The following is a 72,089-nucleotide window of genomic DNA, read 5'->3' as shown; positions in this document are numbered from 1 at the left end:
CTAAAAGCTTTCTTCCAGTGAGTTCTGAACTGTGCGAGTTTAATAACTTTACAAAAGAGCTCTGGAACCAATCGCATAAAATATCTCCAGTAGCCCAAGCTCGATTATTAGCACGCCAAAATGCAGTTGATTACGCTTAATCTGCAATCTTTAGGAGTTCGAATTTTGAAAGAGGGAAAATTTTATCTGTTTGCATTGCCGCATCCGTGTAAAACCAAAACTCATCCGCATAAAATAAAATAAAGGTGTCAAATCTTAAACCGCGTAAAATGACGGTCTACTGTATATAATATTTCTGGCTAATACTTCTAGTATAAAAAGGAAAATTTAGAATAATGTGAAATATTATGTAAGGTATTAATACATCAGAGTTGCCCATCTCCGGAAGAGCGATGTCCTCCTTCCTCAAATGCTATGAAGAACCCTTACCCCATAAATGGTATTCTAATCAGAAAAGATTTAAAAAATACCCCGAAATCATCCATCTGAAAATTTCAAGTTATGTTGCACCAAGAAGTGAAAGAGTGTACGGGAAGATGAGGAAATCACAGAACCAAATTTGCCCCTCTTCAATATAGTACGTCAGAAAAGCACTTAATGTCGTACAATGCACTTAAGAACAAAACGGAGGTATTGTTGAATTTCTATCTTCGAATTTTGTTAATCAAACAGCAATACACCAATACTTTAAGACATTTGTGCAAATAAAAATGTAAATCATATTCAGTTTAAATGTTGACTATTTTGAAACAATTAAAAGTAGTTACACTTTTAATTGTGGACATATGCCAGTTTATAAAACCAGCCGCTTTGCAAAACCAAATGTCCTTATAAAAATGCAATTTTATTAGATGACTGGTACTGCTTACGATCTGAAATTTGGAGTTCCGAAATCTGGTGGGGTCGGAAATTCGAAATAGATTGCTATTATTACGTTTTAAAATGAAAAAAATTAAAACATTTAGGTTAAAAAAACATTATAATCGAGTTATTAGTTTGTTTTCTGTAAAAAGGAAAAGTTGCTCAAATACACGCATTGCAACAACAACTCAGCAGACAGATGAAAACTTGTTGTTAGAATGACTCGTAATTGCGACAGTCAGTGTGTTATCATTGTGAAGTGTGTATTACAGCTGCAGCCGCCTGAGGCATTCCAAAAACCCTTCTAAAAAAACTAAAATTTAGTGCAAAATCTTTTTTTTTTTAATTTGTGTAAAATATATCATTATTTTTTACCTGTTCGGTACCTTTCAATGACAGGTTTTGTGTGCATGTAGCTTAATCAGTATTTTGTTTTTGACCATATATTCCTAGATGGTTCTTACTAGCTACAATGTTATCTACCTAGCATCTAAGTTTGTACATTGTATTCAGAGATACCCTGTATGAAGCTGACACATTAATCCTGTTTTTACTTCCTTTTACAAAAAGGGAAGTATTGTATTCCCAAAAAAAATTTCACTCAAAAGTCGGCCTTAATTTCCATTTTGCTCACCCCTAAATGAATGTTGAGTTTTTTTTCGACCCAACCACACATATATATGTACCTAAGAACGTATAGACGCTTGAAATATCCATTTTGAGGTTTCTCAAGTTAATTACGAGTTTTCTTGTGACATCTGTTAATACGTATGTATGTGCGTATGTTGCATAACTCAAGAACAGTATGTCCTAGAAAGTTGAAATTTGGTACGTAGACTCCTAGTGGGGTCTAGTTGTGCACCTCCCCTTTTGGTTGCATTTGGGTGTTTCTAAAGAAGTCTTTTGGCCCTTTATGGGCAGAAATCATTGTTAATTTTGATGTAAACTCAAGTGGTGTTATAATTTGTCGGACACTTGGCGATATATCAGCAGTCTTTTGGTCGCCAACTTAACAAATTTGGCGATTTTTTTTTTTAATTTGGTTTCAAATTGGCCACTGTTGGTGATACTTATAGAGTAAACTATTGAATCACATTAAAATGCCAATAGTGGGGAAATGACATTGAATTGGAGTAAAAGAAAGTCATGTGATGCACACATCAGCTCGTTTTATGATTAATCCACGTGCACAAATGAGACATTTTTATGCACATATTTGCACTTTATTTCCAGAGTTTTCAACTTGGTTATAGATTTCAGAGGCAAATCCAGGATTTTTTTCCCACTACCTATTTTTGTGAAAGTATTGCATCAAAATTCTAATTTTGTGAAAGTTTTTTTTTTATCAGCATTGATTTTGTGATCTTTATAGGCACATTCTAATTTTTGTCTCAGAAAATTAGAGCAATTTAAATGTTAGTTTGAAAAGTGCAAATGTCATCAACTAATATTTCGAACTTCTTTTTTTTTTGGGGGGGGGGGGGACCTAAGAGATAGGGAAAATATCATTGTATCTCAGTTCAAAAAGCTTTGTACTGCGTACAATTCAGGAAAACACCATCCCCTAAAACTGATGCTAAAAGATTGCTTAAAAGCAATTTGGCGAAAAACAGTGAAATTTGAGTTTAATACTATGAAAAAGCTGTTACCTAAGCGATTGTTCATATAAATTATCTTAGCATTTTATTTTATGAGTAAAATATGTTTTAAACAGAAAAACATGTTTTCTATTTTAAAACACAGGTTTTTGTGAAACTTTCGTTTTTTTTAATATTGTTTCTAGAATGTGTCGATTTTTAAAGTTAGTTTTGTGAAGCTGCTGATTTTATAACTTGATTTTTGTGAAAGTACCACTTTTAAAATAAGATTTTTGTGAAAGTACCGAAAAGCGGTAGTAAAATCAATCTGTATTGGGCCCTGGATTTGAATATACAGAATCATAGGGTATCAACATTATAAAAAAAAAATTGAACTTGAAAAATGCTTATTAGTACGTGTAACAAGTAAAAACCATTAGTTTTTAACAACAAAAAGAAAACTTTTTAAAAAGTTGATACTTTATATTTTGATAATGACAATAAAAAGCCAAAATTTAAAATTCTGGGAATAAAATCCAAAAATATTGGTAAAAACTTCTTATTTCTGTAAATGGATTTAACGTTCAGCAACCATGCTGATCTTATAAAAGTATTCTGCTCACATATCTGAAACCTAAGACGGTTCTTTTGCCTTTATATCAGAGTTTGGTAGGACCTCATTATATTATATACTGGATATTTATATATTGGAAAAGCATTCAAAGAAAGACAACTAGACTAGTAAGGAGACTTTTAGATCTAGATTATGATACCAAACTTAAAAAAGCTTAATATGTATAGCCTGGAGCATAGGAGAGTCAGAAAGGACATGCATTCAGTTGTTTAAATTAATCAACATGGAAGATGTTAATTGGTTGAATTTTTTTCACTGAAAGCAGGATGAAGCAGGTCTTTGTTTTAAGTTATTCAAATCTCAGGCTAACCTGGACATTAGGAAAAATTACTACTTTTGTAGAGTTGAGGGCATTTGGAACAGCTTACTGGAAGAGACGGCGATGAGCAAAAGCGTGGATAGCTGTAAAAGGGCCATTGATCTTCATTAGGGACTAGTAAACTGATTAGAACCAGCCCAGCTGGGCCTAGAGCCTATTGCTGGTTGTCACATTTATATTTGTATTTATAACCTCCTCAGATTTGCTGTTAAAGGTGATAGGACTTGATAATAGCAGTTTTTTTTTTTTTTTTTTTTTGGAGAGAGTTGAGGAGGGGGCACAAATTTCGGGTTTGCAGGCAGGTTTATGTTTTATCTAAATCTAGATTTAAAAAATCATTTTTAAGCATACAAATATATATCGATATACCAATAAATTTACACTGGTTTTGTTTTGTCGGGTGTACAACGGAGTTAAGTGATGCATTGCTCAGTCCTATTAAGTATTACTTCATTCTAGCACAAAATCATATTTGAAGCACTGTCCTCATAGTAGGATAAAATATTAAGTATCTGTGCTCACAATACAAAGCTATCTGCAAGTAGGAAAATCAATATAAAGTGAGTAGGCAAACTATTTAGCGAGAATGCCTTCTGCTTTCAATCATGTATCCATAAAGACAAAAAGGGCCAAAGACAAAAATTAATCCACCTTTTCATTGTTGAATATTGGTATTAATTCCCAATTATCAAGAGATGCAAATATCTACAGCAAATGTACCTGCACAGCAGCAAATCTATCTGCACACAGCATGCACATCTATATTATCTAGCTATGACTGTCCAATGAAGTAATTTTCATGCAAACTTCACATTTGTGTGTCCACATACGAGTTTCACATAAAGTTTCAGATACTTATGACACTTTTAAAGGTAGCATAATGATCAGTTAAGGATTAAAACTAGCATGACTTTTAAACATTTTTTTCATGAACATTGCATTTGAATGCAGAATACTTTTTTGTTGTCTACAAAAATTATTCAAAAATAAGAATATTAAGAAGAAATATCTCAAAATTTAAAAACATCAATTTTTTTCTTATTTTTTCTATGTTTGGCAATAAATGAAATGATTGTAATTCAAAATCACTGAAAAAAGAACTGACTTAGTTACAAGTTTTGGTGACTCAATCCATTCTTTTAAAAACAAAGGAAAAATTTCTGCAACAAGCTCAGGTTTAATTTTAAAGTTTTTTTTTTTTTTTTTTTCATAAGTGAGATCATGAAAGTTATGTTTAGAGAAAAGATTTCTTAAATGATAGTTCAGACAATGTTTGGAATGTTTGCAGCAAACAAATATATCCTAATCTTAAGCAACATTTTGCCATTCTTAGAAAATCAAGGTGACAAGACAACCATTTCACATTTTAAGGTATAAGCATGCAGACAATTTATAAGGTTTACGTGAATTGTAAATTGAATGAAATAAATTACATTACCGAATTTTCAAGCTGTCAGCATTCATTTTTCTTTTTAAAGTATCGGATAAAATTGGTGTATTTCCTGCCCACGTATGAACGTGAATTTCATTTTCAATATGTTTAAGAGATTTGAAAACTTTTTTTAAATCATAAAAGCAATTAACAAAATTAGTTACAAGTGTGGCTCAACAATTAGCGCACAAAGAATTAACTCCAAAATAAACGAGTGTCACTGTCAATGAACAAAATGACAGCAAATTTATGATCATTAAAACCCACACTACATGCTTTTAAAAGGATTATACTATCATCATTGTGATCAGAAAGGGAAACTAAATTCCAGAAAAGGGTTTATTGAGACTGTCTTAGCTCACGATTTTATTTCATGAATGAATTTGATTTTTGGGCATGCATGGGCGAAATGCCCGCCCCAGCCAAAGCAGTAACAGAAAGATCAATAACTTTTCCCCAATTTTAATAAAACGAGACACGCCTTAAAATTATGTACAAAAATAACCGTAAGAGAAAGAACTTTTTTAATATAAGACACTGAAGAGGGCACACAATATAATAATAACACTCAAACATTCACGTGAAAAACGCTTTGCATCTCGATATTTTTTTCACGAATCATTTAACAGTCAGCAATTATAATGAACATCAAGACGTAAAATGTTACCTACCTTATAAAATAAGCATCAGATGGGTTAATTCATATTGCTGTCTAACAAAACTGTCCACTCTACACATCGTCGACTAGTATATAGCGTACATTTAAAACGACTCACTAATCAAATGTATACTAGACAATGCGTTAGATGAAAGAATATCATTTTTAAATTACGAGGAATCTTCATTTTACATTGAAACAGCTTCAAATTTCTTTCTTAACATTATTAATAACGTAAATATCAGTCATGCACCAATAAATGTTCTTCAATTACCAACTCCTAACACTCAGTGATCCACCATTTTGAGTACTCTCAGTACACCTACACATTTCGGCAAGTGTGCTTGGGAATATCGAAAGATTGTACAGAAAATCTTTCCGAAGATTTTTGTCGCAAGAGTACAATTCACTTTTTATTATCTCTGAGAAGTATATTTAAAAAACTAAATATGTTTTCATTGCCTAGAGTTTTATTTTAAAACGAACCAAACAGAGAAAAATTATTATTTTTTTTTCAGTGTATCAGAATCGAAACAAGTCGTGTTGGGGCTTGGCCCGATATTAACTATCACTTTTATCTTAGAGAATAATGTGTAGGAAAAAAGAAATATTTTTGAGAAAATTGATTTTGAGAACAAATTAAGTAGAAATACGAGGATATTTGAGTTTTATTTTTGTTATCTCAACATTGCGCATGGAGCGAATGAATCGTGGTCACATGGTTTCCAAATGTGAGAAAGAAAAAGAGTTCGCGTTTTATAGATTCTTCATAAATTTTAGCATTCAATAGAAAATGCATTAGTATATAACTTTTTACTTTAAATTAAATTTATTTTTGCGTATTCCTTTCATCATGTGGTGCTGAAAACTATTTTCCCTTTCTTCTAATAAATCAATTTAACTTTACTGTATTGTGCTACCTGCTAGACTTCGCGCGCCTTGCCTTCCTTTTAATAACCAAAGCAAGAAAGATTTTTTATTTCATAAGGGGAAGGAATACATCCGGAGAGAGAGAGAGAGAGCGCCGATAGTGCCTCCGTATTGCACGAAAACAGCTGTCGGAGCAGATGCTGCTGACCTCTGTATATTTATTAGCTTATTGAAAGCACAATATGATGGTCTCCGTGGATCTGACGTTTTCACATGGGACTCTAGTCTAGGGGGCGGACTGGGTCCCCCAACACGGCGTCAAACTCCCCAAAGGGCAAAAAAAAAAAAGATGTTCAGGTTTGAAGGTGCAAAAAAAAAAAAAAAAAAAAAAATTGAGGGCAAAAAAAAAAAAAAAAATTCGAGGGCAAAAAAAAAAAAAAAAAAGTTTTGAGGGTGAAAAAAAAAGAAAGAAAAACGAAAGCGCACACGTTCAAGGGTGCAAATAAGGTAAAATAAAATAAAACAATAATAAACGAAAGCGCATAGGCTCGAGGGCACAAAAAGAAAAGAAGAAGAAGAAGCTCCGGTTCAAGGGCGCAAAAAAAGTACACAGGTTCGATGGCAAACCAAAAAAAAAAGAAACAAAGTGCAAAGGTGTGAGGGCGCAAAAAACGAAGGCGCACAGGTTCGAAGACGGAAATAAAATAAAAAGAAAAAAAAAAGTTCGAGAGGGGAGGGAGTAAAAAAAAAGGGGGGAGAGAAAAACAGAAGGCGTACAGGTTCGATGGCAAAAAAAAAAAAGTGCACAGGTTTGAGGGCGCAATGAAACGAAGGCGCATAGGTTCGAAGCCGAAAAAAAAAAGAAGAGAAAAGAAAGCACGCTCGTTCGAGGGTGCAAATAAAATGAAAAAAAAAAAAACAAACTTCGAGAGGGGGAGGTAGCAAAAAAAAGGGGAGGGGGGCGGGAGAAGAAAAACTGAAGGTGTAAGTTTCGATGGCCAAAAAAAAAGTGCACAGGTTTGAGAGCGCAAAGAAACGAAGTCGCACATGTTCGAAGCCGCAAAAAAAAAAAAAAAAAAAAAAAAAAATGATAATGAAAAGAAAGCACGTATTTTCGAAGGCGCAAATAAAATGAAAAAAAAAATTTCGAGATGGGAGAGAGCAAAAAAAAAAAAAAAGGAGGGAGAAGAAAAACAGAACGCGCAAAGGTTCGAGGGGACAGAAAAAAAAGACAAAAGTGCCAACGTTTGAGGGCTCAAGGGGAAACAAAGACGCACAGGTTTCAAGGCGCAAAAAGTATACAAAGAAAAAGAAAAAAAACCTGACAGTGCACAGGTTCAAGGGACCGAAAAAAAAAACCGAGGGCACACAGTTTTGGGTGTGAAAAAAAAAAGACACACGGGTTCGAGGGCGTAAAAAAGGGCATGCAGGTTTAAGGTCGCAAAAAATAAAAATAAATTTAAAAAAAGGAAAAAAAAAACGAAAACGCACAGGTTTGAGGATGCAAAAAAGAAAAAAACAAAGGTGCACAGGTTTGAGGGTGCAAAAAAAAGCAAAGGAAGCACGCACGTTCGAGGGTACAAATAAAATATAAGAAAAAGTTCGATAGGGGAGAAGGGAGAAAAAAAAGGGGGGGTGAGGAGAAAAACAGAAGGCGCAGAGGTTCGAGGGCTCAGAGAAAAAGACAAAAGTGCCAATGTTTGAGGGCGCAAGGAAAAAAAATCACACAGGCTTGAAGGCGAAAAAAGAAAAAAAGAAGTTGCACAGGTTCAAGGGCACAAAAAAAACGAAGGTGCACAGAGGGCGTTCGAGGGCGCATCGCCCCCTGCTCTATTTTGTGTTAGAAGCTTTGCTTCACATGCCGCAGGTCGTGGGTTCAATTCCCGCAGGTGTCCTGAGTATTATTTCCTTCCCTTTGTGTTGTAATTCTTTACTGGACGCTAGACCAGAGGAAAAGACGCTTTGTCCGCGATCCGTATACAAAGCTAGTTTTCTCCTGGAAAAAATAGTAATGAATAACAGCACATCGTGTATCCGTGCACTCCTATTTAAATATATCTTGCCACCCCCCGCGCCAAGCCTGATCGGCGCCATCGTGTAAATGTCTTTTGAGCGCCTTTATCCAGTGGCGTTCAGGGGAAATACAGTAACATACATACACGGAGTGAGGTTCTATAGACAAATATGTATATATATGTATATATATGTGTGTGTGTGTGTGTGTGTATATATATGTATATATATTTCCCTGATTGAAATAAATTGAATTGAATTGAATTGAATTGAAATATAATGTGGGAAAAATTGCGTTCGGCATCAAATTTATTAAAAAAACAATGTGTAAATATTTAAATTTGGAATATAATGTACTTTTTTTCTTCATGTCTCGAAGTTATTTCGAGTTCAATTCGTCTTTTGATTTGCTAAAGTGTTTTGGAAACGAAAACTGAGGAGTTTACTTACTAAACGGATTATATTCACTTATGGAAAAATTTCGTTCTTCTCGAAGAAATTCATATCTACTGTTAAAAAATGCGAAAATATTGGTTTTTCCTCCTAAACGGTGTATATCCATCCCCTTATTTCTCGCCAGATCTTTTACAGCAAAGTGAAACCTATCCCTTATTTGCCGTATCCACTCATTCACCTTCATGTCAAAAAGGCACATATCCAAATTTGAATTTGCCACTTCTATAATTCAAAATTAGTTCACAAATAAAATAGAGGAGCGAGGCACTGACTGAGCATTTCCAATCAAGCATGATACCCGTCCGTATTAAGAGATCGCAGCACCTTGCGCCTTGTAAAAGTCTGTTATCAGTTAGACTAGCACGACTCAAATTGTGATTACTAAATTAATATTAAATAATTGATATTGCTATAAAATTATGATTAAATTGTGATTAATTGAAAAATCGTGATTGTTGAATATTTTGTCTCAATTTTAATGTTCATTTCTTAAGAAAATGCGTTTTTTTTTTTTTTTTCAAAAGTGATAATATCCACTCTTTTACATCAAAAAGTAATATAACCAAAATAAAATGGGCAATTTAGGTCTGATAAAATTTCTAGACTTATGGCAATAGTCACTTGTTATTCTACCAAAACATGGTAAAAAATTGAAATTCTAACAGTTAGTGTTTGTGCGTAAAACGTTTTTTTTTTGTTTTGCCAAAAAAATATAAAACTGGATATAATCCGTTTTAAAAGAAAACTAGAAAATGCAGGGGCGTAGCTAAGGGGGGGGGGGTTTGGGGGACAACCCCCCCCCCGAAAAGTTAGTCTCAAAAAAAAAGAGAAAAAGAAGAGAGAAGAGAAAGAAAAAAAAGAAGAAAAGGAAAAAATTCCAAGCGATTATACATATACATATATATATATATATATATATATATATATATATATATATATATATATATATATATATAAAAGTAACCCCCCCCCCCTGAAAGTCGGGTCTAGCTACGCCACTGAGAAAATGCGTGCTTTTTTTTTTTTTTTCCCTTGAAAAATGGATGATATCTACTGTTTTACACCAAAAAGGAATATATCCAAAATAAAATTGGCAATTTAGGTCTGATAAAATTTCTAGACTTATGGCAATAGTCACTTGTTATTCTACCAAAACGTGATGAAAATTTTGAAATTCTAATAGTTAGTGTTTGTGCGTAAAACGTTTTTTTTTTTCTTTTTTTTTCGTTTTCCCAAAAAAATGTAAAACTGAATATAATCCGTTTCGAAAGTAAACTCCTCAAATACTTTTAATATCAAAGTTAAATGCCTCACAAAAATATTTCTCTTATGTGTAGCTGAAGGATAATAATAAATGAAACTTTTATGTCCATTAAATCTGTACATCAGAGCGAGACTGACGTAAGTTTAAAAATTGTGATTTTCATTTAATAAGTGCATTGTATGCAGAAGCCAATTCCGCGACAAGCCACGGAAACGTAATTCCTTTAAAATAATCCTCTTTATTTTATTTATTTATTTATTTATTTTTTTTTACTACGGTAAAAAGAGCGCGCGTCCCATCCTTTGCTTGCGCCGCGGAGAAAAGTTTTTCCTCTCATATAATCATCACAAAGTGATTTACGTCCTTCTGACTCTGAGGGGTCTGAGGTACAGAAAGTATGACAAAAGAGTACAGATTTTATTTCTACACTGAAGTACAATTATGTAGAGGATATTCCACCATAAAATCTGAAACTAATAACTACAAAATACAGAATCGTTAAAATAGGTTTTTTTTTTTTTAAATTTCATACACAAATAGAAGCAATTATTGTCATGTCAAATGCCGGATCAGCGTTGATTTACACCAAACTTCGAAATTATGACAAGATGAGGGATGAAAAGATGGGATTATTTTTTTTATTTTCTCCGATTATGTTCGAAAGAGTTTGGGGGTGCTCCCCCGGAATTTTTTTTCGAATTTGAAGTTTTAGAAATGCTATTTTAGGCCATCTAAGGCGATTTTACGGGAAGTAATGGGATTTGGAACTCGATCGGAAAATTTTCGAAACTGAAGTCTTACAATCGCATTTGTAGGTCATCTTTGATGATGTTAAAGGAAAGGATGAGTTCAGGGATTCTCCTCCTTCCCGCGAAATTAAAGTCTTTGAAACGAACTATTTGACGATATATAAAAGTACTGGGGGAGGGCGTAAGTCTGGAGCGAATTTTTCAAAATTTGAAGTCCTAAAAAGCGCAACTTCAAAGCATCATACTTCGCGGAGGGGGGGGGGGGGATCGATGACTCTAGCGAGGAAAATTTTCGGAATTGAAGATTAAAATAATGTCTCTCTCTCTTGTATTACGCTAGGGAAAATTGATGGATTTTAATAATTCTCCCTCAGAAAATTTTCCAAACTGAACATTCAAATATGCAATTGGAAACTATCTTTCATGACATTGAGAGAAGAGATGGGATTCGGTAACCTTCTTCCGTAAATGTTTCCAAGTTGAAGTCCGAAAAACAAAATTGTGGATGATTTTAATCAGGGCTGCGGAGTCGGAAGGAAAATGGCCGACTCCGACCCCGACTCCGACTCCTGGATTTTGAAACGCCTGACTCCGACTCCAACTCCGACTCCGACTCCGGATTTTTTTTTAATTGTATTTTTTCAACTCCCTCTCTCCCTTCAGGGGAAGGGGGAAAACCTCTAAACAGAGATTGAAGTATTAATTCCTTTTTATGAAAATTTCGCATTTTGTTTTTTATTGTAAACCCAAGACGCATACAACGTCAGAAATTCAATTTAAAAATCAAATTTTCCAATAGTTACGAGTTAAAAAGTGAGATGACTTAAAAATCCCTTTTAAAAAATTTGAGAAGAATTATCTGTAATTTGCTCCCCTTTAATGTTTAACAAATAGACATTGATCAAATCGTGTGCTTTTAATTTTTGAAGGGAAAACAAAAACCTTTTTTTCTAAATCCAAGTTCTTGAGAGGGGGTGGTTTGCCTAGGGTGACACCCATCTGGTAGATGGTAACCAAAGTTAATTTCAGAGTTTATAAAAAAATATAAATACTTTAATTCTGAAAATTTTCGCGAATATATTTTAAATTATATTTTATCAACAAAATTGCAACGAAAATAGGGCGCATATACATCAGGAGCTAATTTTACACAAAATGCAGCGGTATACAAATTTGTACGAATAGCTTTTACTATACCTATGTTTCTCATTCGCAAAATTTTTAATTTAAATTTTATTTGCTGCTTTAGAGTTAACCTTAATATGAAGATTTTAAGATTAACTGCAATTATTGAGTGTTGTAATCAAGAAATCATTTACACTTATTTTGTTCCATACTTTTTAGTGAGAACCAAGCTTATAAATAGTCTTAATAAAGAAAAAAAACATTAGATTATTTCGTCGGATCTTTTGGATTCGTGCTTTCGCACCAGAACTTTTTTGAATTTGCCGTTCACCCTTAAACGTTTCAACATTAGCTACGGGCCTCAACTTACTAATTTGTTACGTTTCTTTTACTATTTTACAACTGAGATCGAACAAAACACTATATTTCTATTTTTATTTGTAAGTGATTACTTGAAAATGTTAGGCAACCAAACCGTTTGCTGACAGTTGCTATTAGTTAAGTTAAAAAGCAAGCAAACTAGGGGACGGCTACAGAAAGTTCTGTAAGCATTCAAGCTAGCTGATTGCCATAATGGCAGTTATTTTCTCATTAGTATCTTTTCATACATGTAATCGAACCAATTGGAAGTCAGTTTTTAAAAAATGCAAGGAGAGTCAGCGAAAGGGAAAGAAAAAAAAAAGCCCGGAGTCGGAGTCGGAGTCGGCATGTTTTCTAACAACTCCGACTCCGACTCCTTTACCTAAAAATCAGTCCGACTCCGACTCTTCGACTCCGACTCCGACTCCGACTCCACAGCCCTGATTTTAATAATGTTTTAGGGCGCTCTCCGGCGAAAATTTCGAAATTGAGTTCCTAGAAACGAAATCTTAGACGATTTTTAATGAGATGGGGGCAGGATTGAAGTGAGGGTCACCCCGTGAAAGTTTTGAACGCACAGTAGTAAATAATATAGAAATGTGCTTACGGGATTTTTTTATGTATGACATCATGAAGCAGTCGAATTACCGCGAACAATCGTTTAAAATCACAAAAACATATTGCACAAATTCTCTAATACAACATATTCTCCGTAAGCGGGGACCGAAAATGGGAACAGCAAATTCAAGAAATTCGCCTCGTATACTCAACCTTAGGTACTACAGGTACATCGAAATAACATTCACAACTTCACATTAGGAAGAGAAATGCTAATGCATGCATTAATTAGCATCACGTACTTTCAGTGTAATATATTTTTGTACTTTTGAATAGTACGTTTAGACTCAAAAGGCAATATTTTTTCCTTTTGGATAGACCGCGAGACGGATTGCTTGTTTCAATGAGCAGTATCGCCATCGTTAGATAAAATGAAAAGTTCAATTTTATATTTTTGTTTGGAGATTTTTTCTTCCATTTGGAGCATTTTCGATTGGTAGACCTCAGTGCTTTTTTCACTCTGGCGCCGTCGTGCGTCGCACGACCTTGCACATAGGGACGGCGCAGCCCTGTACCTTGCTAAACTTTTTTTTTTACATTTTTGAATGTGGAATTGTAGTAAGTTTACTTCTTTCATTTTTATTTTCGAATTAAAAATTTGTCTAATGAGAGAGACAGGAGCGCCTCGAACTAAAATGTTTGGGAGGGTAAAATTTCTCCATTTTTGGAATGGAATTAAAATTTTCCCGAATGATAAAATTGAGTACGCACTCTGAAGTACACTGTCAAAAATGGAACGCTCAATTTTGACGATTCGGCAATCCTCGAGCACTATTTAGTTATTTTTGACGATCCTTTCGTCACCGAATCACGTGATATTTGACGAAACCAGAAATCTCAAATTTTTCACGAAATTATTTCGTCCCGATTTCGTCACATTGCAGTGCATTCTGGGAGTTTTCGTTTCAATCTTGTACTTGCTCGTTAAATTATCTTACCTTAATTTATTCTAAAGGATGCATAAAAAAGGTTAGTATTTATTGAAATTTGTATGTGCAATGTGCCTTCTTTTATGTATTGTTACATTTTTGTTTAGTGTTGTGTTTATAGTTGTATTGCATTAAAATTGAAAACGAACGGTTCGTTTAGGTTTAAAATTCTGTGTGCGTTATCTTTGAGTCACCTCCACGTTAGGCTTAGCTAGCGCTGTTTTTTTTATTTGTAAAAGAAAATGTTGGTTCGTTGACATTTGTTTCCAAAAGAGTACTTCCTTTATTTCGTAAAAAAAAATTACAAACATGACTAAAGAGTTTGTACGAATTTAAACTTACAAAAAAAAAAAATCCTCCTCCGTAGCTTAACTAACACAGATGATAAATACAGCGCTTTTATAAAAGGCATAGAACTTTGAAGCTTTTAATTTCAACATGGAATATATTACATGGTTATGTGTTTTCATTCTTCTCCATGAATTTTACAAAAATAATTCTGTTAAACGAAGTGTATTTTTTAGTTTAATAATTCAAATTTGTTTCATTCTGCATTTTTATTTTCTTAAACAAATACTATATACGTACCAATCCCCCAATATTCTTACCAGCTTACCCCACGTTGTTTATATAATCTCTTTCCCTGCGGCAGATGTTTCTAGCAATAAGTGCTTATGTTCATTATTTGTGCAGCCTTTTTTTTACTTGCATAAAATATAAAGTAAATAAATATCAATTTGATAAAATCATTTTAAGATAGAGAAAATATTAATTTCCATAAAGAACTCTATCTTTGTGCTTGATATTTCAGCAGAATATTTTCAATATTTTTTCAATTTTTCCGCAAATTAAAATAAATTATTGAAGTGAAGTTTTAATGTTTAACCTCGATTCAAAAAGAAAAAAAGAAAAGATAGTATAGCATGTTTGAAAATTGTAATAACAATACGTAATAAGCATTTTTTGTTGTTTATTTTCCCACTTCATGCACTAAATTTATAAGTTTTTCTATGTCAATTTGTGTTTCATGATTTGTCATAATTATGAATTTTTCCATTATACATAGTTTCTACGGCTAAAATAAATGCAGCATTAATTTTATTGTCATATTTACCGCCTCAAGATATTGTCGACAAAAAGTGAAAAATTCCGGTCTACATTAAATCAGACTAAGAAGCATTTTTTCGATGAACTTCAAATAAATCCAAATCCTTTAGTTGGAGTTGTGATTTTGCTGGATATAAAGTAAAATGTCTGAAAATTTAACCGAACTTCAATTGAAAAATTGAAAGGATAATGAAAATATATGAAAAATTAAAAGGATAATGAAAATATATGAAAAATTAAAAGGATAATGAAAATATATGATAAGCTTTATATATGTAACAAGCTTTGCTCACCACACTAGTCCCTATTTTCATTATATACCTTTGAAAAAAAATCCATTGATATCAGTCAATTAGTTCTCAAGACACAAACAAACAAGAAAATGCACTTTGTTATTGGGTTTCCCCTATCTTTGGCAGCTCTTCTCCTTTGGCGTTTTTTTCATTTACTGCGTGAAAATTGCATATTTTAAAAATCAAATATGCTTAGTTAAAAGGTGATACTCCCTTCGTCTCCATCCCAAACTAGTAAGTAGAGCTACGTTTGAATATTTTTGTACTAGTGATTGATTCTGATGATTTTATGATTTTGTTCGAATATTTTTTAAAGATTTCAAGGTACTATACTATCAATTAACAACTTTACTTGGCAAGCATTCCCTCTTAAAATCATTACCAGCTGAGTTAAAAAAATCCGAAGTACACACGCCCTTAAGCTACGCCCCATTTTGTAAGTACTCTATCCCCAGTATAGCAGAAAAATCAGTTTTTTTTCCTACTAAATCCCTATCCATCAGCTAGAAGGTAGCTTTATGTAATTACTAGTTAACTTATGAAATGGAGCGTGGCTTCGAGTGTTGGAGCCCTGAGTTTTTGACTCTAATTTGATAGTGGTTTAAGGAGGTAAAGCGCGGTAAGTAAATGTTGTTTATTGATAACATAGCTCAATAAAATCTCTGAAAAATGTGCAAATAAAATCATAATCACCAGTTTCAGTACTACTTAATTTAAAAGTACTTTATTGGAACTAATTTGGGTGGGGGGGGGGAGAGTACTTCAGAAAACATTCGTGAAGAAAACGGAACACGAAAATCGGAAAAAAACGGTGTATTTTGGCTATTGGTTAAAATAAAAAATAAATTTAAAAAAAAAGTCACAGATCAACAATTTTCGCACTTTTGATTTTTTTATAGCTCAAAAAAATGAAAATTCACGACTGGATGTGCAAAAGAATTAACTCGTTTAATGGCTAAATAATGCTGATTCTCGATAAATTGAAGAAACTCTAATTCTAGAATATTATTCAGAAATTAATTTCAGAAACTAACTGAGAATCTAGCTGCCTAAATACAAATTTTGTTCATCCGCTGTAAAAATAACTCATTCTTGCAATCTGCTTGAAAAAAAGCTGTCAGCATTGAAATAATCATATATTTTGAAAAATATGAAAATTAAATCAGATGCTTTTCGAAGTCACAAGCGAATCGTAGCTTTTTAACTTAAGAAAAAAAAAACTCAGATTTTGAAAGAAATCGTGAAAACATGTTTTATTTCAGAAATAAACTGCTGAATTTAATCGTAAAACTTTCCTCGAAATAGAAAAAAGATCCATGTGCATGAGGGCATACACCCATGGACTTAAACCTTCACTTATTATGTATATATTCTCTTTTTAAAACTTTTTTAGGATGGATCCAACATCACGGAGATAATCGGAACAAGGACAGACGAAGACTTTTCCATTATAACAATATTCTAAATGTTCGTATATTATACATTGATTTCATGTTACACATGTTTGGAAATAAAAATAAAAACTTAGGGGTAAAAAGCAAAGGTATATTTTTATAATTATTTAACAAACATTACACTAAATTATTTTTACCAAAAGATTTATTTCACATCTGCATTTTTTTAAGATTTATATTTTCAAATACCTTTTGCAATTTTGGCAAGGAATTGTTTTCAAAGTATGAAGTATGAAATGCATGCAATAATCAAGTTCCTGTATAAAAAATTAAATTTGGCCAAATAAACATTCTACATACAAGCAAAATTAATAAAACAAATAATTAATTGGAAAAAGAAAAAGGTAAGCTATTTCTTAAGGTTATCTAATTTCATTTTCTGTATCTAATTTTAGAACAAATATGTACTAATTTCAAGTTGTCCATTTTATTGTACTTTTTCTTTGAAATTTGTGATATAAGTTGGATAAAAATCTTTTTTTTTTCTGGAATTTTTTCATGCGATACAATGAAGACGAAACTTCTCAGCAATTTTCTCCCGAGCATATATCGATCTAACTGTGCATAAAAGTGGCACATGATTTATTTTTCCAGAACCCAATGTCTGCTGAGGAAGTAGCACTTTTATATTCCCAGTAGGGGCAGGGCGATGTAGGAATTTCTACATCGTGATGCATCGCCATCCTTACATCGCGATGTAGCGATGTAGTTCAAACAGTTTGAAATATTCTTTCCGCTTTAGGGGCACCCCCTCCCCTATTAGGGGAGTTTTCCTTACAAAAATCCAGGCTTTTGTCAGATCTTTTTCTAATTGGCACATAGGTTCTTTAATCACATGGAGTAGTACCCCAGATGAATACTACCCCATGGGGAACTATCCTATGTGGATTTCCAGCATCAAAGGATATCTGGGCCGAATCTGGAAAAGATCCGACGAAAACTGGATTTTTATAAGGAAAACTCCTATGGGGTTTGCCACACATAGCGGGACGAAAACTACACTATGAGAATTCCGAAACATCAAAAGACAAATGTACCAAATTTGGAACAGTTCAGACAAAAACTGGGTTCTTTTAAGACCCCCCCCCCCCCACACACACGTGGTTTCCCACTCCATAGCGGGACGAAAACGGGAATTCCCGAGCGTCAAAGGACATCTGTGACAATTTTGGAAAAGACATGATAAAACTGGTTTTTTGTAAGAAAACCCCTCATTTGGTGGTTGTCCCCCGTAGCGGGGCGAAAACTACCCTATGAGAATTCCTGAGCATCAATAAACGAATCTCTATGCCAAATTTTGGAAAGATCCGACAAAAAATGAATTCTTTTCAAGGAAAACCCCCATCGGGGTTGCCCCCCCCCACCCATACATTGACGAAAGCTAACCTCCGTGAATTCCTGAGCATCAAAGAACCTCTATGGCAAATTTAGACAAGATCGGACAAAAACTTTTTTTTTATATAAGGAGAACCCCCAATGCAGGGTTGCTCCCCCCCCCCCATCTCGGAGGGTTGAAAACTACCATGTGTGAATTCCCGAGCATCAGAGGACCTCTGTTCCAAATTTGGAAAAGATATGATAAAAACTGTTTTTTTTTATAAGAACCCCTCCCGTATGGGGGTTGCCCCCCAATAGCGGGAAGAAAACCACCCTATGAGAATTCCTGAGCATCAAATAACGAAACTCTGCCAAATTCGGAAAGATCCAACAAAAACTGGATTTTTTGTAGGAAAACTACCATAAGGGTTGCCCCCCCCCCCCCATAGAAGGCCGAAAACTACCCTGAGTGAATCCTCGTGCATCAAAGAGCCTATGTGTCAAATTTTGGAAAGATCCGACAAAAATTGGATTTTTTCAAGGACTCCCCCCCCCTCCCCTTATAAAGTGATGAAAACTACCCTGCCTGATTCTTGAGCATCTAAAAACCTCGGTGGCAAATTTTAAAAAGATCGGACAAAAACTTTTTTTCTAATACGGAGAACCCCCAATGCGGGGTTGTCTATCCCCCCCTCACCCCCACATAGAGGGACATAAACGACCTTGTGTGAATTCCCGAGCCTCCAATTACGAACCTCTGTGCCAAATTTGGAAAATATCCGACAAAAATTAGATTTTTTGAAGGAAAACCCCCATTATGGGGGGTTTAATCTGCAATGATTTGTTTTACCTTTTTTGAGAAGTTGTTTGTTTGCATTTTTACATAAATAAAAATTTGACATATTTTATGTGCCTCTTTTTTTAACAATTACTTGTCTTTTTTTATGGGGGGGGGGGCTGCAGGCCCGTTGTTTTAATTTTTTTCCCAAATATGACAAAGAGTCTGTACTCCATAAAAATTTTACAGAAAACGAACTAAAACAACGGCCAGTCATGTGTAAAAACATGAATGTTCAAAAATCAAGACGGGAGGGGGGGGAGTCGATTGGACCCCCTGAACCCGTAAATGACGGGCCTGTGAAAGTGACTATACGCAATAAAGTGGGAAACTACGGTGGTAAGATTCTAAAGTTAGGATTTGATCACACGCACACAAATCTTATAAAATACAGTCGAACCTCGTTATAACGAACTTAAAGGGACCATTAAAATCGATTATTATAAAACGTGGTTCGCTTTATCCAAAAAACAATCAACAATGAGAGAAAGATTGCAAAAAAGTTCATTTCAGCAGTTATTTGTTTTAAGCGTGTTCGAATTAACGAGGTTCGACTGTATTCTCAAAAATAAAAAAAAAACTAATGTGATCAAAGAAAAAAAAGGAAATAAATTTTCTTAAAAATTTACGAAATTAACGTCCTCATATATGACGAAATTAATTTGACGAAACTAATGTTCTCAAAACTACGAAAATGATTGTTAATTTGACGAAACTAGAATGAAGAAATATTTCGTAACATTTGACAAAATTCGCATCCTCAAACCACTAACAAAAGCAGTTTCTTCAATTTGACGAAATGTTCGCTCGGAGCATATCCCTGGAAGTGGTTTCGTCGGAAACGAAGAAAATTTCGTCAAATTTGAAAGTCCATTTCTGAGAGTGTACATCTAACGAAAAGAGATATTTTGGCATTAAAAACTGCAATGTTGCAGTTTTGTCCCGAATTTTGCCAAATAAATCAGACTACAGTACCGAATAAGAAAATTTTTGGGAGGTCACAGTGACCTTCCATCGGGCGACCGGAGGGAAAGAAAGATGGCCCGTTGTTCGATGTGTTCAACTTTCAAGCGAAGAAAAACAATGTCATCCGACTATTTTAACTTATTGAACGAAAATGAAAAGCTCTCAACTGTTATACTCGCAAAAACTGTTGTTCAACCGCTATTCTTCCTGATAAATCTTTAAAAAGTGTTACAAGAAAACTTGGCTTAACAGATTAGGAGAGTACGGTGGCCACACGGAAGCATCTGTACCCCTTGTAGAGCATGTTGAGAGTTAGAGCAGTGTGTGGTTGGGCGCCTTCCGGCTATCCTGCTGAAGAATTGCATTGAATACGAACTAGAGGTGACGTGGTATCATACGCAATAGTGCCCCAAACCATGATGCCACGCTGTCGTGCAGTAGGGCGCTCCACAGTTGCTGCCGGATTAGACCTATCTCTACGTCGACGCCACTATGAGGCGACTATCACGGAAAAAACAGAAGCGGGACTCATCTGAGAACACGACGTTCCGCCATTCCGTCATTTAAGTCGCTCTAGCACGGCACCATTCCAAGCGTTAACGTCTATGCTGTGGGGTCAATGGCAGTCTTCTTAACGGACGTCGTCAGTGAGTGCAGGCCACTTGTAAACAATCGACGGGAAATGGTTCTGGCCGATATGGGCACATCCAGAGTGCCTTGCACATGCATCAAATCCATGAGGTCTAATTAGCTTTCTTAATTTAACGGCCTCAAAAATGATCATTTCAGTACAAAAGCGCGCTTTTTTACGAGTTTACATGCGTGCTACACAAAATCTAATGAGCTGAAACTCACAAAAATACTAGAACGTGTCAACAGCCAAATGTACTTTATAAACTTCCGAAATTTCATGCTTCCAGTGTGATAAAATTTTCTGCAACCTTAACCAAAACATGACATTTCGTCTCAGAAAGCTGATCCGCCATTTTGGAGCATTATTTTTTGGATATCCTAGATTCTCAGTATTCGGATTTCGGAAGCTGAAAATTTGCATAGGTTAGTTTCAAAGGTTAGTTTTCTACACTTCTGTAAAAATTCACCCAATTTGGAGATGATTGAGAGGAGACAATTTGAAAAATCAGATCAGTTGACGTGGAATGACTCTAGTCTAACATTATGCAGAATTAACCAGCATCTTTTATTATTTTTGACTTGATAATAGTCGTAAATTATTACTAAATTTTAGAAAAAGGATTACAAGTGAGTAAGAGATTGAGAAAATAATTACAGCAGAATTTCGCATATACACTTCTGAGTATTAAACTTTTAAAAATAAAGAAAATGAATTAAGGCTTAAAAATAAATTAAACGTCACAAAAAAAAAAAAAAAAAAAGAAAAGAAAGAAATAAAGAAGGAAAACATACGCATATTTGTCAGAGAATATAAGATATTCTCTCTAAGTACGCAACACACTTATTGTATTAAAACTTAAGTCTAACCTTTATTATTTTTTTATATATAAAAGGATAGATAACCGGTAAATACGTTTTAAATTTCAAAACGTTTCACCTCAAATAAATTTCATGACGAAACAACTTAAAATAAAATATAAAAATTGCTTTTTAATTCTAAAGACTATTACTATAAGCTAGGTTCGAACTAAAAAGTAAGAAATGAAATAAGTACAAAATTTCTTGATTACAACACTCAAAAATTACATTTAATCTCAGTTTCTCAGTATCGTTACATTTAGGATTGTTCTAAAGCAGCCAATAAAATTTAAATTAAATAATGGAGAGAAGAAGAAATATATATATATGTGGTATAGTAAAAGCTTATCCGTACAAAGTTGTATACCGCCTATTTTTTCTCTCAAATTTTTAGTTTAAGCTTTATTGGCTGCGTTAGAATCAACCTAAATATGAAGGAATTGAGATTAACTGCAATTTTTGAGTGTTGTATTGAAGAAATCATACTCTTTTTATTTCATACTTTTTAGTGCGAACCAAGCTTATAGAAATAGTTTTTAGAATTTAAAAAATATTAATAAAAGTTTTTATATTTTATTTGATTTTTGATTTGCGTAGCAGACTACTGAAAAAATTCTGCTAATAGCACTCAATTGCCAGGAACGATTGTTGTTAAACACCATAAAAAAAAAAACATATTGCAAGAAACGAAATAAGGAATAGCAATTTTGTTGTGCCCCATATGCTTTAAGCCAGTGGTTCTCAACCTTTTTGAGTCCCTCTAGACTCTAGAGATTGACAGACAACTATCCCTCCCCCCCCCTCCTTCTTTCTTGAAAAATCCAAAAAGGGGAACATCGATTTTATTGAAAATATAAATGTCTAATCGTAAACTGAAATGAAATGTGTGTACTCTAAAGCAATTTTATCTAGTCACTCTTAAATTGAAAATAATAATGATAATAATAATAAATAACAGTACTTTTTTTTTTTTTGAGTGTTTTTTTTTCTTTCTTTCTTTTCCTAAACAAACTGATTGGTATTTGAAGGAAAATACTTACTAAACTCAATGATGCCTTTTTGTGATCATTTTGAATGAAATGATTTTTTTAACGGAATCTATGGTAATAAAAAACACAGAAATTTAAAATTAAAAAAGGAAAAAAAAAGGAAGAGTTTAAAAAACCATAAACTTGTTTATTAGTGATGAATTAATTCCTTAAGGTTAAACAGTGGTGTGAGGAGGAAGCTCCTGAACTTTTTTTGTTCTTTATTAAATTTGTGATTCTGTGTCTGAACTCTTGCAATCGGTTTCGAAACTGTTTTCACTTTCGATTATGACTGACTTTTTATCATTAAGTCTGTTAAATTCTCATCGCCCCCCACCTATCGTCCCTCTCGAATTTATCTCCCCCGGGTAAGGAACCACTGCTTTAAGCAAGCTTATGTACTATAGACAAATGCTAAAATAGCATTTCCGCCTCCACTTTTAGAAGAAAAATGTTCATGTATGCATTAGCATCACGTGCTTTTAGTGAACAAAACTCCCCTTGGGTAACATATTTTGCCACTCACAAGGCAAGAAGTTTTCTTTTCATATAGACTGTGTGATGGATGGCTTAGAGTCACCATTACATACAGGGTGTCCCAAAAGGTCGTTTACAAACTTAACATGCTGGTCTGTCATATCATGATTAACAAGATTTACATAGTAACATACGTTCGCAAACACAATGCTGGTCACTACATACACACAAAGTCAGACACTAACGGATGCACACATGTCGCATATTTATTACACAAAAATGATTTTACGCAACATTTTAGTTGTCAAGGTAGGCTAATAGCTGTTGTTGAAATTTGTTGCCTTTAACTGCCATACACGCGTCAAAGTACCGATCGTCGTAATAACGATCTATTCCGACAAGATTTCACCGATAGCTGCGTTGTCGTTGCAACGTGATTATGAAGCTGGCGGGTCGCAAATTTTAGCAATTGCTTCAAGCTTTCCATAAAAACTAAAATTTTGTGTAAAATCGTCTTTGTGTAAGAGATATGCGACATGTCGTGTATCCGTTAGTGTCTGACTTTAGTGCATGTAGTGCGCCAACATTGCGTTTGCAAGCACATGTTCCTATGTAAATCGTGTTCATCATGATATGACAGACTTGCATGTTAAGTTTGTAAACGACCTTTTGGGACACCCTGTATACTCAAAAGTTCAACATTGCTTATTTACTTATTTTTTTTATTAATCGTATTTTATTATTATTTTTTTTTCAATGTAGAGGTTATCTTTAATCGGTAGAGCACGGCGCCTTTTTAACTGTGGCGCCGTCGTGCGCCGCACGACCTTGCACATATGGATGGTGCGGCCGTGCTAATACGTATTTCAGGAATTGAATAATGTGGTTTTAAAAGGTTTTCATTTCTGCAACTACAGTAAAATTCAACTGTGACATCCATACTCAAATATATGAATTCCAATTTTATTTTGCTCATCAACGATTTCAATATTCTTCGCCATCATTATAACACGTTACAACACCAAAATTTTACATTTTTTACGTAACAAATACATGAATAACTACATGTTTTTTTTCTTGAAATTACATTAATTACTTGCTAATATATTCATTAGATTACATCCAGGAGAGCACCATATTTTTTTATACATACATTTTGTATTAAGGATGCATCGATATGCTGATTGGCCAACAATCAATTAATTAGTAAAAGATAATTGACTGATTTATCGACTCAGTCAATAATGATAAAAAATGTTGATGTTACAATTTTTTATCGCTTGTTTATTTATTTATTTATTTTTCTCTTTTTTTTTCCCCCTTTTTCTCTTTTTTTTTTTTTTCAAGTTACAATGCGACCTTTTAGAATGCGTTAATACGTTTATTTCTGTCAGTAAAGATTTACTTTCTCTATTTTGAAACATAGTTTCAGATTTTTAATAACTTTCTTTTTCTTAAAACCTTTTTAAAACTTTATTCTAATTCTGTAAGTCAATTTTCTCATAATTGTAAACAATATTACATTCTATTAACAAGTAATGAAAATTGAAATATTTTTATTAGTCGCCGTTCAATTTTCGACTTGAAAATTGTAAGAACTTTAAAGCACTGTGCTAAAGGTAGGGTGTAGAAAAAAGTATTGAGGCATGAAGTGTGTGCAACATTGCATGCATGTGAAGATGATTATAGAAGTGAAATTTAAAAATTAATATAGCTTCTGCTGTCAGTTTTTTTTTAATGTAAAGCGTGCTCATCAAAATTCTAAAATTCAAAATGTTTAATAATTTTGAAATTTTACTGAATGAACAAGTCATTTTGAAAAGATAATTGTAAAATAGGGTAAAATAAATCTTAAAATGATTTTTCTCTTTTTAATGATCATCGTCATTCATTAAGACAGGAATAGAAAATTTGTCTGAAAGCATTACTTCAACTAATAACACTGCGCTGAAAAGTATACCTTCAAAATGCTTCTGATATGGTTCTTGCTGATTCTCATGTAAAATGATCCCCTGAATCCAAATATGACCACCGTTTTCCCTCTATGCGCCCCTCTTTTTGGAAATGCCGCCTCTCATTTTTTTTTTTTTTCAGTTTTCGACAGTTTCATTGCCAATCTTTTTATTTGAAGTTGAAGGGTGTGTTATATTTGTCATTCACACTCTTCTGAGGGGCTAGAGGGGTGCAAAGTGTAAAAGCATGAACATTTGGAGCAAGTTGGGTGACTCATGGGTGTATCCCCCTTTAAATATTAAAAAAATGACCAATCCTATCTTTTTCCTAGGGTTTCTTTTACAATGTTTTCAGTCAATGAGCCCCATGTAAGACAAATTTTTACGTTGTGAAAAAAATAAGAATAAATGTTGAAAACATCGCATTTTGCATAGTCAGAGTCGCATCGCAGATCTCCCGTTAAGAACCTTCCGGGAAAGTGTTATTCAACTTACATTGACAGACATAATTATTACTATAAACGAACTTAAATGTGCTTAAAGTAGCATTAATATATACATTTTTATTTCTATGCACCGGCTCCATTATTTATCTCTTGATATAGTGAAACATAATGGGAGCAGTGCATCCCCAGAAATATATAATCTTAATTATGTATGGGAATTAAATTGAATAATACGGGAAGGCGTAATAAATATTGAAAAATATTGGAAGAATCGCATTTTTCATAGTCAGATATCTTTGATCTTCAGTAAAGAAAAGACTTAGTAAACATGTGTTTTAGAAAAACGACATTATTTTCCCTCTCTCCTAATGGAACGAAACCAACAAACTTCGAATCTGTATTTAAAAAAAAATAAACGTTTCTCAATAAAAAGTATTTGCGAGAAAAGAAAATACATGGAAGCAACTTAAAACTGTTAAAAGTCCGACTCGCGGTACCCTTTAAAGAACTAGAATTTTTTCACGGCACCCTAGTCTATCTCTATTATAATACATATACATATCGAAATTCCCTCTGGGGTTTGGAAGCCTTATTGAAGCAAATATATTATACCAATACAGCAACAACGTTGACTTTCTTAGAGAATGAAACTGGACAAGTTTTGCTTCGATACAAGGGCGCCCATATAGGGGCGCAAGTGGGGGCTCAAGCCCCACCCCCCTTTAGAAATTATAACTTCGTTGCTTTTAGTGCTTTTTTCTTTGTAGAAATGTATAAGAATTTCTTTTCCAGCCTTTAATGAATAAGTTATTAAAAATGTCAAATTTTAATGTCTCTAATCTGTACTGAAATCGGTTTCTATGGGGGAAATATTCTGCTAAAACACGGAGAAAATTTTTGAGCCCCCATCCCTTAAAATTTTGCATATGGGCGCCCTTGTTCGATATAAGTACCTTTCGTATTGCGGCAGGCGGCAGGTATCAAATCTACAGTCTAATTGTTATTTTACTCGCCCTAACATGTCACGATGAATCTTAGAAAATGTGGTTGTGATCTTTTGGCGTAAACCTTGAAAATCACGTTCCCCATGGGGCACGAACTTACAATCTCTGATGTAACACCATAAAAAAAAGCGCTTGGAGTTAGGTCCGAAGAGTACGGTGGCCACTGAAGAGGATGAATGTCGTCATCAGAGCCTAGTCAAATACTACAATGACAAGGAAGCTCGTTATCATATGGGGGGATTGGGGCTCAACCCTTTAGAACTTCCTTGCTTTTAGTAATTTTTTTCTTCGCAAAATTGTAAAAACATTTCTTCTTCAGCCGTTAATGAATAAGTTACACTACTCGACATTGAAAATGCAACACCAAGAAGGAGAGTTCAGAAATTTATGCAAATTTTAGAGTAGACGTATATCACTGAGTTATGTAAATGATGTGAAATGCGCAGCTCTCCGACGCACGTGAAGTAAGATATAAGGGAAGGAACTAGTAGAATGGGCAATATTCGTGTCGTTATTTCTGACTGGAGAATTATCGAAGAAATTTTGTTTTTGTCTTGGAGGATACGTGTAACACGAGAGAATGCCAGGCCGCCGTCGATTCTGCAGTAGGTGCAAGATATCCTGAATGTTCTCGTGTCAACCAGAACCATTTCCCGTCGTTTGGTCGCACGTGGTCTGCAATCACGTCGTCCGCTAAGAAGACTACCATTGACCCCACAACATAGACAGCAATGTTTAGTATGGTGCCGGACTAGAGCGACGTGGATGACAGAATGGCGAAATGTCGTGTTCTCAGATGAATCCCGCTTCTGTTTATCCAGTGATAGTCGCCGAACGTGTGTGGCGTCGACGTGGAGACAGATTTAATCCGACAGTAACTGTGGAACGTCCCACCGCACGACAACGTGGCATAATGGTTTGGGGCACAATTGCGTACAATTCCATATCACCTCTGGTTCGTATTCAGTGCACTATGATGGCCCAACGATACTTGGATAATGTGATGTGGTCGGTGGCAATCCCTTACCTTCAAGGGCTACCTAATGCAATTTTTCAGCAGGATAACGCCCGACCACACAGTGCTCGCATCTACCAACATGCTCTCCAAGGCACACAGATGCTTACCTGGCCACCATACTCTCCGGACCTGTCACCAATCGCACATGTGTGGGATGTCATTGGATACGTTTGCAGATTCTGTGCCTGCCTCGTTCAGAAGACGAACTGTGGCAAATGGTTGAAAGGGAATGGAAAGCTATCCCTCTGGACACCATCCGCACCCTTATTGACTCTATGCCTAGACGTGTTTCTTCGTGTATCGCAGTCCGCGGTGGTCCTACATCCTACTGAGCCGACGCCGTTCTTGCTCTGTATTCTGCCTATCATTTTGAAATTAAGATTATTTATTATTCCTAGCTGTCTCTGTTTTTTTTTTTTTCCAAATTTCATCACTTTCTAATAACTCCTTCTTGGTGTTGCATTTTCAATGTCGAGCAGTGTATATAAAATGTCAAATTTTAATAACTCTAATCTGCATTGAAAGTTTCCACGGAGAAAATATCTCACCCCCCCCCCTTCCCAATTTTGCATATGGGCGCCCTTGCTCGTTATTGAAGAATTGGGGAATGTCTGTCAGATAATGCGAGGTGTCACTTCTTGTTGGAAAATGAACGTTCATTGATTGTGGCATGTTACAGCGAGTGACAGAAGAATTCGGTTAAAGTCTTGAATAAGATTCTCATATCGAACATTTGGGAAACAAAACGTGTACAGTTTTTTTCTTTAAAAAGTAAAGTCGACGTTGTTGCAGTATTGGTAGTATGTTTCTTTAATAAGCCTTCCAAGTCCCAAAACCCGGACCCCCACTTCGCGGCACCCTCCACCAATTATTGCGGCACCCAGTTTGAGAACCCCTGTTGTACGCTGTTTATACCCCCAAAAAGTGTCATGAATGATAAAAGTGGTCACCAACCACAGAATAATTAAAATTTTGTCTCAAATAATCACAAGTCATAATTTTTCATAGTATAATTGTAAAATAAGAATAGGCTCATTTGAAACTTTAAATATATAAGAGTGCCACTAACTAACTTTTAAAATCATGCGGAAAAAAAGGGGTAAAATGCCACCACATGAGATACATAAGATAAATAAGATACATAAATGATAGATATTTTTGGGGGAAGAAGGGAAGAGTTGAAGTAGTACCATTAAGACAATTTTTCCCGCGATGGAAGCTGCTTCTTTGATGTAATTGAGAAACTAGTCGCAAACAAATGAAGGCGGATTGCATTTCAATGAAAAATAAAAATTCGACTTGGGGAAAAAAAAAAAACCTAGAGTTAGAAGATTAATTAAAAATACTCTACCTAACGAGGGGCAGTTACCCCTATGGCTACGCCCATGTGTAAACAACTGCCCTTCGAATAATTGCTTTCGGGACAAGAACAGTTGAAACGAAATTTTAATGACACACTGTTAAAACTACAGGCTGCATTCGGCACCTTTCAGGGGTGAAACGCTTGTTCACCAGCGGCACCCAATACGGACCCGAATGGCACCTCTGTAAAGGGTGAAAAACAGGCACCTTTTAAAAAATAGGTAGCCGGGGTGAAAAGAATGAACCTTCGGAGAGAGAAATGGCACCCTTACTGTAGATCCTCCTCCCCCCTCCCCCGCATTGTGTGCGTTTTTGAATACAGTTGTGTAATTCTTTTTTTTTTAAATAGTTTTGTTTTGATTTATTATATTCTACGTTTTGGACATTTTTCACATTGAATGAATTCAGTACTGGCAATGATTAAAACTTGTAATTACAGCATTTGATCATATTTCAGAGTTTTCAACATAGTTAAGAAGTGCTCATTGCTTTAATTCATCTGATCGTGCTCTAATTCAGTGTTTCTCAACCTATTTTGACCCACTGATCGGTAAAAGCAAATGAAAAACATTGCGAACCTGTGAAATTTTTATCCTTTTCTTAAAAATAAATAAAATAAATAATAATAATTATAATAACTCTCGGGCCGTTAAAAACTTGTGAACAAATTCTACGTACTGATGAGGTTTTTTTTTTTTTTTTTTTTTTACAAAGTAATATTAAAAATGAATAAAACAATAAATATCAACCCACTTTACTAGATATCAAAGAGTTGTCACAAATATATTTAAAGTTAAAGACGAGTAATTGTTTCAATAATCATAGTTAAGTTAATGATTATTTGTGAGAAATAAACTCACCGAAAGTAAAGTGTAGAGGTACTTATGAATTATTTACATGAAGAGCCAAAAATATTCTGGGATATTACATTTACGGAAAAACAAAATTGTTTCTCGAACGTTCAAAATTTCAATCAAAAGAGTAACAATAAAATAAAATGCACATATGAAATTTTTCGACCAGTTTAAAAACCTAAAATTCCTAACGCTATCGAAATATTAACCGCTAACAGGAAATGATTCAAACACTTGAATGAAAAAGCCAAAAAAAAAAAAAAAAAAAAAGCTAGACGGAGAGAGATCTTTTTTATTTTTTGTGTTTGCTGTTTTGTAGTAATCTACGAAGCACAAGAATCATATTTATTTAGGTTCTCACTTGTTGATTATTGATAATCTTATTGCGGTTATTATTTTGGTGATTAAATGTTTCTTATCGACTAATCAAGAAAATAATGATAGATATATTTAGTAGCGTTTTGAATGATGGAAATTTCACGACAGTAACGGTAATCTGAAACTAAACAACTAACGGTACTACGATACCGTAACGGACTAACGGTAACTGAAAAGCAGTGAACGTACTTTTAACTATGTTTGAAAGCCCTATAAAAGCTACAAAGTGATCAAAAGCTGTACTTACTTGTTATTTTAAGGAATTATCCTAGAAAAGTTGAGATTTAATCCGATAGTGTACTTCATTCAATGTGAAAGACATAGAAGGCCACGCATAGATGCAACCTATCATTCTTCCGCCATATTGAAGTGGTTGAATGGTGAATGTATGCCGGCAGCGCATGCGCCAGCGAGTCATTTAGCGATTGCTTGCTGTTTTGGCACCCCTGTCTGCGATTGTCGCTGTTTTAGCATCCCTGCTCTATTTCCTGGCCAACATGGCACCCTTGGACACTCTGCTTTCACCTTAGGGGGAATATATTCACTCGTCTGCAACCCCTGGTTATAACAGTGCACGCATGGTTGGTTCCGAAGAAAAACCACCCACAGTGTAAGGTCATTTGGATCAGTAAAAAGACGGACAAATTTCTATCGCAAAAAAGTAATCAAAACAAATCTTAATTAAAAAATGACTAAATGGCGTATGCTGCTTAAAAAAAAAAAAAAGAAAAAAAAAGAAAAAGAAAAAAAAAGTTATTACACTTTCAGTTACGAATGACTGAGCGTGAAATATTTCAGCATAAAACAAGAGTTTCCAAACTTTTTTAAGTCGTGGAAGTGGTTGTTTTCGAAAAATTAGAGTTCTTTCAAGGAACACTAAGTCGTCCATCCCGGGAAAATGAACTGTCTGACTTCCCTAAATTACGGACCTGGGCGGTCATTCCAAGCTCGTTAGCTTGCGACGTCACAACCGATCACGTGAACGAAACTCTCGATCTCGCAAGCTGACGAGCTTGGAATGACCCGAGGCCTTCGAGATTTAAAGGCCATCCAACTAGCAAATGACGTCATCGTTCGTCGATCCACAATGATATTGGGAAGTGCGCGCTTCGATTAGTATTTTGGTTTATTTAAACTACTTGTTTTATTTATTATTGTCGTCTGTTATTTTAGTAGCATTAAAAGTTCTACTTTTTCATTTGAAAACATAAAAAGGAACCGATAATCATACATTAAAAAATACACTGAGCTTAATTCATAGTATTTTACATAAAAATATTTTTAAGTCTTACAAAGCATTCAAATAACTAAACACGATTTTATTTCACAATCATGTTAAAACGAAGTGATAAATAAACACAGTTTTATTTTTCATTTGAAATTTTTTTAAAAACTAATCGCATTTTAACTACTCGTATATTGTATAGAAACATTAAGTCTTAAAAAATATTCAAATAAATAAATGAACTTTCATTTTACAATTACATCATAACAAAAAATAATTTTACCATTGTATTTGAATAAGAATTAAATGAAATTTTAAAAAAATAAACAATTTTACTTAAGTAAACGGGAAACATGAGTGCAATATGTTTCAAAGACATAACATCAAATTAAAGTACATAATACCAGATTATTAATGTTAACTTAGCTTACTCTGTTGTAACCAGAGGTGCCAGCTGGGTGCAATTTTCTGCCGTAGGGTGCAAAGACGGAGCCATAGGGTACCATGGATGCTAGGAAATACTGTTCCAATATCTTTTAGCACCTCAGTGGATGAAAGAAGGTAATGAAGGGCCATCAGCCCACGCAGTAGCCAATAGCGAATCTTTTCCTCCGCAAAGGTGCCTCGCTCGCACATGCGCTGTGCACTCCGGCATAAGTTCAATTCAGCCACTTTAATGGCGGACGACGATTCTGCAACGTAGTTGTTGGTACATTAATAAATTTTCACATTGAATAGACAACGAAATTCGATTAAAACTCAACATTTCTGGGACAAACCTTCAAAACCTTGCGTAAGTACAGGCATTTAATCATGGTACAACATTTAAGGCTTTCCAACAGGCTTTTAGTGTTCTCAGAGTTGTGTTTCAACAAAGTAAACTGAGTACTACTTATTGTTTATAGTTAACCGTTTTAACACAGTGATGTATGGCTTTTTCTATCACGTGTAATAATATATGGTGTTCATTGCTTGTCACGTGTGCGGTCTCGTGGATTTTCCCCAAAAATGTTTATTGTTAGCAATACGAAATAATTAATAAGTAACCAGGATAGAAATTCAATGATGTAACTAACTGCTACAGCAGATACACTAAATGTCTTTATCTGCTCAATAAAATAACTGCGTAGACATAGCAGAGAAAAAAAAATCTTTGAAAAGAAATCTCTCTGTGTGTTTCATGCCATGACTCATTACGTGAAAATATTTCGTTGGTATTATTTCAAAAAACGAATGCAGTGTCTAGACGCGGTTATTTTTTTTCTCTCTCTAATTTCTGTTTCCAATGCTTTTCATTATGTAGGATGCTAAAAATTTGTTTTGATTTCATGTCAAAAAAGTTTCTATTTAACAAAGAAAAAAAAGTGCTTTTTTAGATTACTTATGTTCAAATAGGATATTCAAATGTCGAACCATATAATACGTATCAATATGTCACTCTTGATTAAAATATTTTGAACGTTTATGAAACGCCTGCATTTTATGAAACGATTTGACTTTTCCGTGATTGTAATATAACTGAATATTTTTGGCTGTGCCTGTAAATTAGCCATAAATGCCTACACTCTTAATTTTTAGTATCATGCTATAGTAAATGTCAATATCATTTAAAACTACTGAGCAATCCAAGGGTTTTTATGAGAGTTAGAACTCAGATAGAGGAATTGAAGTCATGAACACTTCTAAATTATGTTGGAAAGTCTGAAATGTGATCAAATGCCTTAAATGACAAGTTTTAATCCAAAATGAATTCAAAGTGGAAAACGTATCAAGACGTTGTCTATCATAAACTCAAACAATAAATAGAACACAATAATATTCAAAAACGCACACAGTACGGGGGAGGGGGGAAGAGGATCTACTGTAGAAATCAGTGAGGGTGCCATTTTTCTCTCCGAAGTTTCCTTCTTTTAACCCCCGCTGCCTGTCTTTTAAAAGGTGCCCAGTTTTCGCCCTAGTAAGAAGTGCCATTTTGGCTCCGTATTGGGTGTCGCTGGAGAACAAGTATTTCACCCCTGAAAGTTGCCAATCGCAACCTGTAGTTTTAACAGTGTAGGGCGCTGTTTACTTTGGGGTGCCATTCCCCAAAGTAAACAGCGTCCTACCCCCTTCAATTATGAAAACTTCAAGAAAAATATCCCAAAAACATCTCCCCCATCTCCTTTAATCTTTCAAGGGCACAGTTATTTATAACTATAGCCGTTGAAAGGCTATCATTATTACGAGAATATGATTCTGACCCTCCCCCCCTTCGGTGGGCACTCTCGAAAAATTACACAGGAATTCAACTTGAAAAACGTTAATTAAAGAATGAATTATACAACATCATAAATACTGTATGTTGTACATCTAAAAAATGTCTTCAATATCTAAGCAGCCTTTTTTAAATTTTTTTTTTATTTTAGAATTTGGCTACTTTTCCATTTTAAGCTTTATCTGCTGCTAATGATTTTTGTGTGTGTGGGGGGGGGGGGCTTAAATAGTTCATCATTTTAGGCTTTTGAAAAATTATTTTAAAAAGCATTAATTGATGACAAAGTAACCTTTTTCGAAAAACTTTCCATAGAATGACCATTTCAGCAACTTTCTTCAATACTTAAAACGTCATATATGTTAAATTTAGATCAACATTTTGCTGAGTATGCTGTTTTAGGAATTCAGTGTGACAGTTTTGTGACAGGGGGAAGGGGGGGGGATAACAAGAAGTGTGACATCCCGCGCTGTTTATAACAATATGCTCATGTTGAGCAGAGTGACATGTAACAAGGGGGGGGGGGGATTTGTTCAAAATTTTGTAACATCCTTTATGGACAGCCCCTTAATTCAATTTATGTTACAATTTCTGAGTTCCTGAAAGCTTATTAACAGAAAACCCAAGAAGTTCAAAAAATATATAGTTCAAGACATTTTGCCCTTTTTAAGCATAACAAACAAGCATAGAGCATTTGGCAAAAACAAGTTGTGTATCCACTGCTCAAAAGTAATCTTTCGCAAGCCCAGAAATTATGAATACAGTTAACTCAACCACAATTTGTGCATAAATATCATAAAACTTAAAGACAACACTGGAAGGAAAAGAAACATTTTTTTAAAATTTACGCACAGAACCAGCTTGTTTGAATAATATTGCAGTGGCGTAGTTGGGGGGAAATGTGTTTGAGTATCGAACCCACGACCTCTGGCGTTCAAAGCTAATCTTCTACCTCAGAACTACGGAAGCCCATCAAGGAATGTTTTTTGATCAAACTAACACATGCTACTGTATGAAACAATTTAATCGAAACCAAAAATATAAGATTAGTTCAGTTAAAACCCTGTTTTAATAAACTTGTTTACATATTAACTGAATATCAACACCAAGTTACGTTGCTTGATAGCAACAAGTATATTTGCAGAAAATATATACGTATGTATATTGTCAGCTTGGAAAATCCATTTTGAATAAATGCGTGTACAAAGTTGAAAAAATGAAGAAATAAAAAGTTACAAGTTAACCGTTTCATAAGCAGTATGCTGAAATAACAAATTACAGACAAAGATATTAGAAAGGAAACTGACAATTGTTTGTGTAATGGAGGAAAAGTTAAGTAACCTTAACTGCATGAACTCAAATGCATGAAATGTAAATTTGTTTATAAGTACTTACTTCCGAACTGTAAAATTTATTCCATGAGGCACCCATTTTTTTTATTCGCATGCAGATTGTTCGGAAGCTGAAATCGCTGACTCACTTTCACTCAGCAGACAGTTACAAGACTTAATTATATATATTTTTAATTGCCTCTACATTCTGGCACGAGGAAAGAATGAGATAAATCCAACAGTATTGTACTCAAAAATGTGCATTCGAAGTTACATATTTCCTATTTCATCTATTTCAGCCAAAGCAAGCAACACTACTGTTTACTGGTAAACTGCACTGCTTTCAAAGTTTCGCGCCAAACTCATAGATCGACGACTGGTGGCGTAACTAAGAGGGGGGAGAGGGGTTTTCCGGCCTGTTATCACGTGGGCCACGAATGACCGCCCTGGTAACTGGAAACCTGAAACTGGAAAAATATGTCTGCATTCTTACATAAATTGCAATCTCATCAAAAACAACCCTGTTGTAAAAATTTGGCCGCCAAGAAAACCTTTAACTTTTCCGCACAAAAAAAAAAAAAAAAAAAAAAAAAAAAAAAAAAAAAAAAAAACTTCATCCTAAACTCAAAAACCCTCAGCCTTAAAAAGTTATGACATCTAGTTTGCCCGCCAAGTATCTGCCAAACTATCATCCACCCTCTTCTCCTCTTTCATCACACTTACTTCCATTAGAACCTTAGTTAGTTTTTCAAAGTGAAGTGGTTGCTTGGTAAGCAAAAAGCTTCCCGCCAAACAAGATAAACAATTTAGGGCCGTGGTAGCCCGATCGGTAGAGTGTCAGATTCGGGGCCGGAGGGTCCTGGGTTCGAACCTCGATGGTCGAAGACCCACCGTCGTCATTAAAGGGGACTGGGCGACGTTAAATATGCTCGTGGTCTCAATGTCCTCCAAGTGAAACGATACCTCTGGGGGTGCTAGTACTAGGTAGCTATTAGCTCCTGGACTAGTTCTAAATTCTCATTAACTGTTCAATCCGGTGATGGTGCTGCCATCTATCGGTATATAAAATAATGGAGGCAAGGCACTTAGTATGCAGTCCTCGACATAAAATACAGTTGTAGTCAGTTGTGACTCTGAATAGGAATAGGAAGATAAACAATTTAAAGGATCTATCCATATTTCTGAGGAGTTGAAGGTGGGAGGAGGTTCTAATGGAAGTAAGTGTGATGAAAGAGGAGAAGAGGGTGGATGATAGTTTGACAGATACTTGGCGGGCAAACTAGATATCATAACTTCTTAAGGATGAGGGTTTTTGAGTTTAGGATGAAGGTTTTTTTTTTTGTGCGGAAAAGTTAAAGGTTTTTTTGGCGGTCAAATTTTTACAACAGGGTTGTTTTTGATGAGATATCACATCTTTTTGCATTGAAATTATTACTTTGTCTGTATTTTTAGAGTTGAGAATTTCAAGTCAGAAAATTTTCAATTGAAACAACGGTGTTTTGTGTTTTTAAGGAACAAAAATGGCAAGCCTAATTTTCCGTCAAGTTATTTTCTGACCATTAAGATTTTATGTTCGTCTCGCGAGAATTGGGCCATTTAAATTTTCTATTCTGTTCTATTCAAGAGTCACAACTGACTACAACTGTGTTTATGTCGAGGACTGCATACGAAGTGCCTTGCCTCCAATTTAAATTTTATTGCAATCCTTGTATCCTCTCTGTTGCAAAGAAAACTTCTCGGGTAATAAAATACTATATTCTAAATTATATTGTTTTGGAGTATTTTACAATTTCGCAATAAATACTATCACAGTTTCTTTAGTTAACGGATTATTCAACATTTCCATGAAGGTTTGTTTTAATGTTTTACAGCTTGCGGGCTATTTAAATCTAGCTTTTCACTTTTTATGTAATGACTTCTTTTCTTAAATCGTGGATTATTTTACGTTTCATAGGAAAATTTTAACTGTTTGGTGATTTATCTTTCTTTTGATGGAAGTCTTTGTCTTGTTTAATACCTACACTGTTAAAACTACAGGTTGCGGTAGGCACCTTTCAGGGGTGAAACGCTTGTTCACCAGCGACACCCAATACGGAGCCGAAATGGCACTTCTTACTAGAGCGAAAACTGGTCACCTTTTAAAAGATAGGCAGCGGGGGTGAAAAGAAGGAAACTTCGGAGAGAAAAATGGCACTCTCACTGATTTCTACAGTAGATCCTCTTCTCCCCTCCCCCGTACTGTGTGCGTTTTTGAATATTATTGTGTTCTATTTATTGTTTGAGTTTATGATAGACAACGTCTTGATACGTTGTCCACATTGAATTCATTTTGGATTAAAACTTGTCATTTAAGGCATTTGATTACATTTCAGACTTTCCAACGTAATTTAGAAGTGTTCATGACTTCAATTCCTCTATCTGAGTTCTAACTCACATAAAAACCATTGGATTGCTCAGTAGTTTTAAATAATATTGACATTTACTATAGCATGATACTAAAAATTAAGAGTGTAGGCATTTATGGCTAATTTACAGGCACAGCCAAAAATATTCAGTTATATTACAATCACGGAAAAATCAAATCATTCATAAAATGCAGGCGTTTTATAAACGTTCAAAATATTTTAATCAAGAGTAACATATTGATACGTATTATATGGTTCGACATTTGAATATCCTATTTGAACATAAGTAATCTAAAAAAGCACTTTTTTTTCTTTGTTAAATAGAAACTTTTTTGACATGAAATCAAAACAAATTTTTAGCATCCTACATAATGAAAAGTATTGGAAACAGAAATTATTCCTATTCCTATTCAGAGTCACAACTGACTACAACTGTATTTATGTCGAGGACTGCATACTAAGTGCCTTGCCTCCATTATTTTATATACTGATAGATGGCAGCACCATCACCGGATCGAACAGTTAATGAGAATTTAGAACTAGTCCAGGAGCTAATAGCTACCTGGTGCTAGCACCCCCAGAGGTATCGTTTCACTTGGAGGACATTAAGACCACGAGCATATTTAACGTCGCCCAGTCCCCTTTAATGACAACGGTGGGTATTCGGCCATCGAGGTTCGAACTCAGGATCCTCCGGCCCCGAATCCGACACTCTACCGATCGGGCTACCACGGCCCCAAACAGAAATTAGAGAGAGAAAAAAAATAAACGCGTCTAGACACACTGCATTCGTTTTTTGAAATAACACCAACGAAATATTTTCATGTAATGAGTCATGGCATGAAACACACAGAGAGATTTCTTTTCAAAGCTTTTTTTTTCTCTGCTACGTCTACGCAGTTATTTTATTGAGCAGATAAAGACATTTAGTGTATCTGCTGTAGCAGTTAGTTACATCATTGAATTTCTATCCTGGTTACTTATTAATTATTTCGTATTGCTTACAATAAACAATTTTGGGGAAAATCCACGAGACCGCAGACGTGACAAGCAATGAACACCATATATTATTACACGTGATAGAAAAAGACATACATCACTATGTTAAAACGGTTAACTATAAACAATAAGTAGTACTCAGTTTACTTTGTTGAAACACAACTCTGAGAACACTGAAAGCCTGTTGGAAAGCCTTAAATGTTATACCATGATTAAATGCCTGTACTTACGCAAGGTTTTGAAGGTTTGTCCCAGAAATGTTGAGTTTTAATCCGATTTTGTTGTCTATTCAATGTGAAAATTTATTAATGTACCAACAACTACGTTGCAGAATCGTCGTCGCCATTAAAGTGGCTGAATTGAACTTATGCCGGAGTGCACAGCGCATGTGCGAGCGAGGCACCTTTGCGGAGGAAAAGATTCGCTATTGGCGTGGGCTGACGGCCCTTCATTACCTTCTTTCATCCACTGAGGTGCTAAAAGATATCGGAACAGTATTTCCTAGCATACATGGTACCCTGTAGCTCCGTCTTTGCACCCTACGGCAGAAAATTGCACCCAGCTGGCACCTTGGTTATAACAGTGTAGTTTTGTTTAAAAGTTCATTAAAAAGGCGAAATAACGCATGTTATCACCAAGCAAAATTGAACCTTGAATTAGTTTTATACCTCCTACAGCTGTGCAACCCTTAAACTATGGGCAACTGTCTAGTTGCTGAGATATAAGCAAAAACAGGCCTCAAAATTTCTGTGGCAAACATACCAAGTATATTAAAAGTGCTTAAAAATAAACACTGTGATCATTGAACCGAAATTCATTATTTGACACTTCTTGACGATGCGGACAAGGATGAAAGAAACCGTAAAACCCCACCCTTTATGAAATCCTGGACATGGGCCTGACAAAACCTCACCTCTTCTTAACATCACAAAAAAATCTAAAACTATGGTTTTGGAACTTATTTCCGGAGGAGTGTTTTGAACGTCATGCCTTGCGTTTTTAGGATTTCAATTGCAAAAAAAAAAACTCCGGGGGAGAGCTCTCGAGCCCAGAGCCAAGTTAAGCTCCACGCCGCCCCTAGACAGATTTAAAATTTTCCACCCCCCCCCTCCTAAAGGAAAAAGCAAAATTTCCTTTATTCAAAAAACGCAAAAATAGTGCTCCCAAAATTTAAACTATCAAACTTATGGAGAAATGATGACGTTTTATATTCAGGGGCATCCCAATGGGAGGTCACTGTGATCTCCTAAACTTCTAATTAGGCAGATTTTGTTGACGATTTGGCAAATTTGGTGTTAATAGGGCATCGTTCAGATTTTTTAAAAAAAAAAAAAAAAATCTTTTTCATAAGCTCCTATTTTTGCACTCGTCACTCCTTCTCATTTTCCCCCGAGACTTAACATTAAGAGAAAACAATTGTTAAATGTATTAAAAATGTAAAATAGAAAATAAAAGTCAATCACTCAAGAACAAACTTTAGTATGGCACTGAAAATCTTAGTCAAATTCCAATTTTGCGTGACTTGTGTGGGCAAACGCATTGACACCTCCTTTTCTTGAATCGACCCTCGCTTTTTATCCTTACACTTATAGTTTTACGTTAATCTATTACCATGCTTGAGAATACATTTATTTTCATAGGATGTGTAGCAGGAAACTTTATTGAATTACAAGAGAAAGATGTCGCTATAATAAATGAAAGAATACTAACATTTCACTTTCAAGAATAATAATTAAAAAAAAAAAATAAAGGTTAAAGCAAAATTTGCCGCCCCTGAAACTTTGCCACCCTAGGCAGCTGCCTACTCTGCCTATGCCTGCTCTATTGTGCCCTGCCCGAGCCCATCACCTAATATCAATGAAGATTTTCAAACATTGTGTTTTTGAAGGTTCAACATCGAAAAGTTGAGGGACAGCTCCAGACTTCATCCCTTCCCTTAACGCTACCAAAGATGGCCAACAATTGCATTTTCAAGGCTCCTATTTCAAGAGGAAAAAGGCAGGACCGCATCTATAAATTTTGGGCCCCTCCCCCCCCCCGGCAACAAATTCTGTAGGGGCCCTCCACAGAGGCCAGCAGTGTATATTTGCCACGTTGTAAGTCTTGCTGCTAGTTTTTTCAATCAATTTCTTGGGCCGTTGGACCCCATAAGGACGTACCCCGCCTCCCACACACACACACTGCGGGTACGCAGATCCGGGCCTGTATTTCAGGACTTCAAATTCGATAAATTTCCGGAGAGGAGCTGCCACATCCTTTTTTCCTCATCTTTCAAAGATCTTTAAAAACTGCGTTTTCGGAATTTTTGTATCGAAAAAGTTCTGAACCTCCATTTCTTCTGCTGCGTCATCAAAGGTGGCCTACAATTGCGCTTTCAGGACTTCAATTTCGAAAGTTTTCCCCACTGATCTAAAACTAAGGGTTGTTAACGGTACAACTTAATTATTTTATATGCTTCAAATTAAAACTTTTATGTACAACAAGAAAAAACTTTATCAACTTTCTTTGCCAACAAAACGCATTCTATCAGAAAACAAATCTGTGCTTTTGCAATAAAGTTTGTCTGAGCAACAACAACAAAACGAAATATTAAATTCAATAAATAGATTTATTCTATTACATATTTTGTTTCGACTACATTTTTTTGGTTATCGTTTGCCAAATTTAGCTTATGTTCATTGTTCAATCTTAATGCTATTTTTATTTTCTTTCAATGCATTGAAAGCAAAAAGTTTTTATCTTTTTGTTTTCAGAACACTGATGAGAAAAATGAAGTATTTTTCGGGAAAACCAAATTTACGAGCCGAAGATAGACAGTTTTTTGTAAAAGTTCCATAAAAATAAAGTAAACGTTTATTAGAGTTATTATCATACATTTTTAACAGTGCGATAACCAAAAATTAAATTCCTTTTTTTTAAATTCGAGTCATATCAATACTGTGTAGTGTAAAATTCAAGTTTTGTACCGTGTAATATCGAAACCTTGTGGTAGAAGTATCGTGTTATACGAGGGACGCCTGTATACATAAAACTCAAGAAAATATTCAAAAAGACAAAAAAAAAAAAAAAAAAAAAAAAAAACCATGTAGGAAGGTTAAAAAACTACCTCAACAAATAACAAGTGAGTTTTAGAGAGCTGTTAACCAATCTATAATTTTTTTGTATTAGTACATGAAAGTTATTTCCTTATTTGACCTTATATATAGCAGTGGGGTACCTAGCATGGGTGACACCCGGGGCTGTAATTTGTGGCGTCCCACTCCACAAACGCAAAAAAAAAAAAAAAAAAAAAACTTTCGTATTCTATGTAAACATGAAATTCATACAATTTTCAGAAACAACTACATGTGTGTTGCAACGAAATTTTAAGAGGGCAAATGCACAAGAGACAAATAAAAACTTTGAACGCTTTTATATAACTTTCCCTAGACGCATATGTACAGGCCGTAGAGAGGTCATAAAAGTAAGGGGGTGCATAAAATTGATGGCCCCTTAATTATTTCAAAAGTATCTCAAACACAAAGAAAGAAAATGGTTTTCAGTTTTTCGGTATAGGAGGAAGTCACTACTAGGTCTAAGTATTGACAGTGAACTTAATCCTTGAGTACAGCATTCACTCCATGATGTGGAGTGGAAAAGAAGGGAGGGTCCTGGGTTTTCTCCCCGGAAAATTTTCAAATTTGTGGTCTTAAAAATGCATTTCAGCATTACATTTTTCAAATTCCACTTTGGGTGTCAGCCCCCAGACGGGTAACACCCGGGGCAGAGCGCCCCCCTCGGCCGTAGCGACGCCAATGTATATAGTCATATGTTTATGTATTATACTGAAGAACGTGATTAATAAATCTGAAGATCCAAAAACAGCAACATTAAAACTTTTATTTTCAACTGTTTCATATTTAATTATAAAACAAGTAAATAATAAGGATATTACAACGAAAAAAAATTGATTTTTGGAAATGATGTCATAAGAAAAAGAATTTTAAAATACATGTGAAAAAAAGTATGAAAAAAAATAAATAAAAATAAATATAATAATCCAAATAAATAAGTAAAATTGTAATAAAAAAAACTTAAATAATAAAAATAAATAAATAAATTTAAATAAAAGGTTCACATTTTTTTTTTTGGAAGTAGATAAGAGTATTTAACAATTTAAATGATTGTCCTTATTGCCAAAATTTTAATTAGGGAAAGAGAGGCCTGAATTTAAGAAACTTACAATGTCTGCATATTCATTGCCAGAGCATTAGAATTCCCTGAGTTGTTCCTTCTATCGCCATCTTAAATATCTCCCTAGTCAAAATTACAGATCAATTTTACTTTCTAAACTCTTAAGAAGCCCTAGATAAAGACTAGTAAATAAATATAATTTTTACAGATGGCATTGGATGCAACTGGATTGACATTTTCAAGCACTCTCAGTTCTATTTAGCACAGAAAAGTACATTTAGCGGTCTTTTGTAGCAGAATCGGCGATTGGCGCAGTTTGGTGGAGCTGGCACATCCCTGGTATTTCTTGATTATACATGCAATAAAAGAATATATTGTACAACTGGCATACTGCTTTTTCTTTATTTATTTGTACAGGCTTTAAATTATTTTTACAATTTTTGATGATTGAGTCAATATTAAATATTTAACTTCCTCTTTCTATTTTACAGTAGGGAAAAGTGGGGTAAAACCGGGAAGTCGGGAGCATACCGGGCACCCTCTTCTAGTCCCTGTAAGCGCTGCAATCACGTGGACAAGAGAGGAATTACCTTCCACCTTGTTGAAAAAGCAGTGGCCATTAAATTAAAACACACTAGACTTGCTTCTTTCGTTCCGATGAAAAAAATTCTGTTTGAATGGTTTTTGCTTAAAATTTTTGAACAAAACTAGACCGATTATACTACAATCCTGTTTCTGCACCAGTAATGGAATATAGCTCTCTTTGTACAACATTTAATTACCTTCATTATCATTCTAAGTAATTGTTTGTAGCATTCTGTGTAGTCATATGACGGCATTTTTTATGAAAGCTGTATGTGCAAGGCAAAACCAGGTACTACTCCCATACACTGAGCGCAAGATGCAGCCGAAAGAGGACAAGAGAAAAGGGAAAACTCATTTTGACGGGCTCCCCATACAAGCCTTATCTTCAGGCAACATTAGAAGAAAAGAAAAAGAAAAATGATGGAAAGAAGACCAAAGATGGACGGAAGAAAAAAAAAGCCTGAAAGAAAGATAAACGAATCAAAGAAAAGGCAACATTATAAAGATGCCAAAAAGGAACAGACAGAAAATAAAAGCGTCCAAGAAAAGAAAAACCGAAGGAGCAAATGAGGGATGAGTCCAGTGAAGAGAAGGACAATTTTGCCTGCATTTACTGCAATGAGCTTTATTCCAACTGCAAGGGTGGTGAGGGATGGATCCAATATGGTCATTGGGCCCCATGAAAGCTGCTCTGGGGCCGAAGAGGAAGATAACTATTTTATTTGCGACTGGTGTAATTGGCCTTTTAATACAGCAAAAAATTAAAGGTAAAAAGACAATTAAATTTACTGTCAACTCAACAATGTGCATCTTTTATACTTATTCTGGTATGTTATGACAATAGTTAACATATGTCACTAAATAAAACTAGAATTTTGTGAAAACTTTTTAAAAAGTTTATTTTCCTATAGCAATTACATGTCTATCCGGTTTTACCCCACTAGCGGGGCAAAACCGGGTAAAATGACTTATGGTTTTAAAACTGTGGTTACATAAAAAGATAAGTAGAGCATACTTTTACAAAATTTTGTTCCTTTATGCTAAAAACTGATTTCCGGCAGCCTGCAAACCTTAGGGTCCCGGTTTTACCCCACTTTCCCCTATACAGGGTGTTTCGTTTTAACCTGAAAAACCTCTATTTTCACAACCATTAGTCCTAGATGCATACTTCCAATTGCAGTAATGTTCAAAATCAGATGCAGAATTAAGGTATTGAAAGTTTGAAGTAAAAATAAAAATGAGTCAAAAAATACAAAATTCAACTTTTTATAAGGGCCCCAGGTCTCCTAACTCATATTTAGGGAAACAATCTCCATTGAAAAATAATTCTAACACAAAAAGTAATACCACCAACATTCACCGAGATATGAAACGCAGCGTTTTGTGACTTACACCACTATTCACTCACCGTCAATAACAATTTTTGGGTGAAAATGTAGCGGTTAACAAGTGTTTAAAATTATATGTGTGCATAGGGTGTCATTTTTCAATTTTTTCGAAGTTTCGTAGTGTGTTTTAGCATATCACAGCATAACATTTGCATTTATTTTTGAATAGCAATGGAAAATATAAATGCCTTTTTTTTTACTTTGACAACCTGTCATTCTTCTGAAAGGGCGATAAGTTCCAATTTCATCTTTTGTATGGCCCCTTAAAACTTTGAACTGGAATATCTCCTTTAGTTTTGGTGGCACAAATGTCAAGTTTTTTTGTGTCAGTAATAGTTTTCAGTGGAGATCATTTCTCTGGATACTCATAATTTACTCATTTTTATTTTTGCTTAAAGGTTGTGAAAATAGAGTTCATGCAGGTTAAAAAGGAACACCCAGTATATGTAATATAGCAACAAGTCTCACATGTGATACATTTCTCTATATCATACCATTTACTTTAACGCTTTAAGATTGCCTTATCATTTACATTGAAAAGTATAGTCATTGATAAAGTGGCTACTACTAATAATTTACAGGTGAACTGGGCACTATCTAAAAATTTGAGTTTTCAAGTCTACTGCTTGGATTTAGATGTGCTAGTTTCCAAGATGTAAGTAATATAAGTGAACAAGACAAGTAGAAAAAGTTTGAATCGATTTCAGTGGGAATTTCTCTTATTCTGCACAAATGTGAGGTGAATTAATGAAAATATTAGGACATTTAAGACAAAATATAAGTAATTTAGGACAGTTTTTAAAACATTAAGAATTTTAGGAAACTTAGGACAACTTCGACCCCTGCGAGAGGGTGATCAACATTACAGCATGTAATATACCAAAAATCTATTTCATGCAAAGCAATGACTTTTGGTGTTTTAAGTGCATCATTCACAAAATATCAAACAGAGAAATGCTGTTGGTCATCATATTTTTAAAACTATTATGGGTGGTTTTACTTATGTAAAGTAAAACTTTTGTGCATATGTGCCTCTGAGCATTGTCAGAATGATTACTTTGTTTTTCAGGCCAATTTTAATATCTCCCAGTAATAGGATATTGTTCCTTAAAGATCTAAACAAAATGCATGAGTGCAGATATTTTGTACACATTTACTATCTTCTATCTTCTACATTTCGGCTAGCATATTTTTGCAGTTGATCAATATTTGGAATGAATCATTCATTTCACATGATGATTTATTAAATTACCCAATAAAAACCTGAATATATATTTTAAATATGAGCAAGGAATGGACATTAAAGAAAATAGTTGCTGTATGTGATAAATGAATGAATCAAATGAGACAATATATGAAAAATTTGATTATTTATTTTATTTGTTTTAAAAGATTTTGAACATGATTTTAACACAATAAATATTGATTTGGAGCAAATAAAAGAATTCAGATTTAGAATTACTCTCAATACATGTAATGAATGGAATATTTAAAAAGAAAAAGAAAACAGTAATGGAATAGCAAATGTTAACATGATTTTTTGTTTCTGCTTCCAGAATTACTCAAAATAATTTAAATTGATTACAACATAAAAAATCTTACAGGTAAGACAAAATAATAAAAATGTTACAAAAGATCAATTAATTTTTAATAGTTATCATAAGTAACAATCCGGAACACTATAGATGAGCTGATGAAACATTTGGCAATTCATTCTTAAAATTGATAAAACTCATAATTTAAAATTAGCAAATGATGTTAAGTTAAACTGGATGTAAAATTACGCATATGAATTTAAGTACTTAAAAATTACTGATAAACATCACAAACAGATACTTTATATCAATAGAGATATAATTTGTGCTTAAAGGACATAAATCAAACACACATTTGAACTAATAACAATTACTTTAAGTCGAATTTAAGGCAGTTATAAGATTAACTTGAGATCTATGATTTAAAAAAGCCTCACATAATTCAAAAAATCTACTCTTCATATTCAACACACCCTAAAAATGTGTCTTACACTCTAGTTTGTTTCTGAACAAAACTCATCTATTGACTAGAATTATAATAATTCCAGACACATTGAACTACAGCATCTTGAGGAATTTGGCTTTCAATGACTTTGAAGTTTTTTGGCAATGAATAAAACAAAAATATAAAGTGAAGAATAAAGTCTGAAAAAATATAGACAAAATATTTAAAGATAAGGAAAATAAATTAACACATACACAGGACTAATAAAAGAGGAACCTTGCTTAAGTGTAATTTTTGGGAAAAATGATGTATAAATGGTATTCAGTAATTTTCAACGAAAGACGTCAAATACAACTTTGTCTAAAACTCTACTCAAATAACAAAAGGGATTTTTATATATCATTAAAAATAGTCACAAAGTTCTGCATTTCTAAGGCAGCACCTCCCATATTGCACAATCGAAAATATTGTCCATTATTTAAACCTTATTGGTTAATTGGTAAGTTTCATCCGCAGAAAATTTCAAAAAAAGTTTCACTGCTGAGCAGTTGTGTACTTGAAAATTTCTGAAACAAATAAAAAAGTTCATTATAATTACATAATTTATGTATATAGTCATGCTTGTTGACCACAGCAGCTATAACAACATATCTGAGTATCAGGCCTGTCATTAAGGGAGAGGGGGTAATTGACTCCCTTGGCTTTGAGAAATCAATGTACTTTCATATACAAAGTGAGTCTAAACTCTTGGGCAAAACCTTAAGGGGTATTAGAAGGGAGGGTAAGATGCAAGAATCATGTAGAAACATATGATTGCAAATGCAATGCTACATGCGCACACAGTCAGAAACTGATGAATTCAAAACAGGTCACACAATTATATATTACACAAAGACGATTTTACACAACATTTTAGTTTTTTCGAAAGGTTTAAAGCGGTAGTTGAAATTTGGATCCTGCAGCAGTAATATGCACATTGCAATGACAAAACACTCACTGTCACAATAAAGAGCCATTTTGACAAACTTTCATACATTGCTGCACTTTAGTTGTGATGCATGAACATTAGAGCTACTAAAGGCAGTAACTTTTAACAACTGCTCTAAACCTTTATTAAAAACTAAAATTTTGTGACCTGTTTTGCATCCATCAGTTTCTTGCAACGTGTGCATGTATAGTGCGTCAGCATTGCGTTTGTGACCATATGTTCCTACGTGATTCTTACCTCTTATCACCCCCTCAATGACCCCTTAAAGTTTTGACTAAGAGTTTAAACTCACCCTGTATGTGTGCATGAGTTTTGTAGTAATAAGCATTACTAATCCTTTCACCCCATGGTAAAATTTGAAATGACAGGCCTGCTGACTATTACTTCTAATGTTAAAAGCATAATTGTAGAAAAAATGTTTTAAAATTCAACCAAATTGAAGGTTTAAAAAGTATATTGATTAGCTATAATTTTATCTGTACTTACTTTGCACTCTATCATTAAGGTTATGAAGTACAATAACATACAATTAATTTAGCATTGAAACCAGAAAACTTCTTTTACTAAGGGAAATGACACAATTTAAACAATATAAAACCTATTGATTAATAATGTTGCTTGAGCAACTCATGAGAATCAGAGTAGACAACCTTTTTGGGTAACTTGAGGAGCAAAGATTTAAAATACAAGGAGTTTTTAAACTCCTTTGAGTGCAAGAATAAAGATTTTAGGATATTCAGAGAGACTATTGCCAATTAAGAACCATGGTCACTATTCTGATGGGGATTTTTTGGGACTTCTGTTGTTATTGTTACAAGGTTGTATTGATTCGTTCTTTTGCTAACATGGTATTATTTGACTAAATCTTGATATTATTTAAGAATGGTTGTCCTTATTCAATTGAAATTTTTAGACTGTTGTTTTTGTTTTTACTGGGAGTTTTAGAGTGACATTTTATTCTTGCTCTTCATCTAAGAGGCGTTGCTCATTATTATTAAGTAATATCATTACTTTGCAACAGACTGCTGTCCTAAAAGTAATGAAGATGTTTAGAGACTTCTCCCTTCTCTGATAGGGATTTTTATTGACTGTTGCATTAATTCTATTGAAGATTTTAAGAGTGTTCAGTATTTTAAGTTTTATTCAACAGGTCAGTAGTATTTATATGAAAAGATATTTTTAGAGAAAGTAGTCCTAATACAAATGAGAATTTTTACCGACTGCTGGCCTTAATCTATTGTTGATGGTTGGGGACTGTATATCAGTGTTATGAGGATATTTCAGAATTGATGTCCTCATTCTAATGGACAGTTTTAGAGGACCTTGTTTTGACAAAGATTTTCACATGGACTATTTATGTTAAGAACTGTTGTTCTTCAAAGAGGTACTGCTGATTATAGGAGACTAGTGATGTAATGTCATTATTAGAGACTGGATTATATGCAATATAAAAACTTGAAATATGCATGTAAAAGGCTTAAAATATCCCTGGAAATTGTCAAATTATGCAACATTAAATAATGATTAAGTTTTATACATTGTATTTAAAAATCAGCATATAATTAGTGCTTTATTTCATTCATAAATTATCAATATAAGAATTGAACAACCTAATCAGCGATAAAATAATGAAACTAAAAAAATATTTATGATTTTACTACTCTTGTAATGCTTTACAATTAGACACTCTTCTAAATAATTGGTAGAAAGATCGTCTTTGATCCCTCAAAATATTTTTATAAGTGGAGAAAAGATTGCTTCTTCTCTAATTAGATAACTAGGCAGTACTTGCATTTGGGTGTTTGCAATAACTAAGTTTCTAGCAAAAATTTTCCCATACAATTAACAATACTATCAAATTAATACAAAACAGAGCCTGGATTGTTCAAAGTGTTTTTAAACTTTTTAAATTTTCATGGGAGCACCTCTGGCAATTCAGAGTTCAATGGCAGATTTCATTCATGAACTGAATAAATTCAGTCAACACTAAATTGCAAATTTCAAGCTTTTTAACACTTCTAGGTATGTACAAAAAATGAGTGCAAATGACAGATTTTTTTTTAAATACCAGAAATATAAAATGCTTCCTTGAACTGACAAACTGCTAATGCCTCTGCACTATTCAAGTCATTTATTATATCTCAGACATCATTAAAAATACAACAGCTATCTTTCTCATGGAATCTCTGACTACCCTGCCCAAAAATATTTAAAATATAGCAAAAATATGAATAGCCAGATGTTACATAAAATATGCAATGATTACTAAGAATGATTAAATATATGAGTATAAATGCATATAATGAGGTCTCTAATCATTATTATTATTCAACACCCTGATATCCTTATTGTAATGAATATATTCAGGGATTGTTTTCTTTTCTCTGATGGGGATTTTTAAGAACAGCAACATTTATTCTAATGAAGATTTTAAAGAAAGTTGTTATTCTACAAAGGATTGTAGTTATCCCTCCTTTATTCCACAAAGGATTTTTTATTTAAAGAATAGTTGTAGAGACATTTTTTCCTCATTCTAATGGTAATTTTTAGGGACTACTGTTTTTGTTTGAAAGGACATTTTTAGGAAATGTTGTCTTTGTTTTAATGATGATTTCTAGGGATTATTGTTCTTATAGAAATGGATATTTTCAGAGACTTTTCTTTCTTCTAATGGGATATTTAGGGGGATTGCTAACACTATTACAAAACTGTTATCCTCATATAAAGAACGATTTGAGGAAATATTATCCTTGTTTCAATTTGGAGTTTTGGGAATTGCAGTCCCTATTCTAATTAGGATTTTTAGAGCAATTATAGGGTTATGATTATTTTTATAATATTGTCATTATTTTAATGGAAATTTATGAAAACGTTGTATTTACTCTAATAGAGATTTTTTTTAGCAACTATTGCACTTAACTAATGCAGATTTTTAGAAACTATTATTCTTGATAGCTAATGGGGATTTTTAGGAATTGTTATTAATCTAGTGGAGATTCTTATGAACTATATTGTTTTTAATGTAATGGAGAAGTTTAGGCACAAAAATTCTTAATTTAACGGAGATTTTTAGGCAAGTTCTCTTTTTCAAAGGGGGATATTTACGGGGTGGCTACCTTTTTCCATAAAAGGAACTTTTATGGAATACAGCTCTCATTTTCATGAGAAATTTTAGGGAATGCTATCGTTAACACTAGAACCGCGGAAATTTCCGTATACCTAAAACCGCGGGCTGGGGTCAATTTGACCCGAAGCTTAAAATGGGTTCTTTGATGTTTAGAAAGAGGTAAAAAAATATTTTTGATGAACAAGAGTAATACTAAGATTATACAATATAATAGTAAGATATAAAATTCTCTCCCATTAACTTTAATCATTTATTCATTTCACTTTGTAGTGTAAATTTCCTCCCAGAAGTAGTTTATCTGCTATTACATTGTCCAGAAAAATTAGACACGGTATCTTCATCCAAGGAAATATTTTCGTCATCTGGGGGCACATATTCATCATCGCTGAAAACAACTTCTTCATCATTATGGTTTTCGGATTCATTTTCCGATAATTGTTGCATATATTCGAGGGCCTCGTCATTTGTAACAATAGTTCCAGATTTTATTTCATCTGGATTTGAATTTGACAACTTTTTTCGTTTATGTACATATTGTCTTTTCCTCCCAGAAGTAGTATTTCTGCTAGTACATTGTCCAAAAAAATTAGATACCGTATCTTCATCCGAGGAAATATTTTCCTCATCTGGGGGCACATATTCATCATCGCTGAAAACAATTTCTTCATCATTATCGTTTTCAGATTCATTTTCCGATAATTGTTGCATATATTCGAGGGCTTCGCTAACTGTTAATTTACGCCATTTCTTTCAGCCATTTTCACATCAGATCAATTTTATCTCCGTGTAAACAAGACGCCAAAAAACGAATAGACTGGTACAATCAAGCTATCCAAGGCAATACGAACAACCAGTTGTGAAGTCATAAAGAGCCGGATGTGCGCCAGTTCACCACATTCCCTTCTACGGCAAAATGAAAAAACATCAGAAAAAATTCCTTGAATACACTAACCAGACGCATTTTCCCCACAAGGAATGATAATGTTAGGGGAGGGGGAGCGTCTGCAACACTTGTTACTAATACTGCAGACGCCCCCCCCCCACCTGCACTTCTGTTATCAGTAACAATTTACTGATCTTGAAGTATTGTTCTGCCTTCATCTGGGAAATGGAGAGAGGACTGAAAAAGCTTTTCCTATTCTAAGAAACGTTGAACTGCAACTTTAGTGCTTGTGATGATAATGGGGTCAAAATGACACATTCCGCGGTTTTAGGTATAAGTATAAAAAACAAAAAAGTGGTAAGTATTTAACGTATCATAATTTCACAGATTATTATTGGTATGAAAATAGGAAAAGTCACGAATTTTTTTTCAATTTCGTTCGTAACTTTTTGAGGAAATTGGAAACAAAATTGCTTTGGGTCAAAATGACCCCATCCGCAGTTCTAGTGTTAATCTAGTGAGAATTTCATTAACTCTTTAGGTACATTTAGTTTGTTACAACAGTCGGTAATTCTTAATAAGAACATCATCAACAACCAGATAAGAATAAACAGCAAAAGAACAATCATAAATAAAAAGGATAGCACAAAAAATAATAAAACTAATTCTTACATTTGGATGTCTCAAATAAACTTTAAAGAACAGTTCATTCCTTTTTCTTTGCAGAGTCAGCTTTACCATTTTTAGCTGCATCACTTTTAACAGATGTTTGGTCACCTTTGCTGGCAGGAGTGAGAAGTCTAGCAAGCGTATCCCATATGCCTCCCAGAAAGAGGGCACAGAAAAGATTTTCAAAAGGAACAAATGGATCATGAATTCCAAGTAACATAGATGATAATTTGAAGTATATGAAGAAAATGACAATGCCAAAATAAACAAGAGCGTGAGGTGCGGAAATAATATCAGTCTTTTTATCCAAAACAAATATAATGGAGGCAGCAATACAAGCCTTAGTAGGGCTAGAAAAGAAAAAATAACAAGATTACACAATGATAACAGTAATAACTAATATATTGCTCCTACATCGTTACCTTTCATAAGAAACATTTAGAAATTATGTTTACAGTAATAAATAAACATTTTAGTAATGTAACCAAATCTGCACATGTTTGCATGTTTGACCAGGATTGAAACAACTACCATTACGTTAAGAACATTCAAGGGAAGCTTTCTCCCATAGTCTCATCCTTCCAAGGATTTAAATACTAGATATATTAGTTACTATCCATACCATCAAGAGTTGCTTTGGGGATTTAAAAATTGACCTCCTTAACTAATATATTTTGACATCTTGGTTGACGAGATATTGTCAAGTCTAGAGAAATCATCTATCTATACTGTTAAAATCTGTGCATCTGTCTGTCTGTGCAGGATCAATACTGGTGCATTGAGATTTGAAATATATCATTGAATCCCTTTCAGTTGTTGGCATCTTACAAGGCTTTACTTAATAGAGGTATTTTAAAATACAAACTATTAAAATACATTTGCATGTGTGTATCTGTCTGCGTATCTAAACAACCATGATTTTTATGGGGTGACGTCTAAGTGGGCCCTGTCAAGATATTGCAACATTGTCTCTAAATGCTAAGCAGTTGCAAAAGGGGTCCTTAATGGGGTGTAGCCCCCTTTGAGACTTAAGCTTAGCTGCAACCTTCTACCTGCACATGTTGTGGTATTTCTTTTCTAAATCACACAGGATATTTCTCTAGTGAAGAGCTGTTATGGAAGTTATGAGCAGAATATTGGGCAATTGTCTTCTAAATGGACAATTACTGGATACAGATTAATACAAATATAGATGAATATGTTGACAAATTGGAACAAAATGCAATATATGGAATTTATCTTAAAACAATGGCACTTGGTTTTAAAGTTTTTTTTGTTGTTGGAAGGCATAACAGTGGTGCGGTGAAAATTTTGTCAGACCTGTGGTCTTTGGGAATAGCAAGGTGGGACAAATCCCTAATATACTTCTTAATATACTTCAATTTACATGGGGTTGGCTACCATTTCAATGTTTACTTACATTTGAAGCTTTCAGTGCATTTAGACTGACATTTTGTTTGCAATTTTACTTTGCTTTGCTTTATTTGGTACTGCTTTTAGTGTAATTAAATTATTTTAGCTGCATCTTCCCTGTGTGATTGCTTATTAATTTTTCAGAGCATAAGTCTAAAATTCCATTTGCAGATAGCAACGTTGAGTTGGTTTCAGATTTTCACGCCTGAAGAAATGAGCACAGCTATTTTGATTTATATTTAATTTTTTATTAATTTACTATTAAAGTTCATTAGTCAGTTCATATTCTTGGGTTTTAATTTATCAATACTTTATATTGTCACATCCAATCTATGGTGAAGTTGAAGGAACCAAATAAACATTTTTTTATTGGGGCTGGCTGTAAATTATATCAATTTTTTAGATTCACACTTAAACAACCTATCTCTATAGTCACAAAGTGTCACACTTCCGGAATTGGAAAAAATGGAGAGAACTGGACAAAACGAACAGAAAACATAACAGTTATTAAAAGTCCAAATATATTTAATTAGCATTATATATTTTAAGAATAGTTACATCAACTGTAGAGTAGATGACATTATCAATATTAGAAATTTTATTTTTGAGAAAATAAACAACTACTTTCAATAACAAGTTATGAGTTTGACAGATATATTTACAGGAAATGCTGCTACAATATGAAGGAGCATTGCTACAAATGCTAAAGAAAAACGCTTTTTCAGTTCCTGCCAAGAAAAATACCAAATAAGTGGTTTACACATACATAACTACTAGTCATAATTTAAAACCAAAAATTTCTGTTTGGAAAATTATCCTAGACTAATTTTCATGAGTTAGATTATTTTGATACTACTTATCTGCTTAAACAGTTACCAGACTTTATTTGAGGGCTGTAAATTGTTAAATACAAATGGTAAGAATGCTAAGAAATTGTGCTGTTCCAATAAAAATTGATCATAGTATTAAATAGTTTAATTATTAATGTATCAAGTGTAATTAATGTTTACAGATCTAACTGCATGTACTTAAGGTTCACTTCCAAATACATTTACGTTATCTTAAGAAATTGCAATTTGTATAGATAAATTCTTAACAAATAACATTATGAACATTGCCAACCCTGCTTTTCCCCTTCCCCTTGTCACAGGTGATGTTAAATTATACAAACATATTGTTGCAAAAAAAAAATGTTTTTATTTCAACCAAAATTTGTGACGTTGCACTCTTGCTACTTTCTCCCTTCAGATTGTGACAAACTCACATTTAACTTTTCTCCCTCTAAAGCGGCCACTACTTTTGGACTACCCCCATAGTTGCAATTTTGTTACAAAAAGTTAACACTCAGTAAAATGTGAAGGGGAATGGCTGATATTCTGTTATCTTTATATATTAATTCATGAAGGGATTCCTTTTGGTACCATTATCCCCTCTGACCAAGATTGCCAACCTTGGAGAAATAATTTGTAGAGCATATGTGATGGTTTTGAGGAGCATTTTGAATCTTTACAAAGCAATATTGGAATTTTGTATAAAAATCCATAAAAAAAACTAAAAAAGAACTTTAATTGCTTTGAACTTTGATAATCATTATAAGCACTAGCATAAAAATTTATGCTATTCAATTAATCTAAAAAAAAAATAAAACAGCTTTAAACACAATGTCATGCTTTGAGTATAAGCATCTTTAATTTCCCATACTTACATGTCTATCATAATGAAATTGCAAAAAGCAATTTAATTAATTTCATTTCATTTAAATCTTTATGAGTTACATCTTTGGTAAGCCTAGTAAGTATTAAAACTAAATTATCTCGAAAGATGTTGGCTTAAATTACCTTGTATGAAACTGGATAAAAATTTTTGACTGGTGCGGCAGTCTTCAGCAAAAAATTAAATATAAGAAGGGTTGAAAATAATAGTCTACAAAAGGTATCAATGTCTAAGAGGAAGAATGCAATAGTAGACAAAAATGATATAGCATTACCTAAGCGGAAACAACCAGATTTTAAGATGCGTGAAAACCCAGCACACAACGAGCTATAACTAATGATTGCACAGTTACCCTCAAGCCTTTCCCCCCTCCCCTCCAACAGAAAGAAGTTTTTTTTTTGCCTTCTGCCCAAGAAAGAATGTGTGAATAAGCAAAAACCTGGATGTAAAGATTACAGCAGAAAGGATGTGAGAAAGGAAGTATTTGGTGATCTCTTTAAAACGCTCAACCAAAAAGTGGGCGAAGCAAAACAATGAGCGTAAAAGTCTTCAGCAAAAAATATAATATATATATAAGATTTAAAAAGGCAGAAAAATGTAGGTATGTAAACGAATAAAAGATCACAAACAAATACAACATTATAAGAACAAACAAGCTGCTTCTTTGTCAGTGAGTGGGAGCAGCATACCATAAGCAGAGCCTCACAAGTTTCGGAACGTGTCGCGAATCAGCAAGTAAACCAGATAATATCAATATAAACCAAAGGTTGCAATAGATACAGAACTAATATTTGTTAAAGTAAAATGCAAAAGTTGTTGCAAATATCAGGGATGAGAGTGGAGACAGCAAAAAGGAGGAAATCCAAAAAAATTGCATAAAAGGAATGATATCCAAAACCGCATCAAAAAAGAACCCGGAAGCCATGATATTCAAAAATTCAACAAAAAATGGCTAACTTTATCAGTTTTGAAGGTAATACGCATTTAAATAAGTTATAAGTAATAATTTTGCACAATTTGCTGCATTGTACCATTTCTTGCAAGAGCATTTATACTTAAATGAATCTAAATTTTGAAAAAGAGACAACAATTTCTAACCCCTGATTTCTTGAACAAAGAGTTCGGGGAGCCAGAGGTCAATCTTGGCTGCATCACACAATAGTGTCAACTTTTCATATTTTTTTTAGAGACAAATACATTCTTTTTCATTAAAAACATTTGAGTTTATAGTGAGTTACGAGTGAGAACATAAATTTTAAAATTAGGTCTGTTTGTAGAGTAAAAATTTACAACAGAGAGAAAAAATCCAAATTTTTTTTATGTGGAAGAAAATACTTTTCATAGTAAGAATTGAAAATAAATAAATATATATGTATATAAATAATTAGTTATCTTTTTCCTTGCATTGGAACCCAAAATTTGTTTTTAAAAACTTCCTAATACGATTCAGAATCAAAAGAACAACTTGCAGCTGCCTCATTTAATCATGAAATCTCAAAAATTTTAACAGGCTGTAAAGCATAAACCATTTGAGATTCACCATAGATATTTTTTACACTTTCTTAAATGCACAAAAAAAGTAACCATGCCAAGTTTCAATAAAATTCGAGACTGTGGGAGCTAAGTCACATTTTTTGATTGACTTTTGCATTTTTTCTAAAATAAATTAAAGAAATAAAAATATTATTGAAATGATGAATAAACAAAGCAGATAGTAAAAAAGCACTCAACACTAAAAATAATTGAAATACATGCAGGATGCAAAAAGATTGAAATCTCAAACGAGGCAAGCAACTTCGGTGCAGCACGTGTTTGACGTCGTTGGCATGATTCTAAAACATATGCTTTTGGCAGATATCATGGAGGATGAAGATTCCAAGGAAAAAATAGAAAAATAGGAAATCAAAGACCGAAAATTAGAAAAAATCATATTTTTTTCCGATTTTTGAGATAAATAAAGTCTGAAACAGGCAAAAAAAAAAGGTGGAAAGTTTTTAAAAGCCAACAGAAAAAACCGGGATTCCCGCAAAAGCCGGAAAAATCTCATCCTTCAAAAATTTGGAAGAAATGTTCTTTAAAAGAATTCTTAATACAATTTAAAAAATGACAAGATGATATCTTGCTTTTTCATATATACAGACTGATAAATATCACGAACCCTGTGTGTAATCAAAATATTGTTAATTAATTAAAAAAATATTTTTTGGTAAAGTAATTGTACCACAATTTTTAGTTAGAAATGCTAAAAAGACTCAAAATATTTTAATTTAATTAAACACTTAGGCTTAAAATCAGTGTTAAAATACATTATCATAATCTGTAGGAAACTTACCAGCAGTATTGTAATAAGAATGACTTTGATGCAATAAAATATTTTTTATATTGTATAGCCTTTTACATGTTTACATTGCCTATAGAGTGATATTTATCTATGTAGAATTTTTAGTGAATCATTTCACATCTAACTTAAATGCTATAATTTGTTCAATGGCAAATAGTACTGGCTTAAGTGAACCTTAAAGATCCAAGCTGACAGGATTCAAAAGTTCTAATCTGTGTGCTCGGCACAGACAAATAAATAAGACACAATACACTAGAAGTAAGCTTATTAAGTAATGCAAAAATACTCACAAACTCATCTGCATCAGTTCCATTGCTGATGGAGTCCACACTCCTCTTAATAATCGTTCAATGATTTTCAAAAATGCAGTGCCATTGCCTAAAATAAAAGCAAACATAATGGAAATAATTTTCGGAACATTACAAACTTACACAGCAAGGAATTACTTAACATACTTTAAATTGAGTAAATGTCAAGAAATAAACAATTTTGAAGGATTTTAATGATTAAAAATATTTGCTGCTTACAGAGGCATAGTGTGACTAAACATTTGGGGGGAGGGGGACACCAGGGCTGTCACCAAGAAGGGTTTTGCCATCTCCCCCCCCCCAGTTTTTCAGAAATACGGCCACCAATTTCATTTTGGCGATGGAAAAAAAAAACAGAAAGGAAACCTTTGCGATCTTAGGAACATTGAATAGAAATAAAGGTGAATAGAATTAAGGTGTCAAAAAGGATTCTTTTCGGCGAAATTTCGAAAGCAAATGCAATCTTTGAATATTATTTAGGAAAGTTGTGTTTGCCTATTTTTTATGGAAATTTTTAGTTCCAGTCCTCCTTTAAGAGGTTTCAAAATGCAGAATTTTACATTTAGTTTTCAAACTCCCCTTTGGTGGAGACCTCAGGACTCCCTGAAATTGGGGAGCCCTGCATCATTCTCTTGATACTGTTCCCCCTCTTAATCGCAACCCAAAAAGGACAGCAGGCAAACATATCACTGAAAAAAAGCATTACCAAAGTCGGCCCATGAACATCTCCTCTAACTGACATAACCTACTCACAGTGGCTGATTTACACGTTTAGAGGCACATCACAATGAAGTTTTGGGGGCATCTTTGACTATCATTCATAAAATAAGAATTTATGAAATAGGTCTAATTTTAGGTGTTAAAAAGAAAAAAAAAACCTTTGTGTTAGTTGGTTCTAAACACGTATGAAAAGAATAGAAAAATGTTTAAAAATTTACCCTAAGTTTTCTTTTTAAGAAAATTAGTGTCTCCTGAGGGGACAACCCTAAAATAATAGTGTTCTAAATCCAGAAAAAGAAAGATTTGACAGGAAACTAATAAGTTCATGTGAAAAGCACAATATTTAAAGAATTCAGCAGCATGTGTAATGATTCTCAAAATTAATCAAAAACAGGGACACCTGCAATTTTTTCAAAGGGCCTCGAGGGGGAATTTAAAAATACATATGATAAATGTTTTACGTAGTTCAAAGATCGACAAAGGGGATGCGAAAATGTTTTGAGACAGGTCTCTGAACCAGTATATCTGCCTATATGAGAGAGAGATCTAGAGAACTAATAAAAATACAAATGTGATGACCAGCAACAGGCTCTGGGCCTAGTCAGTTTATTAGTCCCCAATGAAGATCCATGGCCCTCTTAAAGCTCCCCCCCCCCCCCCGTGCTCATTACCACCTCTTTGGTAAGCTGCTCCAAGTACCCACAACCCTACTAAAGTAGTAATTTTTCCTAACTTCCGAGTTAGCCTGAGATTTGAACAACTTAAAACAATGACCCCTCGTCCTGCTTTTTGCGCAAAAAGTTAACTCATTCACATATTTCATTTTGATAAATTTAAACAACTAAATCATGTTCCCACTGATTCTCCTTTGCTAAACGCTATACATATTAAACCATTTAAGTTAAGTATCATAATCTAAATCTGAAAGTCCCCTTACTAGTCTAGTAGCCATTCTTTGAACTCTTTCCAATAAAGAAATATCTTTCCTGAGATAAGGAAATCAAAACTGAACAGCATACTCCAAATGAGGTCCTACCAAGCTCCTATATAAAGGCAGAAAAACCTTCTTAGATTTGTCTGAAATAGATCTATTAAATACTCCTTCCCCTTACATCATTGAAGCTTCAATTTTGAAAATTTGTCAGTCTAGGCCCTGAATAATGCTTTCCCTTATCATTGCCAAAGATTGTCTAAACTGCATTTTGAAAGTTTTCTTGGGGAGAGCTCCAGAACCCTCCTCTTTCTAACATAATAAGAAATGATTTACAATTGGGTTTTTAAAGTTTCAATTTCAAAAAGTGGTCGGGGGAGTTCCCTGAACATTTTCTTCCCTAATATAACCAAAGATCATCATTAAAATATTTTAAGGATACACATTTGAAAACTTCTATGGCTGCGCACTCGGATTTCTCCTTCCCTCAACATCACCAAAGCTTGTTTAAAACTGTTTTTAGAGTTACAACACTTAAATTTTATGATTTGACACCACCGAATGCCCTCTCCCTTACATAATTGAAGATAACACACAATAGCTTTTTTAAACAATCAATTTCAAAATGTGATTGAGGAGTGCTCCCCCCTCCCCCGGGACCACGTCTTCTCTTAACATGAAAGATTATCTAAAATACATTTTCAAGACAACAATTTTGGGGGAGGGGCCACACTATTTCTGAGTGAGCACTATACTTAGGGTTAGATTCATGTTTCTAATATTTACATCTCGTAATTACTCCCTCATAAAACAAAAGCTGAAATCCATTCACTTTGTAAGGTGTGTTTGAAAAATTAAGGGACTGCCAATTTCATACACCCCCTAGTCTTTTTTGACCTTGAGATAGTCCTGTTGTTAGGTTAATGGTACAGTCATAGAAAAAAAAACGAAACACTCGATCATATTCAAAGACTATTGACACTAGAGACACGTGTAAGGTGTTATTGTTTCAGGAATAAAAAGTTCTACACAATTATGTTAAAAAATTGTTGTTAACCCATTCATGCCGGTTGGTACAAAAATATACCAACCGGGAAAAAAATTATAATATATAGACATAAAATAAATAAATACTAATAAAATTATCACAGTTTATTGTTTTTTTCGAAACCGGCATTAATGGGTTAAGGGGTTGTCTTCATATTAAAAGGAGCATCAACTTCAAATTTTTCAATGAAATTTTTATCACTTATTTGTGATCAGCATCCCTTTTTAACTTTGTATACAAAATTTTGTTGAATTCGATCCAGCCGTTTCTTCAGAATCGAGTTTTGAAAAATTCCTCTCGTAATGTTAAAACGTATTTTGATATGTTTGCTCATAACGAAAAAACTAGATTAGGCACAGCAAATATTGATTTTTTATATCAAAATATGAATTGACCCAAACATAAAAACATCATTTACAACACCAAAAATGTAAATTTAATTTTTTTATGAATTATTGTAATATTTTTTGAAAAAAATATGATCTGAAACCATATTATATTTTAACAGAGAAACAATCTAGAAGAGCTCTTATGAGGGAATCCAAAATTTGAGCTAAAATTATTCAGTAGTTTTTGCGCTATACTTATGCAACCGTCAGTTTTTTCTAGATATCGTTCAAACGTCAATGTGTAAACAATGCAAAACACTATTTCATTGTCTAATAAAAGAATATTTTATAGAACTTTTAAAATTAAAAGCTACACTTAAAAACTGTTTTTTTTTCTTTCTTTCTGCGTTGAGCCATTGCCTTTTTTAAAACAATAACTCAGAAAATAAAATAAACATGCACAACTTTTTCATAGAAACATACAATAAAACCTCATTGTCTTGCTAATCATGTTGCAATAGGCAGTGTAGAATTAATGGCTCTTCCCGGTGATAATTTGCTAAAAGGAAAAACTATTGCCTTGTCCAAATCAGGATAAACACTCGAAAAATAGCTGGCAATGTGAAATTTCCTCTTTAACAGTACAGATGGGTCAATAGGTAATATTTGCTTTTAGATAAGTTTGCTGGTTTTAAGGAATTATTATTATTATTATTTTGGTAAAGTGTTTGAATAATTTTCAATGTGTTAAGATCTAGGAGAGGAAATGTCAGTCGCAGTAGTAAGCCGCGTGCTTTGAGCCCGTATTCTGCACAAAAGTACTAGTTGTGGCTAATTGTAAACTTTTTTTTTTTTGACTTTGTCAAAGATTTAACAAAACATTAATTTTGGGTGTTAGATTAAGTTGAGTTTTTGTCTATTCTTAATTTATAATTTGAATATTATTTTTCTACTTACTTTCTGTGTCATTGTCCGTGCATTTGACATTAAAATCAATCTCGCAAGACAAAGATAAAATTTCAAATTATTTTCTTCTTTTTCGAATAAATGGAAAAGTATCGAAAAGGAGAGTTATAATAAATTATTGTTATCAACTACTGAATGCGTATCTTATTAAATGATCATTTTTCAGAATCCAATATCTGATCCAACTTTATGCCACTGGAACTCTAATTCTGCTTTCTGATCTTGCACTTCAAGCAAGCAACGTGCCATTTAGACCAGCTTCGAATGTGGCCAGGGGTCTTTACTGCAATAAAATTGCGGTTTGGTTAACCCATTCGAAGGTGGCTCTTGGTCCAAATAATGAGTATAACAGCCCTGAACTAGGTTTAACCGAACAATGAAGCAGATGTCATGTCATTGAAGCTGAGAGTGCTTATAAACTGGTGGATGAAGAAAATGTATCTCACCAGTAGGACGCCGTAAATATACAGCAGATAAATTTACTTTACCTACCAGTTTGTTCACGCTCTCAGCTTCAATGACATGACTTCTGCACCCAATACGAGTTGGTTCCGATTTCAGTCTGCCAAATCCACAGCAAGGACGTAATCGTAGCCTAAGGATCGTCAAAATCGCCTGAGGGGAAGCTGTACTATAGAAACTGTTCGTTTGCAAGTATGTGGTTCGCGATACATAAATAATGCTAGGCTTTGTTTGCAAGAGCAAAGTTACAAAATCAGAGAAATGACAAGACGTGTGATTTCGGTTCACCTTGGTTTAAGCTAAAATAACTTTGTCTCTTTAAATTACGGGTTGGACCATCTCGAATCTCGTTGCTAGAAACAGCATTGGGAAATTATTTTCCTAAATTGCTTTTAAGAGCCATTACATGTTCAACTAAAATCGCCAATTGTGTTATGTTTCTTTAATAATATCACGCATTATGATCTTTCGCATCAAATTTGGATTTGAAACAAATTCTCGTTTTTGATTACAAAAAAGCCGCTAAAACAATTACTGTGTTTCTCCAGTTTTACTTCAAATAACCAAATTTTTCCCAAATGAAGTTCGAGTATGAACGGTTTGCTCATTAACGGGTATTTATATTCTCCTGTTTCTGTTTTATTTTTTAGATTATTACTTCGTTCATTTTATGTATTTAGAGCACATTTTCACGGAATAAATGGACCTTGCCTCGCTCGAGTCTCCAATCATTTAATTCTGCGTCTTCCCACGTTGTGCGATATATTTTTGTATGCGATGGCTCAAACTTCTTTCAATGTTCTGCGAAATTAAAAACGCGCAATTCCATTTTACATCAAAGACTTTATATTCATTCGAAAATAAACCTGTAACATAGGTGCAATACATTTATTAAACATATTCACATCATGATTCTAGGTATAAGTTGGATATTTTCATTTCTATGAGGCTAATTTGCTCAATGATTATATAAGCAATCCAGTAGGTTCATATTACAAAAAGCAAAAAGCTCCATTACTTTCAATTTGTCATTTCTCGTTTTATTAAGCAACAATATATACGATGGACCAGTCAAACCCAATCCGTCTTTCTTAGGTTAATACAGATAGACCATCAGTTAATATTTTAACCTTTTTTTCAAAAAAAAAAAAGTTTGCGACTGTAAATCGCTTTGTGGCGCAACATTATTGGCCAAAAAGTATCGAATTATGGAAAAAAGAGAACTTAAAAAAAAAAATGAATTGTACTGGATAATCTTGTTGAGCAATCACGATTGCTTATTGTTCTCACTTGACCGTTTTTGGCGTCTGTGCCTTTTTCAGCTTGGACCAGGCCTGCAGCACCACCGTCCACCGGCGGCGGCGCGGCTGGTCCTGAGCACTGTCCCCCGAAATCCACTTTTGCTGGGCGGTGGCGTCCATGTCCCACACACACGAACGCCTACACGCACACACGAACGCCTACACACACACACGAACGCCTACACACACACACACGAACACCTACACACACACGAACGCCTACACACACACACACACACACACGAACGCCTACACACACACGAACGCCTACACACACACACGAACACCTACACACACACACACGAACGCCTACACACACACGAACGCCTACACACACACACACACACGAACGCCTACACACACACGAACGCCTACACACACACACACACACGAACACCTACACGCAAACGCACGTACACAACACTCACTCACACACATGCATACATACACTTATGCACCCACGCACCCACACACATGCGCCTACACAAACACACACGCTCGTGATTGCGAAAAACATAATTTGAATTCAAGATGCCAAAAATTCAAATTAATTTTTTTTTTCTTTTTTTTTTGAGCAATCCCGATTGCTTATTGTCCTAACTTGACCGTTCTTGGCATCCGGTTCCTTTTTCAGCTTGGACCCGCAGCACCATCGCCCGCCGTCCTACAGGCGCGGCTGTTCCCCGGTCCTGAGCTATCCGCTTCTCCTGATCGGAGGCGTCCATGTCCTAAACACACGCACGCTTCCACACACACACACGACTTCACACACACCTACGTGCATACACACAGGTCTACGTACACACACACACACACACAACTATGCACACGTAACCGCCCAAGAGGAGGGGCTGGCTTGGGGGAACAGTAGCTGTTTCTAGAAACAATAACTCCAATGCGTAGGGTCCTGAGGCAGTTCGTGACTGCGAAAAACATAATTTGAATTCAAAATTTCAAAATTCAAATTAATTTTTTTTTCTTTTTTGTTTACATTCCGTTACTTGATAAGCCGTGACCTTGAAAGAAGCGTTTTCAATGTGGTGACGGTCCCTAAAACGCTTTTTGTTAATAACTCCTGTTCTACTGCACGCAATGCAGTGAAATTTCGTACCCTGGCTGAATTTTGCTGTCTAAACATAATTATGTAGCAAAAAATGGGGGTTCCTATTTGAAAATCAAGAGTTGGTGCTCATTTTGCTTCGTATATGGTCCCTTATCAAAGTTTAACCTACGTAGTTTTGAAGAAGACTTTAAACCAAGTTGGATGACATCTTTCTTTTCTTTCTAGCATGTGTAATGGCTGAATAATTAAAAGTGTTTCGTTTTTTTTTTCTATGACTGTACAACTAATTTTTAGCCTTGTCTCTCATAAAGTGTTCATGTCCAGAGAATGTAATGTGCTGCACCCTGCCAGTTGCCTGAGACTTAATGAGCTATCAGCACATGGCGGATTGTGGAACTGTGTGTATGGTGCTAGTTATGTTAAGTTTCTGTTGTCCTTATTTTTACTGTTTGTCAAAAATGGAAATTGACCAAATCACAGAGCAATAAATCAATCAATGTCTGAGAGATTGCTTGTGTTGTGTGACCAAATTTGACTCAAGGCGATGGATGGATCTTCCACCATGACAATGCACCTGCACATTCAGCATTGATTGTTCGCTAGTTTCTTGACACAAAAATTCAATCACCATCCTTGATCATCCTCTTTATTTGCCAAATCTTGCCCCCTGTGAATCTTTCCTACTCCCAAATGCAAACATGAGATGAGGGGACATCACTGGGAAGATTTGGACACAATAAAGCAAGAAATGAGGAGAAAACTAAAAAGCCTCAGCCGAGGACTTCTAAGGGTGCTTTGAACAGTGGAAAAGAAGGTAGAATAAGTGAACAGCAGCATATGGAGAGTACTTTGAAGGGGACAAAATCAATATAGAGTAAATATTACAAAATAAAGTTTTTATGGTCTCAGTTCGTGTATTTATTGGACATTTACAGCAATAAGAAATTTAGCTCACAGAAAAAGTTAGGACAGAAACACATATTGTCTCAAACCTTGACAGCTACTGTTTTTGCATGTTTATATTGCAAATCAATATCATATGTAGAATGAACGATGAGAAAATTAATATTTCCAAGAATATCATTACTTGGAAAAGTTTGGGATCCCTTTGCCTTAGTTGCATTTGATGTTTCAGACAAGTGGCTGAAAACCGAAAAAAGCATGGATAATTAAGATTCTCATACATGCAGGCAGTGTAAACAGTAATGAACTGCAACTAATTTTTTGTCAATCTATGAAAGTCAAGTAAGTGTTTATTTTCAAGTGCATGATTTTCCTTTGATACGAAGGAAAAGGAAAATAACCCGAACTACTGAGGCATTAAGAGACATTTTAAAGCAGATCTGCAGAATTACAAATAAATACAAATACAAGTGTGCCAATCAGCAACAGGCTCTGGGCCCAGCAAGGCTGGGCCTAGTCAGTTTATAAGTCCCCAATGAAGATCGATGGCCCTCTTAAACTTGTCCACCCCCTTGCTTGTTACTGCCCTTTCTGGTAAACTGTTCCAAGTGCCAACGACTGTACTAAAGAAGTAATTTTTCCTAATTTAAAGGTTAGCCCGAGATTTGAATAGCTTAAAATAATGACCCCTCGTCCTGTTTTCTGTGCAAAAACTTAACCTGTAAACATCTTTCATTTTGATAAATTTAAACAACTGAATCATGTCCCCTCTGACTCTCCTTTGCTCCAGGCTATACATAATAAGCCTATTTAGTCTGTTATCATAGGCTAAGTCAGAAAGTCCCCTTACGAGTCTAGTAACCCTTTCTTGAACCCTTTTTAATAGAGAAATATCTTTCCTGAGATAGAGAGACCAAAACTGAACAGCATACTCCAAATGAGATCTTATTAAACTCCTATATAAAGGCAGGAGAACCTTTTTAGATTGATTTGAAATAGATCTATTGATAAACCCAGGCATTTTGTTGGCTTTGTTGCTTGCAATGCTGCACTGTTGACTAAACTTGAAATCCTAATTTATTAAGATACCCAGATCAATAATGTTTTTTGCCTGACTAATAACCGAACCCTGTAAATAATAACTCATACGATTATTTCCATGACCTAAGTGTAGCACTGGACATTTCCCTACATTAACTGCCATACCCACTTATCCACCTACTTAGTAATATGAGGCAGTGAGAAGCAAAGGGATGTAAGTGGCAAAATTAAAAATTTGGAGATAACAAGTACACATGGTAGGTGAATCTCTCCTCTGTCTTGGGGCAAGAGATGGTACTTATAGCCCTGTTAGTTGCTGCTATACAGCATGATTTAGAAAAAAGATTCAATGACAGCCTACCTAGGAAGTTATATTTAAACGCGTTTTACTCGAAACTTGAAAATGTCCATTTACATCCCTTTGCTTCTCATTGTGCTCACTGCTTCATATAATCTGAATCCATTTGAAGCTGTTTTACTTGAATTAACTTAAAATGGTGAATAAAATTTGGAAACCTAATAACTTGATGAAATAAAACTAAAATTTCATAATTATCATTTTTAATGAATTTATGGAGAAATAAAATGATTAAAATGTAATAACACAATTATCACAAAAAATAACGAGGTGAATCAAACTTATATTGAAAAGATTTTTTAAAAAGATTATTTCAACTACAAAAGGAGGATTACTAATATGCAAAAATTTTGCCTAGGTTCAAAACTTTTGACATTTCATTTTTCTTTTAATAGAAAATCCTTTTGACCTCAAAATCAGCAAGCTTGACTTTTATTATGATTCTTTTTGTTTTTTTCATTTCATTAAGGATTTGCATTTGAGAAATATGCATATTTGCACACCTATTATTTTCACTTTATAACAATAATCACAGCTGGTATGACTAACGGAGAAAGCATAATACTAAATAGACAAAGTGTCAGTCATTGTCATGTGGTAATCATCATTTCATTTATTAGGACTATAATCATTTCGTGCATAGACTATATTAACTACAACAAAAACTGCAAGAAATCTAACAATTTAGGATAAAGCATCAGCAATAGACAAGCTAAAATTTTTATACTTAGCAGAAAAATACCAGCAAACATTTTTGTCGAGTATATAAGTTAAAGTTAGATACAGGTCATCAAAAATATGTATGAAACATTATCTTAATACATTTTACTTTGGAGTTATTATTAAAACAGTAACAAAGCTTCTATTAAATAATGATTCTGGTACTGAAATTTAAACTTTTGTTTACCTTTCAAAGTGCCAATGATAATCATAATCAAATAACCATTAGGATAGACTTTGGCTGCATGATTAACTCCATCGTAAACCTTTTTACATCTAATAACTTCTTTCATCATAGCAAGCACGAGTTTAACTGGCAGAAATTTGAACAACTTGTAAGCAAAATCAAATGGCGTGTAAAACGTCAAGTACCTAAAAAATAAAAATAAAAGGAGAATTAATGATTTTATACAGTTTAAGTAGAAATTTTAGTTTTAATGAATGAAATTAAAACTGAACAAGATTTCAAATAAAAAAATGTAATAATTAGTTTAGTTTCAAAACATGAGTAATACAGTCATGAAATTGCAACAAATTGGTGTTAGGAAGCAGATAGCCAGATGAAGAGCTTCATGTAAAACTTCATGTCTTTATTATTTTAATTTCAACCAATTTGCTAATTCCTGCCCCCTCTAGTTTAAAGCTTTTATAACAAATGAAACCAACATTTTTTCAAATACGATAGCATTTGTTTAAATATGGGTTTTAAGGCGAACTTTTTAAGTGTTGTAAACAATTTAAAAAAAAAAAAAAGCTTTTTGGAGCAGAAAGCATAAAATTATATAGCCACGTATGACCTCCCCTCCTCTACTTTAAAGAGAAAAAATTTGTTAATTCATGATTGTGAAAAACTAACTTTTTGAGAAAAATTGGAAACATTTTGTCTTTTTTTTTTGGAAAAAATAACTTTAAAAATATATAGTAAATAATCTATATATATAAAACTGAATGTTTGTCTGTATGTCATCCATGAACTCGAAAACTACCCGGCAGATTTGGTTGAAACTTTCACCGTTTGTTATTTTTGGTACTGGGAATGTTTATAGACCAGTTCGAAAAAAATCCGATCGATAGTTCCTTTTTTATTTCAATTTAAGTCACAATCCATTGGATAAATACAAATAAAATTATCGGCTGCAGAAATTAATTCGCGTGAAAGATCACATTGATAAGAAGTTAGTTGTTGCCCTTTTTCTTGAGTTTAAACAAATAAATTCTTTCTTTATTGTTTTATGGCTTTTCATGCAACGGGGGGATTTAAAACTTTTTCTATTTGATATTTTCAGCGATTGATTGATCTTGCAAACTGCGTGAGTACAAAATTTGAGTATAGTCACGGCTTCACTTGATATCTGGACCGATTATTATGAAAATTGCTACATATATATGTATTTTTCCACGGAGAAGGTGCATAATATGCTCATTGAAGCCACTCGCCACCAGGTGGCACTGCAGAGTAGCAACTTCTGCCCCGTTCAACCGATTGTCATGAAAATCAGTATAATGATGTATTTTTTTTGTTGGCGTAGAATGCGCGTCGGGTACAGCTAGTAACATTATACATATGATTAAGATCAAACTCATGCAATTTTCATTCTTGTATTTAAATTTTTGTCTTTCAAGGTACATTAATTACTATTGTTACTTAAGCAAATATTTATTAGTATTACATTTTTGCTATAAAATAAATGAATAAAAAATATAACAAATTTTTAAATCTAATAGACGTTTTTAAAGAAGATTTCAAATGCTGTTATTAAAAGCAAATGTATTTAAATGTATTATGTGTGCATTTAAATTGTTCTCTTTATAAATTTTGTGCTGTCATCTCTAGGGTACATATGAATATAACATATGAAGCAGTGAGAAGCAAAGGGATGTAAGTGTACATTTTGAAGTTTTGAGTTAAACGTGTTTAAAGATTATGTCCTCGGTAGGCTTTCATTGAATTTTTTTTCTAAATCATACTGCAAAGCAGCACCTACCAGGGCTACTAGTACCATTTTTTGCCCCAAGACAGAGGAGAGGTTCCCCTACTATTTGTACTAATTATCTTCAAATTTTTAATTTTGCCATTTACACCCTTTTGCTTTTCACTATCTCGAATAGTCCTGCATCTTGCAAAATGCTAATCAACTTACTGAGAACAAAGCACCTTAAATATTTATTTTCATAAAAACTAACAATACAAGACATACAACAGGTATGTTGATGGTCTTTCAGTATGTATGATATGGTATCCCCTAAGAGAGAGCAGCAGAATGTTACTAGAATCATTGCAGGACTTCAGCACAATTGTCCAAATGACATTGTGCTCTTTTAGAGCCATCTGCCTTCTCTTTCATTGGGAACTTATTTCTAACAAAATGCTACATCAAACTTTACAGCTGCAATGATCAACATAGAATGGCTGCCTACCTTTGAGCTTGGAGTAATAATCAATATCTGAAAAAGCAGTCTTTAGTAAAACGCTGAGTCTTCTTTATGCTTTTGTGGAACCCTACTCTATAAATCACTAGGGTGTACGGTTAAAATATAATGGAATTATTTTCAAGATGAACTCTTGACTAGTGCGATAAAGACTTTAAAAAATCTGACCCTTATTAGACTACTGCTTCCTTGAAATCTCTCAGTCAGCTATGAAGATATATAACAATATTAGCTGGGGGTCAGGGGGCTTATTTCAGATAGTATACATACCTACTTCTACCTGCACTTTGGAGTTCAAGACAAAAACCCCAATTTTTTTTTTTACATCAGAACTTATTGGTAACAGAAGGGACTTGCAAGATGCCTTACAAGTTGAGGATCAATTAAAGGACAACTGGATCTTAACAGATATCTGTGTCATTTGCGGCCGTATCAGAGTCCTACTTTTCAGCAGTGTCATATGACCTAAACAAAACTCTGAGACACAAAATAGGATACAGGATAACTTGTATAGTGAGATAAATAAAAGCAAGATCACCAGGACTAAAAGCTAACAACAAACAGGACTTTTATCAGGAAAATCATAATTATGACTTTTGACTTTGAATTCTTTGCTGCCTTTTTTATTGATATATAATCCATATTTATTGTATGTAAATATATATATATATATATATATATATATATATATATATATATATATATATATATATATATATATATATATATATATATATATATATATATATATTGACATACAATCCTTTTTACTTCCTTTTACACAGTAAAGGAAGTATTGTATTCACGGAAAAATTTTCACTCAAAAATCGGCCATAATTTCCATTTTGCTCACCCCTGAATGAATATTGATTTTTTTTTCAACCCGGCATGGATATATGCCTAAAAACGTATAGACACCCAAAATATCCATTTTGACGATCCCCAAGTTAATTACGAGTTTCCTCGTGATGTCAGCATGCATGTATGTGCACATGTATCTCGCATAACTCAAGAACGGTATGTCCTAGAAAGTTGAAATTTGTACGTAGACCCCTAGTGAGGTCTAGTTGTGTACTTCTCTTAACAGTGCTACAATACAGCTCAACACCACTGATGTCCAAAGCTATGTTCATGCCCTACGATTTTTAGTTGCTCTATTCACTGCCATTTTTTAAGTGTAAAGTGTGGTAATTAAGTGTTGTGAGTAATTAAACAAGTATGTGCTGTAATAAGTGTCATCTTCCTTTTAACATAACATCACAATAGGTGCATAAAGCAAGTTTAAATCCTAAAATTAAAATATCAAAAATTCAATACATGAAGGAGAAAAATGACGAAAATAATAAAATGTACTGCAGAAGTGTAAATTTGTTTAGAAAGCAGATGGATTTCATGCAATATTCATCATTAATCACTTCATACCTTCTGTGTTTCAAATGCATTTCAAATTTATCCATTTTGATGTGAATGTTATGTCCTATTAAGTTACTTTTACTACACTACTTTTGTGACATAGCAGATGTTAACAACTTTCAGTGTTATAAGTTCAACAATGCACTTAGTTTCTTTAATGAAAAGCAAATTATGCAAAATGATATGCAGATAAAATATGTAAATACCTACCATGCCGCTGTTGCAAGTAAAAGGGAGTTTGAGTTTTTAAAAGATGCTAGGATAGGTTCTCCTAATAGGAAGCTTGCAAACATAGCACCTCCATAAATGGATAACATACAGGTTACCCAACATGCCAGTGGGTGCTTGCGGGAAAAGAGGTGAGCACCTATTGAAGCAAATGGTTCTATATTAGTTATACAATAAACATCGAGTTCATATAGTAGTTAAATGGTATGAGTTAAACATAATATGGTTGAGTAAATGTCCCGAAAATTCTATATACAAATCACTTGAATTGCATTTTAAGATGGCAAGACAACTATATTTTCTAATTTCTATTATAGAGGGAGAAAATTTGAAAATTTAATTCTAGAGCAGAACCGTACAGCAAAAAATTAAAATGTTTAATTCCTGTAGTAGAAGGCATACTTCTGTAATGTTTGTGAAAAGAAGACAGGTATTTTGATGTACATTATTATTAAACTAATTTATTATTATTATTATTATTTTAAAGTAATAATATGCATATGTTGTCCAAATCAATATTGCTGAAATTTAATGTTTAATTTTTAAA

General features: G+C 33.9%; 1 protein-coding gene across 1 annotated transcript; it reads right to left on the bottom strand.

Moving 5' to 3' along the window:
- Positions 1-45,569: 45,569 nt before the first annotated feature.
- LOC129234052 (trimeric intracellular cation channel type 1B.1-like) lies at positions 45,570-71,699 on the bottom strand (the record flags this gene model as incomplete). The annotated part of the gene is made up of 5 exons (XM_054867951.1): positions 45,570-46,753; positions 51,858-52,204; positions 57,612-57,699; positions 67,659-67,843; positions 71,525-71,699. Coding segments are annotated over 4 exons (761 nt in total), but the record flags the coding sequence as incomplete, so codon positions are not given.
- Positions 71,700-72,089: the final 390 nt, after the last annotated feature.

The sequence above is a fragment of the Uloborus diversus genome, unplaced genomic scaffold (assembly GCF_026930045.1).
Source record: "Uloborus diversus isolate 005 unplaced genomic scaffold, Udiv.v.3.1 scaffold_956, whole genome shotgun sequence".
Classification (NCBI taxonomy): domain Eukaryota; kingdom Metazoa; phylum Arthropoda; class Arachnida; order Araneae; family Uloboridae; genus Uloborus; species Uloborus diversus.
This window is presented reverse-complemented; position numbering and strand designations above follow the sequence as displayed.